General features: G+C 53.0%; 5 protein-coding genes across 6 annotated transcripts; 3 read left to right on the top strand and 2 right to left on the bottom strand.

Moving 5' to 3' along the window:
• Positions 1–8,489: 8,489 nt before the first annotated feature.
• Positions 8,490–9,895, top strand: CCL17 (C-C motif chemokine ligand 17). Its single transcript, XM_040982181.1, has 3 exons — positions 8,490–8,562; positions 9,280–9,397; positions 9,796–9,895. The coding sequence occupies exons 1-3, from the start codon at positions 8,490–8,492 to the stop codon at positions 9,893–9,895; spliced, it is 291 nt and encodes a 96-aa protein (XP_040838115.1).
• A 4,487-nt stretch (positions 9,896–14,382) lies between these two features.
• CIAPIN1 (cytokine induced apoptosis inhibitor 1) lies at positions 14,383–29,145 on the bottom strand. Of its 2 annotated transcripts, none has more exons than XM_040982648.1 (9): positions 29,070–29,145; positions 25,985–26,160; positions 24,676–24,828; positions 22,771–22,847; positions 21,016–21,181; positions 19,091–19,164; positions 18,140–18,255; positions 15,379–15,460; positions 14,383–14,971 (listed from the first exon to the last, which is right to left on the bottom strand). In XM_040982648.1, the coding sequence occupies exons 2-9, from the start codon at positions 26,139–26,141 to the stop codon at positions 14,861–14,863; spliced, it is 936 nt and encodes a 311-aa protein (XP_040838582.1). In that variant the 5' UTR covers positions 26,142–26,160; positions 29,070–29,145; the 3' UTR covers positions 14,383–14,860. The 2 variants fall into 2 exon arrangements, with proteins under 2 accessions (XP_040838582.1, XP_040838581.1); XM_040982647.1 differs by lacking the exon at positions 29,070–29,145 and adding an exon at positions 26,832–27,138.
• A 69-nt stretch (positions 29,146–29,214) lies between these two features.
• On the top strand, positions 29,215–43,946 carry COQ9 (coenzyme Q9). Its single transcript, XM_040982646.1, has 9 exons — positions 29,215–29,302; positions 32,712–32,877; positions 34,058–34,193; positions 39,058–39,200; positions 39,473–39,557; positions 40,943–41,047; positions 42,519–42,674; positions 42,965–43,018; positions 43,312–43,946. Exons 1-9 carry the CDS (start codon positions 29,233–29,235, stop codon positions 43,345–43,347), a joined length of 951 nt encoding a protein of 316 aa, XP_040838580.1. The 5' UTR covers positions 29,215–29,232; the 3' UTR covers positions 43,348–43,946.
• A 2,056-nt stretch (positions 43,947–46,002) lies between these two features.
• On the top strand, positions 46,003–51,543 carry POLR2C (RNA polymerase II subunit C). Its single transcript, XM_040982644.1, has 9 exons — positions 46,003–46,183; positions 46,298–46,347; positions 48,350–48,418; positions 48,550–48,602; positions 48,781–48,909; positions 49,183–49,234; positions 49,716–49,884; positions 50,031–50,105; positions 50,885–51,543. Exons 1-9 carry the CDS (start codon positions 46,098–46,100, stop codon positions 51,027–51,029), a joined length of 828 nt encoding a protein of 275 aa, XP_040838578.1. The 5' UTR covers positions 46,003–46,097; the 3' UTR covers positions 51,030–51,543.
• Positions 51,544–51,895: 352 nt separating this feature from the next.
• On the bottom strand, positions 51,896–64,138 carry DOK4 (docking protein 4). Its single transcript, XM_040982643.1, has 9 exons — positions 64,069–64,138; positions 59,092–59,336; positions 55,221–55,328; positions 55,009–55,123; positions 54,708–54,827; positions 54,428–54,617; positions 53,388–53,526; positions 53,133–53,256; positions 51,896–53,030 (listed from the first exon to the last, which is right to left on the bottom strand). The coding sequence occupies exons 2-9, from the start codon at positions 59,155–59,157 to the stop codon at positions 52,912–52,914; spliced, it is 981 nt and encodes a 326-aa protein (XP_040838577.1). The 5' UTR covers positions 59,158–59,336; positions 64,069–64,138; the 3' UTR covers positions 51,896–52,911.
• Positions 64,139–67,815: the final 3,677 nt, after the last annotated feature.

Raw genomic sequence — 67,815 nt, 5'->3', positions numbered from 1 at the left:
TGCTGACCTCTGTTTTGCCTCTAACTCCCACTGCAAGCACCCCCGCTGAGGGATCAGGCTGATGTGGTGCCCCAAGATTGTAGCCTGGGGTTGACACCCTATGGGACTTGTGTCCCTCTGTCTTCCTTCCCCTCCACTTCCTCTCCCTCTTCCTCTCCCTCTGGGAGCATATCCTCACTGACGCCCTGAATACAAAGCAGGGACCCTAAGCACCAGGCTCCCCCCTGCCAGCCTGAGTCTGTGGGAAGGGTGTGAGGGATGAGGTGGCCGTGAGAGACATGGGGCATGGCAGGGAAACGGGCAAGACAGATGTCCATGTGCCCAAAGGCACTCCATGAAGTCAGTCAAAATGGCATGTTATTTCTGAAGAGGATTAATTTTAGTTTCCTTTTAAAAAGAAGCAATGAGTTGGAAGAGCTGGAAGGAACCCAGGCGAGCCAGAAAGGAGGAGGATTCCTGCCAGGAGCAGAGTGGGGAAGGCAAACAGCCAGAGCTGGGCTGCCAGGGTCTGGTGGGCCGCTGTGGTGCCAGCCCCTCTTGACAAGGGGGTCTCTAAAAACTCCTACTTTCCAGGTAGGGGGCCTATGCAACCAGGACTCAGGCGAGACTGTGCCACATCCAACTGCCAGCTGCTGAGGTGTGGCCCCTTCCCCTGCTGGCTTCCTGGCAGTGGGAGGCTGGCCACAGGTGCAGGAGCCCCCACCACCAAGACCCCTTAGCAAAAGCCAGATGCTCTCCTCCCCCAGGCACGGGCTGTTGGCACTGACCCTGGTGCTGAACAACGGAAAGAATCCTTGAGGGTACAGAGTTCAATTTTGGGCAGGAAAGATGCCTCCAGGAGGTTGTCAGGCTGGGAGCAATAGACCAGGAAGACTTCTGACTTCCCCGTGACCTCTGTCCCTGCACTCTGAAGGGATGATTCCCTTTGAGTTGTCCCAGGTTATCGGAAAATCAAAGATGCTGGAGGGGAGTTCAGGCTCCCAAGGCTTGGCTTCTGAGAGGCACTGAGACAAGTGCACCAGCAGGAAGCGAAGCTGAGGAGGAGTTCACAGCCTGCATCTACAACAGCTGCTCCACTTCCAACCCAACTCCCTGCTAATGCATCTGGGAAAGCAGCAGAGGATGGCCCAAATGCTAGGGTCTCTGCACTCATTTGGGAGACCTGAAAGAAGCTCCTGGCTTCTGGCTTCAACCTGGAACAGCCCTGGCCATAGCAGTTATTTGGGGAGTGAACCAGTGGATAGAAGGCCTCTCTTTCTTTCTCAATGACTCTGCCTTTAAGTAAATACTTTTCAAAAAAAGTCTGGAATAAGCACTGTGGGCAGCAAGCTCTCCCTCCAGTGCGACTACTGTTTATGGTGCTTATTCTGCAGGTGTAGACACCAGGATTCCGGGAGAAATGTTTTTGAGCCCCATGGCGCTCCAACCCACTGAAGGCAGAACTCATTTTAAAACCAGGCAATGCAGCCAGCGTTACGGCGTAATGGGTTAAAGCTCACTGCAGGCATGTATGAGTTTGAGTCCTGACTGCTCCACTTCTGCTAATGCGCCTGGGAAAGCGGTTGAAGATGGCTCAAGTGTTTGGGAACCTGCACCTGCATGGGAGACCCAGATGAAGCTCCTGGCTTTGGTTTGGTCCAGCCCTGGCCATTGTGGCCATCTGGGGAGTGAACCAGTAGACAGAAGATCTCTCTGTAACTCTTTCAGATAAATTAATCAATCTTTAAGCAATAACAGGTGACTGAGCTGCTGATTCTCAGCTGCTGGCTGCATGGCTGCCCCATCACATAAGGAAGACAGCCACAAGACTGGGTCACAGCAGGGAGAATCCAGAAAAGGTGAGCACAGGAGGCCGGAGGCAGCCACCAAGTCACACAGTGAGGAGACACGTGCCCTTGGCAGAGGATGAATGTAGGTGAGCAGTAAGGTGTCACTGAATCAGGAGGACAGGTTAGATGAAGGGTCCAAGTTAAAGACTGGCCTAAAAGAGCTCTGACTGGAAGAAGGAAGTGGGGAGCCATGGATGGTCCTTAAGCAAGCTTTCCACCATCCTGAGCAACCCTTGTGAAAGGGCTCAGATGTAGACCTGCTGGATGACGTGGGGTAGGGGGTGGGTGGCCAGGAAGGACCCAGCAGCAGGAAGCCAGGGAGCCTGTCTGGGTGTGCTGGCGTGAGCTGAGCTGGCGGGAGTGGGGTGGGAGGGAAGGAGGGGGCTGAGTGTGACAGTCTGCTGGGATGTGGGGGCTATAGGCGAGGCATGAGTCAAAGCCAACTTCCACAAGAAGAGGCAGTGCTGCTGACGGGAGCCAGGAAGAGGGAAGCTGCTCCGAGAGGCAGCTCAGTCCTTCTGTGCTTGGTCCTCAGGCTCAGGGACCCATGGGGACAGAGTGCTGCCTCCTAGAAGCTCACAGCCCAGCCCGGTGCCTGCAGGATAGCAGGCAGGGTCTGAGAGGCAGGAAGGGGTCAGGGTGCAGTGGATAACAGCAGGCTGTGCCGGACTATTTGATGCTCTCTATGGGGGAAGAGCATTGAAGGTATGGAGGGGGTGACACAGTGGCGGGGGAGGCAGGGAGGTGGGGTTTCCTGGGGCAGCAGCAAAGTCTAGGACGGTGCCCTGGAGTCATTGCTTTCTGGGCTGGTTGCTCCTCTGCAAGCAGTGACGGCTCCCGCATCCCCAGGTTGTTGTGACAGCTCAGAGCATCTCCCTGCAGTCACTCCAGCAGTCTCCTACCCTGAATGCCAGCAGGGCGAAGGACAAACAGACTTCCCAAGGTACTGAGGGGAGTCCCTGCTACAGCCAGAGCAAGGACATCACAGCCACACCACAAGGGAAGGTCTGTGGCCACACCCATTTCACAGGTGAGCAAAGTGAGGCTTGCACCACCAGGACCAGGTAGAAGAGGGATGACAGGGTCCGGCGCTGCAGATAGCATGGGCTGGTATGCCTCGGGGACCCCTGCCACCTGCTGCCTGCTCTGAAGCTGAAGGCAGCTCCTTGGGAGCCACAGGGCCTAGGGGACAGGGAGAAAGCTATTCTGGGGAGCCCAGACCACACTTTGGGAAGTTTCGTCATGAGTGAAAGGAGAATAGGAAGGCTGCATGCGTGCAGTGGTTGGGGGTCAGGGAGGTCGCAGTTGAGGGCCAGCCTCATGCCGTCAGCAGAGGGAGAGGGCTTAGATGGGAGCAGGGCGGGGCCAAGACGCGGGGCTGTGGCTGAGAATGAAAGTCACAGCCCAGGGATGGGCATTTGGCTGAGAGTTAGGCTGTGGGTCTGGGTGCCTGCACCTTGTGTCAGAGTGCCTGGGTTCAAGACTCAATTCTGCATCCAATTCCAGCTTCCTGCTAATACTCATCTTGCAGCAGGTGCTGGCTCAAGCACTTGGGTCCCTACCAGCAACCAGCTGGTCAAGCACTTTGGTCCCTACCAATAACCAGCTGGGAAATCTGGGTGGAATTCCTGGTTCCTGGCTTTACCCTGGCCCAGCCTGTGCAGCTCTCTAGTCATTTGAGAAATGAATCATTGGTTGCAAGATCTCTGTTTCTCCCCCTTTCAAACAGAGCAATAAAAATATAGAATGTCACAAATATAGAATGTCACAGCTGAAGCACTTCAGATTTGGCAGAAAGTGGCCAGAGCCCACAAGGAAGTTGTAAACAGGACAGGAGAGACCCAGGGTGCCCCACTCTTCCTCGGTTTCATCCTCAACAGAATGTGTCTGGAGGGACACACTAGAGGAGAAGCAATTAGTTCCAGGGCAAAAGAGCCTCGGGACAGAAGGCAAGTTGGGCCCGGGCCATGGTGGTTTGTAGCTGACTATCCATTTTGTCACAAATTCACGTCACCGTGCCTGTTTCCAAACATCGTCCACCAACCTCCTAACCCATCCATTTGCGCATCCACCTGTCCATCCATCCACCATAAACCATCACACTCACCCATTCTTCCAGCCACCTGTCCATCCATCCATCCTATATGCATCTATCATTTTTAACTTCTTACCCCATTCTGTCAGTTTATCCATCCACTCATCTACCCAAACATCACCCATTCACCTGCTCATCCATCCATCCATCCACCTATTTTTTCATCCATTCAAGAAACATTTTGTTTGGGGGTCAGTGCTGTGGCACAGTGCGAAAAGCCACAGCCAGTGGTGCCAACATCCCATGTAAGTACTGGTGCCAGTCCAGGATATTCCAATTCAACTTCCTGCTGATGAGCTAAGAAAAGCAGCAGCAGATGGCCCAAGAGCTTGGACTTTTGGAAGAAGCTCCTGGTTCCTGGCTTTGGATTGGTCCAGCTCTGGCTGATGTGGCCATTTAGGGAGTGACCAGTGGAGGAAAGAGCTTTCTCTTTCTCTCTTTGTATTTCAAATAAAATTAATCAATCAATTAATTAATTAATTAAGGCTTCTCTTGGGCCTGGTGCAGTAGCCTAGTGGCTAAAGTCCTTGCCTTGGATGTGCCGGGATCCCATATGGGCACCGGTTCTAATCCCGGAAGCCCTGCTTTCTATCCAGTTCCCTGCTGCTTATGGCCTGGGAAAGCAGTGGAGAAATGACCCAAAGTTTTGGGACCCTGCACCCACATGGGAGACCCAGAAGAAGTTCCTGGTTCCTGGAATGGCTTCAGATCAGCACAGCACCAACCATTGTGGTCACCTGGGGAGTGAATCACCAGATGGAAGATCTTCCTCTCTGTCTCTTCTCTCTGTATATCTGACTTTGCAATAAAAATGAATGAACCTTAATTTTTTTTTTTTAAAAAGGCTTCTTTTGACATACATTTAAAAAAGAAAAGAAAAGGGAAGTGGAGGGGCTGAGCATCTTGGATGGGCTACCACCTGTCCGAAGGTGGCATCAGCGAGAGCCAGGATTTGGGGAACTGGAAGTGAGTCACTGCAGTGAAGTGCCTAAGGGGAAGCAGGCAGGAATCTGGGCTCCATCTGGAGGGCCACGGCGAGGTTTGCTCAGTTGTGCGGTTTGGAAGCATTGCTGAACCCCATGCAGGAGGGGAATGTGGGCCACAGTCCCACAGAAACCGAGAAGAAGTTCTGTGGGTTATGGGAAATAGACACCCAGCTGGCCAACCCAGCAGGTGCCACCAGCTCACCGGGCAAGGGTGATAAGAGTGCACCCAGGGCAGGGACAGCCCCAGAGCTGCTGGCCTGAGATCCAGTGGGCCAATGACCTTCCAGGAGTGATGGGCTGGCTCATGAGCACCCCAAGCCCTTAGGACCGAAGTAGGGGCCACAAAGGGGCTCCAAGCAGAAATGACACTGGGGCCCGCCACAACTCAGCTGGGTTGGCCCAGACCTCAACATGGGCAGAGCTTCAGCAGCTGTCAGAGGGTATAGCTGAGGGGATGAGATGAGAGATGGAGTTGGGGTGGGTGGCACCTCCTGGACTGGTCTACACTACCTCCAACCCTCCCCTCCTGTTGGGAAATCACTGCCAAGTGCAACTCAAGATGTCAAAGAGATTCCTCCCAGTCCCTCCCCTCCGCCACCACCCTGGCAACCCAGACTTTGCCAAGTGCACTTTGCCAAGTGAACATAAAGATTGCCCTGGTCCCTCCCCTCTGCCACCACCCTGATAACCCAGCCCCTGCCCTGGGCTCTAGCCAGTTAGGGGAGAAAACAGGACTGTCATCCCCTCATTTTCAGCACTAGGGCCACCGTTCTAGCCCTTTCTGGCCCCAGCCGTGTGGGGGTGTCAAGGAACTCCTGGTGGTAGCACCCCTTCCTTTCCCCACTCTGGGGTGGGGTGGGAGATGGCAGGTGCACAGGTGGGGCCTGGCTACCTTTGGGGGAAGACGCTAAATCTAGGATACACTGTTCTTTCCTGCGCTGCTGATTCATGTCTGGCTGCTTCCCTGCTCTTGCCCTTCCTCTCTCTGAAGCACCCCTACCCCCACACGAAGCCACCTCCTCCAGGGAGCATTCCTGATTGCGCTGACTGACCTCCAGCTCCTAGTGTCCTCCTAGCACTGGACAGTCCTTTCCTAGGCAGGCTATTTCTGAAGGAAGGTCTCTGAGAATCAGCAGTGGAGCCTGGGGGAGTGAGGAGGGACAGGTCTGAGCAACTCTCCTTGACTGAAGCCCCCGGTCCCTGCCACCTCCCAGATAAGGCCAAGAAACAGGCGGGCCTTACTTGGCAGCCTGTCCATCCTACCTCCCACACTGCATTCACTAGGTAGAAGTCCACTGGGGCCAGGCCAGGCTCCATGCTAGGTGGAGAACAGGGCAGACAGCATCTGAGCCTCAGCCCTGGGTGGCTGTCACCTGCTCCTCTTCCGTACCTTTGTATGCGTACCCACTGGCTGCCTCCCCCTGAGAACCCTCTAAGAACTTTAGATGTGGGACATCTTCTCTCCACAATGGGACCCTGGATCACCCCCACATGTCCCTGTGACTGGCCAGGCCTGTTCCCCACTTTGGGAACACTGAACTCCCCCACAACCCCAGGGCAGGCCTGGAGTGGCCCCTGCCCTCTCTCTGCTGCAGGGGTGACCCCAGAGCACACAGAAATGAACCTCTTCCTAGCCTCAGGGTCCATGGCAGCCTAGAGCTGATCCAGAACCTTCTGCAGCTATTGACTTGGGCAGCTTCCTAGAATGGTCAGGGGAATTTGGGTTCTTCTGGGGAAGCGGTTGAGGCTACAGCCGAGCAAAGAGTCCACAAAACCCACTCAGGGAGTTTCCCGGGCCATGGGGTCCCCAGGGGTGCACCCTGGCTGAAGTTGTCATGTGGGTTGTTATGGTGCCTGGGCACTGTCTGAAGAGCATCAGTGGCTCCTGGCAGATGCAGAGGCCGCAGCAGGTGGATAGAAAGTACTGGAGTAGGGAAGAGGCATGGAGGGCATGGCGGGTTGGGTGCAAGGACACAGCGGGTGCCTGCTCCCACACACTCTTCCTCTGTCTCCAGGCCAGGCTGTGCTCCACCCGGCCTAGTTAGAAGAGACTGGTGGAGGAAGCAGCTGCTATTCCCTACTCCTGCACAGGAAGCTGCTGCCACGGTTGTGTACCTGCAGGTGACAGGGAACATCCCTGCTGCCCTGCACCGGGTTTAAGGAAGGGAGCAGGTCGGGGTCTCTGGCAGCTGGCAGGACCCCAAGAGAAGCAGAGAAACAAGGTGTGAAGCCCACCACAGGGCGTATCCCATGCATCTCATTTTTTATATCTTGGTGGAGCTGCCTGAGATGGGTCAAACATCCCTCTGTAGGAGCTGAAATTGAGACCCAGAGAGGGTCAGTGAGCTGTACAAGATCACACAGCATGACAGCGGCAGCAGGGCATCCTGCCCATGGGGAGGCTCTGTAATGAGCAGGGAACAGAATCCCCCAGCCTCGGGGATCTAATGTGGCCCTGCAGGGTGGGGGTTGGGGTGGGCCTGGCCTGATCTCTCCCCCAGGCTCTGGGCTTGTTCTGAGAAGCCAGAAGTTAATACAGTGAATCAGTCGCTGTCCCTGGGAGAGTTGAGTTTCAGCAAAGACCTTTGGTTGTCAGCATCATCGCTAAGGAAATATGATCAGCCATGAGATCACATGAGAAGGCAGATTGCACCTGAGTCCATGGTAGATGTCATCCTGAGTCATCCTCGGTGCTTGGGCGAGGGGAGCAGGTGGAATCAAGCCTTGAGCTCATGCACCAATTCCAAGGCCAAACTAAATATCTTTTGGCCTTACACCTGTCGGAAAATGCCCACATGAGGTAGGTCTGGAGTTCCTCCTTTGGAGCGCATGCCCCATGCTCCGGCCCTATTGCCTGAGCCACCTGCCATGATGCCCAGGTCAGTCAGGAGACTCCAGGCATGGCCTTGTCCCAGGTGCAAGGCAGTCATGCTGTCATTCCCCTCCCATCTGTTCTGAGAGGCATCCAGTTGGGGGCTCTGGGCTTCCCAAGCAGTGGGAGCCCCAAGTTGGCAGGCCAGTGATAAAGACCTCGCAGGGCTCCAGCCTTCTACAGGCAGGGCCCTCAGCCTGCCAAAGTTACACGCATAGCCAAGGCTGCTCCGGACTCAGCTCAGATGGAGAGGGGCTCCGTGTGCCTTCTGCCCCAGGTACCACTTCAGCCAGGTCCCAGGACGGCCCCTCCAGCAGCCTGAGGCTCACCCGGGATCCAGAGGCTGGGCACAACCTCAGCGTGGCACTGTGCACGAGGGACATCCCCCCTGCAGAGGATGTAGGCTTTTCGATTCTACTAATGAGGAACTAAGAAATGTCTCCTTTGAAATGAGAAGTGGGGTGGCCCCAGACACGTGGACCCCACCTCCATCCCCCTTTAAGCGTCCATTCTCTGGAAAGCCACAAACATTCCAAGACTGGATTTTCACTGACTCATCTCAGATTCTTCGAATTGCCCCTACTCTAGGGCAGGATGTTGGGGGTGGCAGTAGGAGGCGGAGCAGGACACCCCAAGAGGTTAAATAGTCACCTCCCATCAAGGATACACCCTGCCTCGTCTCCCCTGGGAAGAAGGACTCCAGCACCATGGCAACCCCCCTCAGGCTGTTGCTTGTGGCTATGCTCCTTCTGGGGGCAGTCCTGCAGCAGGTGCATGCAGGTGAGAGCAGGGCCTGGGCTGGGGCACAGGCAGTGCAGGAGGTGATGGGCTGGTGACACAGCACCAACACACAGATTTCTGTTTAATTTATACCTCCTCTCCTCCCTGCACACTAAAGGCGAGAAGGGCCGGCGGGGGTAGGGTTTGGAGGGAAAGCAGTGCTACGGCAATGGTGTGTCTATTGAAGTGCTGAGCAGACAACAGCTGCAGCAGTAGCTTTCCAGAGAATCTGTCTTCTTCTGGGGCCTTAGGCACTGAGGAGGGACCAGAATCAAGACAGCAGGTGGTGCTCTGGAGCTGGAAAGTGGAGGATTTCCAAAGGAGCAAGATGGGCAGACCCAGATGTGTGCACAGCTGCAGCGGGGACTTGCACACAGATGTGCACACATATGGAGTCCGGCGGGGAGATGCACAGGCACATGGAGCCCCCCAGAGCATACACGGAGATGTGTGTAACATGCGTGCACACACACACATAATGACTTAGGTGGCCCCCCCAGGCTCCCCACACACATGCACCCACACACCTTTCACATCGGATCATCAGTGCAGATCACAGTGCAGGCACACACAAGCCACGCCCCCTGCCACACACACACCAGACCAACACAGGAACATGCACATACAGATTCACTCACATGCCTACACACACACACACACACACACACACACACACACACGCCCTCATGGTGACTCCCAAGCTTCCCCTCTCTGCAGCGCGAGCCACCAACGTGGGCCGGGAGTGCTGTTTGAAGTATTTCAGGGGCTCCATCCCACTGAGGAAGCTGGTGTCGTGGTATAAGACCTCAACTGAGTGTCCCAAGGAAGCCATCGTGTAAGTTCCTGCTCCACCTCTGCTCCCGGGGACACCCTGCACCATGCACCAGGTCACAGGGTTCCCCCTCCCCCCGGTGTCCTGTGCTCACTGTCCTGGCCTGAGTCTGGCCCAGCTGAGCCACAGTCAGCTCCCAGTGCTGTGTCCAATCTGCCAGGCTCCAGGGTGGCCACGGGCCTGCAACACCAGGTCCCTGGGTGGGCCAGGACTAAGGCGAGCCCTGTGAGGGTGGACACCACCAAAGACAGCCTATTGGGCCACACCTGCCCACAATGGCCTGGGTGACTTCTAGTAAGTTCTTGGTCCCAGGGTCCCCATTGGCACAGGTGGGGCTGGAAGGTTCTGGAAGGTTCTCTGGGCCCTGACAGCTCCTCTGGTGTTTTTCTCCCTCTGGGCAGGTTTGTGACGGCCCAGAACAGGTCAGTCTGCTCAGACCCCAACAACGGGCACGTAAAGAAGGCCGTCCAATATCTGCTCAACCTAGCACGCAACTCCTGAGATTCTCCCTGCACTGCCTGGTCCAACGAGGCACCCTGGCTACAGAGGCCCCACCCTGTCCTTGTTTGGACTGCAGCTGCAGGAGCTACAGGCTGGGTATTAAAGTCTCTGTCCTCCAGCCTGGGTCTGTGTGTTCTGTCCCAGTGGTCCCTGCTATCACACACACAGAGGCCACGGTGAACAGATGTCTTCCCTCCCCAGTCAGGAAGGGCAACTGAGGCTGCTGCAGACCCTGCCAGGAGAGAGGAGGCCTGGGCAGGGGCTGGGGCTGTTGGGTCCTGGGAGGGCAGGGCAAAGATGGAAGAGTTGGGGAGCAGTGGGGACCCTGGGCTGGCTGTCCCCAACATCTTCTGAGTGCCCTGCCCCACGGGGCATTCCAGGAAGGGTGGGCTGGGTTCTCTGCCCCCACTCCACAGCAGCCTCTTTCCTGCCCCATGCAGAGCTGACAGCCTGCTGGTGGACTCAGCTCCACAAACACCGCCAGGACCCTTGTGCTGGCCAGGCTGGCCAGCCCTGCAGTGTGGTGCTATGTGCCTGTGTGTGGTACATCATACATACAGGTGTGTAATGTGCACATGTGTGTGAATGTGATATATGTGTTTGTGGTATATGTATAGGTATATATGTATATACACATGTATGTGCATGTGGTGTATTGACTGAGTCGTGATGTGTACATGTGGTGTGTGGTGTATGTATGTGCTCCGTGCATATAGTGTATATATATAGTGTATATGTGTGTGTGTCTGTATGTGGTATGTGTACATGTGTGCGGTGTGTGCTGTACGGGTGCTGTGTGGATTGTGTGCGCATGCGCTGTGTGTATATAATGTGAGATGTATGTGCGTGGGATGTTCCCCACTCTTCCACCCTCTGTGCTCACCTCACGACCCTAGCCAGCCCTCTGGGTTCACACCAGAGCACAGTTGAGCCCCTCTAGGGACCCTACAGCCTGGCACTCCTAAGGGTGGGGATACGAGGAGGCGACTCGGGTTCCCTCACTCCAGCTGGGAAACTGCAGTGTGTAGCGGGAGAGTGCGGGGTCTTTAACCGCCTGGGCTTGCCTCCCTCCGCAGCCCGGGGTTGTGTGCACGTGGATCACAGCCTGGGGCCTGGGTGTTGGGCGCTTCAGGAATGCAGGGCACCTGCCGCAGGTCGTTCCCCTCAGCCAGGACTCTGGCTCTCGACTGCCCCCTGCCTGCCTGAACAGCCGGATGCTGGCTGCTGAAGACTCCATGGGGGGCTCTGTAGTCCAGAGAAAGCAGGTTTCAGAGCAGGTGTAGGTCTGGGCTTGGCCAGTGAGGTGCTGTTCAAGAGCCACAGAGGGGGCGTGCCGGGGCTGGAGAATCCCCAGAGGGCCACAGTGGGACGGAGCGGAGGGTCGCCTCATGGCCGGGGTGGGGAGCCAGGCAGAGGTGGAGCCCAGTAGGGCCAGGGGCGATTGGAGGAGTTGTGACTTGGACGCCCCTGGGAGCAGTGCGCATGGCAGAGAGTGCGGACGAGCAAAGCACGGGGCCTGGTGGGCCGCACGCAGGGCACCTGAGATCTAGGCACCCCTTGGGAGCTCAGCTCCAACACCACCTATTCCAGGAGATCTCCACCGACCTGATGCCTACCCATGAGCCCTCTGCTCACTCCTTGCTCTCACTCAGCCAACTCTGCCTCCGGCGCTTGCCTGGGGGTGGGGGAGTGTTGATTCGTGCACTGAGCTCCCTGCCCCCAGCTATCTGGATCACAACTCATTACCTGACTCATGTATAACCTGACTCATTTATACAGGGTGGGGGAAGGTGCTTTGCACGCAGTGGAATTTTGACTGATATATTTTCGTCAACAGCTCTGGGGTGAATTTTTTGCAGAGGCACTCTTGGGGAAAGAGAAATTTCCCGGGGAGCCTTCCACCCTGGCCGTGAAGGGCATCACATTTATGAGATGAAAATTTAAATGGAGTTGTTCTCCAATTGTCCACTAGAGGGCATCCCGGACCTACATTAAAGTTGTGGGGTTGTTACGTGAGGCTCTTTACATGGAGGGAGAGGAAGGGGAGGTCCTGGGTGGCAGGGTAGGCAGCGCTGGGCCCAATGTTCTGTGGCTCTTTAGGGTCTGTACTGGCCTATTGGACATGAACTAATCACAAGGGGAAATGAATGGCCAAGGGCAGGTGTTAGGCCATTGGTGTGCCTGGCTTCACCACCTACATTAGGTGACCTGGTCCCTGACATGCATGTGGGAGATGGGTTGAGTTCCCAGCTCCCAGCCTCAACCACTGCGGGGAGTGAACCAGCAGCAGGTGGCCACTTCTCGCTGCCTCTGTATCCATTGTAACACAAGGACTCATCTAGTCTCTGCAGCTGATTGTCAGGGCGTCACAGCTTAGCGTTTCCCACCTTGTTGCTGAGACACTGCGGCTGAACCCCAGGGGCACCACAGAGGAATCCGTGCCAAGAGAGGCAGCTACGCTTCTGAGGTCAGAAGTAAAGCTATGGGATCAAAGACATGGCCACCCGGGCAGGCGGTGGGGTGGGATCTTCCCCGTCTGGGTGAAGGAAATTTTTTTTAGTTTAGTGTTTAGTTTATTTGAAAGAGCAACAACTCATTCAGGGTGGCAGGGACTCCCTCTCAGGGTGCACTAGCAAGGAGCTGGATCAGAAGTGGAGCCAGGACGAGACCCAGGCACTGTACTGTGGGATGTGGAGTCCCAAGTGGCACCAACCCACACCCCCACTCTTGAATTGTCCCCCAGTGATCACAGGCAGGTGACTTTCCTGGTGTCACTGTGTCCTTAAATGTAAACAGAGCTGCATTCAGGGAAACCTGAGATTGTCTTGGGCTCTGCTTTTACTTTGAGCTTGAAAACAGGCTAACACCTCTTTTCCAAAATGGCACCTTCAGAGTCACAAGGTGTGAAGAAGTCCCCGAGAATCTCCTTGCTGGGTCAATTTATGGCCAAGTCAGTCCCAAGGCCCAGGCGTGCTTTTCCCACCTTCCCAGAGCCCTGCCTTCAAGCTGCTGGCTTCCCTGGGAACCCTGGAATGCCACAGCAGCCGGCCATGTGGGGCCCTGAATGCCAGCACTGGCTGGGACCCAAGAACACGAGCAGCCAGGATCATGGTGTTGGCACATCCTGCTCTAGGCAGCCCTCTGTGTCAGGCTCCCCTGTCGTCACTCTGGAGGGACAAACTCTTGTGTCCTTGGCGCCTCATAAACACGAACAAAAAATCATCCCAGGGCTGTCCTGGTTTCCTGTTGCCACATGACAAGCTACCATAGCTACAGCTGCTTAAAATGCCCCCCGAGTGCTCACTTTGGCAGCACACCTACTAAAGCATCCTTGTTTCTGGTGTCAGAGTTCAGGCGGGGCTTACACCCAGACCTCCCGAGGCTCCAGTCCAGGACCCAACACCTTGCAACCATAGGCCTGAGGCCTCCATGCCCCGCTGAGTGCTGGACCTCAGTCTTCTCACCACCAGGCACCTTCTGCTAGGCCAGCTGGGCAGCTTTCTGATCTGTCAGGGTTTTCTGTTTTCAAGGACCTGTTTAGCTCTGGGCCATGCAGGGGGATCTCCCTTCTAGTTAACACACCCCATTAGGACCTCCATCACCTGCGACACCTGCTTACCGTCACCACTGATGGGCTCTTTTGCCATGCACACAGGTTTTGCTCAAGTTCAAGGGTAGAGAACTGGGCTAGGGCCTGGGACCCTGGAAGTCATCTCAGAACTCTGCCAATCATAGGAGAGTCCAAGTCAAACTCAAACTGGGGCCATACTGAGTGGCACCAATGGGCTATAGGAAAAGCAAAGTGTGTTCATGAGAGAACTAGCAAAGTTGCACAGCTCAGACACCAGACACTGCTCCACTGACTGCACATCTCTTCAGGCTGAGGCTGGCATTGTAGTAAAGCTGCAATTTGCAATGTCGGTGTCCCAGGTGGACACAATTTCATGTTCCAGCTGCTCCATGCCAGATCCAGGTCTCTGCTTGTAGCTTGGGCAAAGTGGCAGAAGATGGCCCAAGTACTTGGGTCCCTGCCACTTATATGGGAGAGCCAAGCTCTTGGCTTCGGCCTGACCCAACTCTAGCCATTGCAGCCATCTTGGGAATGGACCAATGGGCAAAAGACCTCTCTGTGTAGCTCTACCTTTCAAATGAACCAACTTTTTTACCAATGCACACAATCACTGCAAGCACTCGGCAGCATGGATTCACAGACTGTGGGCAGGTAGCAGGGGAACAAAGCACTGCCAGGCCCAAGACTCAGAGCTGGTTCCTGGTCCTGCCCTGCTTCTCACTAAACTTCTACCCACAGCTGTGGAGGCCCCGGTCTTTAGATCTCCAAGTGTAGCACTGGGCCCCTGCACGAGACATCACATTCCTCCAGAACTCTGGTCCTTGGGGCCATGCGTGAACCTTCTGTCTCCTCTCTCTCTCACACACACTCACACACACACATACACGCATATCCCTCTCTTTGCAACAGACATGCAGAAGTTTATGGGTTTAATACCGGTAGGGTAACAGAAATGACAACAGGACACACATCCAATGCTACTATCAAATGGTGGGGACATAGGGACACTGGATGTGATGGAATCACAGCAACCAGTGAGTGATAGCTCCTTTGGTACCCCGAGGAGGTCAAGAGAAACCTGGCCTGTGTTGCCAGGACCTGTGTGGTCAGCAGGAGAGGGACCCGTGTAGGCCCACTGCCTTCCCCTAACAATATGTGGGGAAACAGGCCCCTTCCCAGGCATGGTGGGCCCCACGGTCCTCACTGTGTTGATCCATAGCAGCACTGCACACCACAGCACCCACAGCCAGCTGCCCTGGGCTGCCAAGCACCCGTCCAGCAAATGGACTGCAAACGAAGAGAGGCAGATCTGGGGGCTGAGGGAGGAGCACAGTGGTGGCATCTGAGGGAGAAGGCTGGCTGGAGGGGCAAGCGTGTGCCACACCAGGCTACTCCTAGGCGTCGTGAAGGTTGTTGGCACTCAGGAGCACTTGCTCCCCGGGCTTGAAGGCTGGCATTCCGAGGTAGGGGCAGCTGGTGCAGCGGAAAGCATCACCCAGGTAGCACTGCACAGAGAGGAGAGATAACACCAGGAAACTGAGGTCAGAGCAGCCAGAGACAAGGACAGCAAGAGGAGACTGCTGACTGCATGCACGGTCACAGCTTCAACGCTCTTGGGTCCCATGGATAGCACCCAGGCCGTATTTTTTCCACGCCAGCAGTTCAGGTTGCAGCTAAGTTCCCCAGGGGCCGATGAACTTCAGGACCCGTTGTGAGGCAGAACAGAGGGGCCCAAAGTAGAAGGAACAGGTGCCTTCCACACACAGGCATAGGTGCGTGCACTCATACGGATCACTGACACACACATGCCCTCCCATGCTCGCCCCCTGGGAGGATGCCTGAACAGGAAGTGCCCGAGAGGCAGAACTTGGACGAGGCCACTGTCCTGGCACTGGGGAAGGGTAATACGTACGTTCCCGCAGGCCGACTTGGGCTGGGAGCTCTTCTGTTCTGCTGCCTTTTCCTTCTCCAGTTCTTCCGCGAGGCCACAGGTGCTGCGGGGACAGCAGGTGCACACAAATGAGATTTGTCACTGCCCAGAAACAGATATCTTGGACAGCGCCTTAGCATACCCACCATGTCCCATCCAAGCCTGGGTGTCACAACAAGACACCAGGGAGCTAGGAAGATGAGCTTGACAAGGAGGGAGATGGATGGCGATTGAGGGTCTATGCTGTGGCTACAGGCCACTCCAGCTGTCACTGTCACAATATGGCCAGCAGACGTAACACTGCTTAAAAACAGAAATGCACATTCTGGATTTGCACTTGAAACCTTTGATCTGCAAGTGCTAGTGACTTTTGCATTTAGCACCAAGTGCCACCTAACCAAGCCTGGTCCCAACCCCATGCTGAGTGTCCACCTTTCCCTTCTGCACTCAGGTTCCCATCAGATGTGTTCTGCTCTGATTGCTCCTGAGAAAGAGCCCAGCTTTGGGTAGATGAAGGTGGGGCAGGTGCAGTGCCCATGCCTCTACCACCTTCTGCTGGCTCCCTAGCACCTGCACGATGCCATCAGCCTGCCGGTGGCTCCAGCACAAGTGTTTGCTCCAGCACACACTGGCCTCTTCGCACTGACTTCCCTTCCAGGGACTTGTGCCCAGTCTCACAGAAGCTAAAGCAAACCTTAACCCAAAGACACACACCGCCCACCCCCACCCACGCTCCGACCACCCAGCTTGTCTTTCCCTGGGAGCCTGCACCAAACCCAGGGGTGGCCATGTAAGGTCTGTGGGATTTTCTGGTCTGGCCCTGCCAAGGGCACCACCACAGGCAGAATTCATGGTTCAATACATCAAAAGTCGGCTGGTTTACAAGCTGACAAATGGGTATGATCTGCAGAAGATGTTATAAATGCCCAGTGGCCCCTGGCTGAAAATAAGTCCCCACTGACACACTGGCTGTTCCTCACCTACTTGGGCCTCCTGTGTTGCTGGCACATTCACACCTGTGGGGAGACGTCCACCCAACCCAGGGATGAGGAATACCAAAGCTAACACACCAGTACCTCCTTGGTCGCTGGGACTTGTAAGGTAGAGTAATATTAATTACTTCCATTGGAAAGTCAGATATAGAGAGGAAGAGAGAAAGAAAGATCCTCCATCCAAACAGCTGCAATGGCTGGAGCTGCGTTGATCCAAAGTGAGGAGCCAGGAGCCTCTTCCAGCTCTCCCACGTGGGTACAGGGTCCCTAGGTTTTGGGCTGTCCTCAAGCTCCTAAACCACAAGCAGGGAGCTTAATGGGAAGTGGGGCCGCTGGGACATGAACTGGTGCCTACATGGGATCCCAGCCTGTGCAAGGTGAGGACTTTAGTCACTATGCTACCATGCCAGGCCCTTGATTATTCTTTAAAAGCTACTTGTGGGTCAGGTTCCATGGCATAGTAGGTTCAGCCTCAGACTGCAGGGTTGGCATCCCATATGGGTTGCCGGTTCAAGTTCCAGCTGCTCCACTTTCTATCCAGTTCACTGCTTCCGACCTGAGAAGGCAGCAGAGGATGGCCCCAAGTGCTTGGGCCCCGACACCCACATGAGAGACCTAGAAGTTCCTGGTTGCTGGCTTCAGACAGGCCCGGCCCAGCCACAATAGCCATTTGGAGAGTAAACCAGTAGATGAAAGACCTGCCTATCTCTCTTAACTCTAACTCTCACATAAAAATAAATACATCTTTCAAAATTTAATAAACTAAAAGGTACCTGTTTAATTCATTCCCCAATACCAGGGATGGGGAACTTTCTTTCTGCCAAGGGCCATCTGGATATTTATGATATCACACATAAGCCACACAAAAGTTACAAACTTAACGAGTCTGCTTGGGCCCAGCATGAAGCCTCAGTGCTTAAATTCTCCTCCTTGCAAGTGCCAGGATCCCATATGGGTGCAGGTTCATGGCCCAGCTGCCCTACTTTCATCCAGATTCCTGCTTGTAGCCTGGAGAAGCAGTAGAGGATGGCTCAAAACCATGGGACTCTGAACCCACCACGCAGGATACCCGGAAAAAGCTCTTGGCCCCTGATGTGCTCAGCTCCAGCTATTGCAAATATTTGGGGAACAAACCAGTGGATAGAACTTAGTCTCTCCTTCTCTCTGTAAATCTGCCTTTCCAACAAAAACAAATAAATCTTTAAAAAAGGATCTGGCATGGTAGCCTAGCGGCTAAAGCCCTCGCTTTGGACACACCAGGATCCCATATGGGCGCCAGTTCTAATCTTGGCAGTCCCACTTTCCATCCAGCTCCTTGCCTGTGGCCTGGGAAAGCAGTTGAAGATGGCCCAAAGCCTTGGGACCCTGCATCTAAATGGGCGACCTGGAAGAGGTTCCAGGTTCCTGGCTTCAGATCGGCGCAGCTCCAGCTGTTGCAGCCACTTGGGGAGTGGACCAATGGATGGAAGATCTTCCTCTCTGTCTGTCCTCCTCTCTGTATATCTGACTTTGCAATAAAAATAAAATAAATCTTAAACTTAAAAGAAAAAAAAAGCCCCTACACCAGATGTTTTGGACACCAAGTCTCACCTATGTGGTTGCCATGGCAGGTCCTGACCAGAGAAATTCACGCCATCTGGATGTTCCCCACCCCACTATATGTGTGACACACTCACAATGGGCTGGCATTAGCAACACTGAGATACAGAAGCCAGTGGGAGCCGAGTAGCCACCCCGCCCCCAATACTCACCAGTTCTTGCAGGCCTTCCTCTTCTTGCCTTCCCCACACGAGGCAGCCCTCAGGGAAGCTGGGTCTGGCTTCTTCAAATCTTCTGCATCCAGCAGCTCATCCGAGTCAATGAGATCCTGGAGTGTGTTCAATGCAAATAGTTCAAGGCCACGATCATGGCCTCTAGCTGGCAAAAAGCTTGACTGATGACGTGCAGGCCAACAGGGCCAACTTACACAGCCCAGGGCCGAGACCGGGTTAGTCATCTCACTCAACCCAACCACTGGCTCAAGAAGCCAACGTAAACTAAGCCACCACCACAGAGATGGAGCAGGAGGGAAAAGAACTGAGAACTTCGTGGAAAATATCTGTGAGATGGGTCAGCAACATGTACAGAATGGGCAAGGGGCAGGCAGGGCAGAGAGAGGTACTGTGTTTACTGCAGATATGAATTAAATCTCTTCTCATTACCGCAAATCAGGACATATGACTTGCAAGGCTATGAGCACATGGGTGGTCAAGCCTGGAAGGCTGTGAGCCCTACAAGGACGTGGTCCACAACCTATCTTGCCCAGGTGTGTCATCTCAACCACAGTGGCATGGCAATGAAGGACTTCAGCATAGGCAGGGCTCGTCAAAGGCAGGAAGTGTTGTTTATGACATAGGATATTCTGCAACTTGCCTAGAGGCCAATGCACATATTTTAGCTAACAAACTCCTTCTGGATCAATCTGGACCCGCAGGAGTCCTGCCACATGCCTTCTGGTGAGGATGAGACAATGCTGGGGGACACAGAGGCTTCATGGGGAATGTCAACGGTCCCTGACACGGAGTTTCCTTAAAGGCACTGGTCACAGTTACAGCAGATGGAACATTCCCATCTACAAGTCCAGAGAGGTCACCCTGTGAACCTCAGCTCCACACACCAACAGAAGGGGAAGATAGAAACCAAGCGAAGTAGGGCTGACTCACCGTGCCCTCATCCTCCATGTCATTGGCCGAAAGCGTCCAGAGCTTAGCCACGGCAGGGTCCACAGCAGGTTTCGCTGAGTCCGACCAAGATAAGAAAGGAGGCTATAGTCAATAGCACACTTGCCACTGCAAGCCTGGCAGAGCCCAGCCCCACAACTTGAGGCACAGGACTTGGGCTCAAGGCCCACTGCCACTTGGAAAGGCACAGCCAGAATCACTCTAAAGGTCAAGGACACCGCCATCATCTGTTAGGTTCTCACCCAGCACCGGATGTTACCCTAGGCACTTTATAGAGGTATCCAACTTAACCCTTATTCAACCTTAGGAAATATTTATTTGTCACCCCAATTTTACTCCTGTGGGGAGGCCAGTTACACAAGGCCCCTAGTACGAATCTGGCTAAGACTTTGATCCTATGCTCGTTTGCTTTCTCTTGAGTTTAGCTTCTATTCCATATCATGGGGCTAAGTGGTACCTCCTCTTCCTACTGCAGGTAGTTCTGAGGACTGTGAGAAACTCATCCAAGCAGCAGCCTCATCTGCACCTGTCACTTGGAAGAAAACAGGCTCAGAGCTGCTGGCAGCAAGGTAGCCACAGACCTCACACCTAATTGCCAAGGCCAGGAGAATGCAAGGAAGGAATGTGAGAATAGACTCATATCCAGCGAAGGCAAATCCTCGGGGAAGGCTGAGGACTTGGCACAGTGCTTCAGGTGCCACTTGGAACACCAACATCACCCATCAGGGGCCCAAGTTCAAGTTCCAGCCCCCCTCCTCATGCAGCTTCCTGCTAACTAGCACCATGAGAGGCTCAAATACCTGAGTCTCCATCTACTAGGGAGGAAACTCAACATGAGTTCCTGGCTTCTGGCTTTGGCCTGGCCCAGCCCAGCTGCTGAGGGCATGTAGGGATTAAATCAAGTATGAGAATTCTGTTTCTGTCTTGCCAATAAATTAAACATAAGTAAAAAATAAAAGGGCTTTTGGGTGAGAGCACCCCCTGGTGACTGCTGTCACTATAGACTGTCCCAAAAGCTCAGCAAAGCTGCTCCAACCCTTTCTAGAGCCAGATTCCAAAGAATTTCTGAAGATGTGGGTTGAACCAACCAGTGTCGTGTGAATAAATATCTGTTTATTTTGCACTCCTCACAGCAGGGACAATTCAGGCATTAGCAAAGATGAGAGTGACACAATGTGTGTGCTCACAATTTTGTATAAGTAGGAAATATAATTTTACAAGTATCAAACTGTGAAAGTCTTTAAAGCAACAAAAGCTGACTTTATTGCTGGAAGAAAAAGCACTGGGACCTAAACAAGGACCCTCTTCGCCCCACTCCACAGAGGTCTGCCGAGGACAAATGTTGGAACTCTGGGGCCTGAGAGGACCTCATGATTGAGGCCAGCATTGTGGCATTGTGAGTTAAGCTGCTGTCATCCATGTTCTGGCTGCTCCAGTTCTAATCCAGCTCCCTGTTAACATGGCTGGGAAAGTGCAGAGGAGGATCCAAATGTGTGGGCTTCTGCACCCATGTGGGAGACCAGGGTGGAGTTCCTAGTTTCTGGATTTAGCCTAGCCCAGTCTCAGCTACTGCAGTCATCTGAAGTGCGAACCAGTGAAGGAAAGATTTTCTCTCTCTCTCTTTATTCCCTCCCTCCAACTCACCCTTCCATATAAATAAATTGACAAAGAGTGCATTTCGAACCGCCTGGTGTGGAGGGGCTGGACTAGCTCAGCTGTGTGTGCTGTTTCACTCTGTGCCCTAGCGTGCCCAGGACAGAAGAGCATCAAGTACATCTTTCTCCTTGGAAGTGGCCAAAATGAAAGACCCAATCTAAAAACATTGCCATCCCATTTCCCCCCCGGCCCAGTTTCTAACTTGCCCCTCCAGCCCAATCCACCAGAAAACGATCCTAAGTCAGTCTCACCTGCAGGGGACTTCTTGGCCATGGAGAGTTTCAGCTGACTGGAAGAACCCACTTCAAAGTTTGGTTTTTTGCCAGTGATCTGAACAGACAGCAGGCTGTCACTCTCGCAACCCAGGTGCTCCCGGACAGACTGGGTCTCCTCAGGGTTTAGGGACTCACGCTGCAGCTACAAGCCAAGACATCCCAAAGATGAGTCCAGGATCCGATGGAAGGTTTTCCTATGTTGTCTGACACAGGTCCAGCACATAATAGTAGATCATAACTCATATTCAGTTTCTCACTCATTGGAACACTGGAGTGTCATTCCGCCTGCCTATATACTTTGAACCTGCCCTTCATTTAAATGCACTTATATCAGGTAAAAGGCCCCAGGCTAGCATCTGGGGGGCGCTTCATGACTGTGACAGAGGTCAGTCATGCCCAGTCCTGGGGTAGGACACAGAAGCATGCCCACATGAAGACAGCAGACTCACACCCTGAAAGAGGAAAGAGGGCAGGAAAGCCTTTCTACATCCCTTGGGAAGCAGCAGATAATAAAGGCAGAAAAAAAATAGGGCTAGGGTGTCCTCTATGTCCAATATAATTATGGAACAGTTAAATAAATTATGGTTTGCATGGTCCGGCACAGTAGTCTAGCGGTTAAAGTCCTCGCCTTGAACGCATAAGGATTCCATATGGGCACCAGTTCGTGGCCTGGCTGCCCTGCTTCCCATCCAGCTCCCTGCTTGTGGCCTGGGAAAGCAGTCCAGGATGGCCCAAAGCCTTGGGGACCCTCCACCCACATGGGAGACCTGAAGAGACTCCTGGCTTCAGATCGGCTCAGCTCTGGCTGTTGCAGCCACTTGGGGAGTGAATCAATGGATGGAAGATCTTCCTCTCTGTGTATCTGATTTTGCAATAGAAAAAAATAAATAAATCTTAAAAATAAATAAAACATGGCTTGCCTATGGCACAGAATACTGCTAAACTGTACATAATAATGAGCGTATCTAAGATGTCTAATACTGGAGGAAAAATTGGTAACTGCATAATACACTCCCAGGATCCCACTTCCACATGAAACAGAAGTTTGTATGTCTGTGATGGCCAGCACAGGGAAAGACCCAAACTGACACACAAAAACGCCTTAGCGGCTTTCCTAGGGGACCAAACTGCAACCAAGGGCTGGATGTCACTTTGTATTCTGCATTCTTCGGGACAAACTGAGTTCTTCTGAGCAGTCCTTCTATTAAGACAAAATTTAGGCAATGAAGGAATCACGGCCCCAGCCCCAGTACCCATCAGGACAACAGTCATCACTGCACGTCACTGGCCTCTCTGCACCCCAGACAACGGGAGCACAGCAGGGGAATGCAGATACTGAAACACCCTGCTGTTCACTGAACTGTCGGAAATGGGATCCACCCCAGCCACAGCACACTCCAGGCACCCACCAAGACTCAAGGCTAATGAAGGTGACGGGGCATCTGCGGCGGAGGATGTGACCCCAATCAGATGGTTGTCAGGGGCAGCAGAGTGATTGCTCTCCCCCCTCACGTGCACAGCTGAGCTGCATCCCAGGGGGTCAAGCCCAGCCCAACCCCCACAGGCCTAAGGTATGTCCCCTGAGGCCTCACACTGCTTGTGTGGGCAGTCTTTCTTGTTTCCCAGTCCTGTGTGATGCTCATCATTCACATTCTAGATTGTTCTGACAAGGAGTCTGGTTTTGTCACTTGTGGTTCAAATTCCTAGCAAAGGCGGTGCCTACAGACCTACCTCTTTCACTTCCACAAGACCGGAGAGAGTCAGGGCAGAACACAGTTTAGATGCTGTCTTCAGTTTGCTATTGTCAACTGCCAAGAGGAAAAGCCCAATTAATAGCCTTACAGGTCAAACCAGCAAAAACATCCCAGGCTCCACCCTCAGTGAGCCAGCAGGCATTCAGTCACTCTGTATAACATGTATGTACACACACATACACACAGGGACAATATTTTTATTTGACAAATGCTTTTGGGTATTCAAAGCCTCTGCTATATACTCTTAAAAGTTCTAATTTCGGGCCCAGCGGCGTGGCTAAAGACCTTGCCTTGAAAACGCCAGGATCCCATATGGGCGCTGGTTCTAACCACGGCAGCTCCACTTCCCGTCCAGCTCCCTGATTGTGGCCTGGGAAAGCAGTCCAGGACGGCCCAAAGCTTTGGGACCCTGCACGTGTGTGGGAGACCTGGAAGAGGTTCCTGGTTCCCGGCTTCGGATCGGCATAGCATCGGCCATTGCGCTCACTTGGGGAGTGAATCATTGGACAGAAGATCTTCCTCTCTGTCTCTCCTCCTCTCTGGATATCTGACTTTGTAATAAAAATAAATAAATCTTTAAAAAAAGTTCTAATTTCATTATTATTGTTCCTCATCACTCTCTGCCCCTAGAACGTTCTTTCAGAGGTTACTTGGCTAAGCACTGTAAAAGAGGCTTAATTCTGAGGTGCATAAGAATATGAGCATTCTCGCTGTGTAGTTCAAACTACGTTTCATCACCCAAGTTTTAACAGAAAGCGGATTTCTACTGCAGACACCACGTGGCTATATACTGCCATAAACAATCAGGATCTTTGTGCATTTCAAAATACTTTCACTTCTATTCTTTCATTTGACAAGATAAGCAATCACAATGAAGTAAAAGTCTGGTGAAAAATGCTCCCACTCCAGAACTTATGGGATCCCAGCAAGAGGGTCTGGCACACCATGATTAGTTAGTTATCATATCACTTCGACTCCTAACCATTGTTTCTTTAATGGCTGAAAAAACTACACATTTACAGATTCATAGAAAGTGGTAAAAACACACACACACACAAATTAAAGAAAGAAAGAAAGAAAGAAAGAAAGAAAGAAAGAAAGAAAGAAAGAAAGAAAGAAAGAAAGAAAGAAAAGAAAGAAAGAAAGAAAAGAAAGGAAGAAAGGAAAGGTTTAGTAAGGTCCACGACCCCTTTACCTGGTCTCCCCACAAGCCAACATCCCCACTACCACTGCATGGAGATACTCGGATCTACCTGGAGCTACAGCGGGGAGACCTCGATCCTGACCTGCGTGGACCACAGCTCATCCAGATTCCACCAGTTTCACATGTGCTTGCTTGTGGGGCTATGGGTGTACAGTTTACACATGTGCATCTGTGTAACCACCAACAACACACCAGGGCACAGAGTTGTCTCATCCTGAGGCACTGCCTATTCTCCTTCACAGCCACACACTCCCTCCCTCCCCTTCCTAACCCTGCAACCATTGATCTGAGCCCCACCACCACCGCTCTGTCACTTCAAGAGTAAGGAATTTTGCATGGGGGAAGCATGGAGCTGGGCTGGTTTTCCACCAGGCACACTGCAGTTGCATGGATCAGGAGTTCTCTCCTTGCCATTGCTGCCACCAGTTTCTGTGTTAATGATACACTGACATGTAACTGTTTACCCGCTGAAGGGCCCAGTCACTTTCACATGGGAGCTTCCTTCTACTACTAACTCAGTCAGCCACAGATCAGCACTTCTTCAGATTTTAATAGTGTGTTCCTAAGGAGATGGTTCTGTTGCAGGAGTATGGGTTCTTCAACCAACAGGGAATCCGGCAGGCATACCCAGGTCGGGCCCCTGCCAAGTGCCAGCCTTCCCAGTGCAGGTGTCCGTACCTCCGGCCGTCTCTACTGGCTCCTTTAGGAAGAGGCATCCCCCGGGCCGAAGGATCCGGGCCATCTCGGCCAAAATCTCAGCAGTGTGCAGCATGCTGCTGCCCGGGACTACTCCCGACAGAATCACGTCAAAGCTGGATTCCTTGTGGGCAGCTGCAAGGAAGGGAGATGCACATCAGCAGACACATGAGTCCCCCATGCCCCCAGGCCCCTGCTATGGCTGCAGGACTCACACCAATCTGCCCATTCAGTACACAACACTATAGCGCTAGCATACAGGGACATGCAGCCTGTTAGCTCGCCCTCAGTCTGACTTACCGTGCTCAGGGAAAGCAGTAAAAAAAAAAAAAAGAAAAGAAAAGAAAGAAAAGAGCAGCTGGATGAAGAATGAACTTCAGTAAAAAAAGGTACAACTATGGGGCACAATGCATGGCTCAACGGCTAAAACCTCGCCTTGCCAGGAGCTGGGATTCCATATAGGTGCTGATTCGTGTCTTGGATACTCCACTTCCCATCCAGCTTCCTGCTTATGGCCTGGGAAAGCAGTGGAGGATGGCCCAAAGCCTTGGGACCCTGCACCCAAAAGGGAGACCCAGAAGTTCCTGGTTCCTAGCCGTGGATCAGCTCAGCTCTGGTTATTATAATCCATCTGGGGAGTGAACCAGCAGATGGAAGAGCTTTCTGTTTCCTCTTCTCTCTGTAAATCTGATCTGCTTTTTCAATAAAAATAAATCTTTTATATATGTGTGTGTATATATATATATATATATGTTAAAAAACAAAACTATGGAATAGCTACTAAGACACAATCACACACTTCACACACTTTACGTCTGCTGTCTCTCAGTTGCTACTGAGCGGAGTGCCTGACCACCTCTCTCACATGCCACCTCAGACAAAGGAATTTCCAAGGAATTAGACACCCCTGACAGGCCCATCAAGATAGCATGGCTGGGGCCCAGTAGTGCAGCCTAGTGGCTAAAGACCTCGCCTTGAACACGCCAGGATCCCATATGGGTGCCGGTTCTAATCCCGGCAGCTCCACTTCCCATCCAGCTCCCTGTTTGTGGCCTGGGAAAGCAGTCAAGGACAGCCCAAAGCTTTGGGACCCTCCAGCCGTATGGGATACCCGGAAGAAGTTCCTGGATCCTGGCTTCGGATCGGCATAGCATCGGCCGTTGTGCTCACTTGGGGAGTGAATTATCAGACAGAAGATCTTCCTCTCTGTCTCTCCTCCTCTCTGTATATCTGACTTTCCAATAAATAAATAAATCTTTAAAAAAAAAAAGATAGCATGGCTGGTACTCACACTGTAACAGCTGGTTGATGTTCTCCACAGACACCTGCCCCTCGCTGCCAGTTAACACATGAAGCTTGTCTACCAGCTCTTTCAGAGCTTCCACCGGAGATGACTTATCCCACACCACAGCCACAAACTGGCCAGCCGATATGCCAAAGTCTGCCATTGTTGTGGTGCTGATGGACCTAGAGTCAACGGGGGCAAAAGAGAACCAAAACTGAGCCAAGACGAAAGCGTCATCTAATTCACAAAGTCTCATCAGATATGACCACAAACCCAATCTACGTCCAACTCCCACCATCGAATGCTGACGGCATCAGACATGCTGCTGCAGATGCTAGAGCATGAACAAATGAATGAATGAATGAACCTACCATTTCAAGGCCTTCTTAATCCTTGCTTCCACTGCCATCCAGGCAAGTGGAGAGAATGCTAACTTGACAGTCAAGGAAAAAGGGTTTGAGTCAAGTAAGCAGGCTCCAGGCAAAAAGAAAAGACTATGAAAACACACAGGGCATTAATTAAGCAGAAGCATGACTCAGCAAAGACGGCAAGTAACTTTGGCAGACATAACCCAACCACAAGCTCCGTTTAAATTTTGTAGTGTGAGTGTTGATTTCCACTTTTATCAAGATGTGAAATCTAATTCCACTGTATCTGCAGTGCTCCAGAGTGCCTACTGGTGTTAACATTTAATGACAGCCAGGCTGCATAAAGCACCTTACGTATATTATTTCAAAGAAACTTGAGGACAGCCTGACACCAGATACCATTTCTACTTTACAGTCAAGAAACTGTGACTTTGCTCAAGGCACACCGTGTTAGGCACAGAAAGAGAGCTGCAGTTTTAACTCACATCCATGCCTTTAGCTGCAGAAATTTCCCTCTACAGGTCAACTTCTCTTCCACATGATACTCAGGTGTGAAATGTGCTAACAATGAAATGAGGTCAACAGACAGTACTCTGCTCAGCTTCTCCTTGCTTTGGGAAACATTCATGCCACCAAGTTCCCAACTGCAAATGAAAGCAAGGCAGAAGCGGTGGCAGAAGGGTCAGGCAGGGGTGTGTCTGGCACCAGCAGACTGCGGCTGTGATGGCCACCAGTCTCTCGGGTGCTCAGTGTAAGCCATGTGCACTCGACCTTCTTTGAAAATGTTCTTTTCAAAGGGCTCTCTCCTCTGTGCCTAGAAAACATTCCTGTCATCCAGAAACATCCTGTAAATATGATGGGACCTTCACCTTTCACTCCTTTCCCAGAACAGTCACTAATAATTTTATTTTCTAAAGCAAAGTCAAAATGTCTAAGCCCTCTAGAATCAGGGTCTCCAGCTGTCATCTGCCTCCACTCCCTATTCTGCAAAAATTCTATGCAATTTCCCTCTTGCAGGCCTTTCTTTTTACCCAGTAACTTCACACAGAACCCCCCACCCCCGGCCTATATTACCTGAACCTGACCATAAGACCCAGCAAAAGGATGATTTTCCAGAACTTTGGCCATCTGCTCTCTTTGGCATATTTGCCTCCTGTTCGGTCAGCCTCTAAGGATGACCACCCAGGGAACTCGTTAGCTCTACAGGGTAAGAACTGCACACGGGAGCATCCTAGACAGTGTCAGAGTGGGACTGCGGCTGTAAGTTGGGCAAGCACATGTGCTTTGCTTTCAGTGTTCCCCCCAAATGCTCTTCTCATGGGAGCAGGGGCTCATAAAACTCATTCGTTATACATTGACCCTCAAGGAGCAGGCAAAGGCACCGATTCTCAGCCAGCATTTTCCAAATAAAAGAGCAAACAAAACTTTTAAATAGCTGAGAGCCACAGTGTGAAGCTTTCCTTCCTCTGATCTGTTGTGGTTGTGTGTGAATCCATCTTTAAAAATAAAAATCTATCAGGACAAAGTTGTTGACACCTACGTCACATACTAGGACAAAGTTGCTGGCAACTGTCACATACTAGAAGCTGTGACTCAGGGCCCAGTTTCTTAACTATAGAGAGGTGCAGGAGAAGCCAGGGTCACGTTCCTGACCTTGCTGGCGAGGCACCTCTCCCCACACACCCAGGCCCACAGTTCTTACAAACTGCCCCTGGTAGGCAGCAAAGCCAAGGCCTGGGAATCCCTTCTGTAGAGGCACTTGCTTATTTTTTTTAAAAATCCTGTGAGCCAGTGGGTCCTTCCCTTGGCCTTCAAATCTGTCCAGCAGTGTGCATCTGGCATTTTAACATCTTGTGGGGAAGACTCCTGGTCGAGGATGTTTCCACCACACTCAAACAGTGTGGAGCAGGATGTTTAGAAAAGACAGTTCCGAACAAGTGTGCAAAACAAAACGCCCACCCGTTACAAAGCCAGAGGCTGGTGGCAAACACACCAAATCTACAGAATGACAATCTCCTGTCAGCAATGACTTCTGAACGCCACATAGCTTCTCCCCATCACTCTTTCTCTGATGCCACCCCAGCCACCCTCAAGGAGGGGCCCTGCATTAGTGTTTCAGCTCAGGGGTCACACCGTGTCCTGCTCCAGCCCTCGGAGCTTGGGCACTCAGAAATCACAGAATGCACAGCATCGGCCTTTTCCAAACTCCCCTACCCACAGGCCAGGGCGCTTGTTAAAGGAAGACGCCTGGAGAGAAAACAAAGCGAGTGACTCAATTCCCCGGGGCATCTCGACCTTGCCAAGTCTGGGAGGACTCAACTCTCACATCTTGGGGACTCAAAAGTACAACGGGTGGGCCACAGCAGCCCCCCTGGATCTTCGGAGATCCGAACGTCAGAGGAGCGGGGGCCCAAGGTCACACAGTGGCTGCGGGAAAAAGCATGCTTTCTCTGGCCCCAGCTCGGGGATCTTCCTCCTTAGAGTCCCGGACTCGGTAGCGGATGTTCGAGAAATAAGGCAGCTCAAAAGGAGGTTGGAGAGCCACAGCGTCGGGAGCCCCGGTCCCAGCCACCTCGCACTCGATTCTTGGGGTACAAGTCAGCCAAAAGTGCCACGATGGGGAGGGGCTGGGAATAGGAAAGCAGAGGATGTGCTACAAAGTGAGTCGGGAAGAAAGCCCTGAGCGAAAGGATGGGCTCTCAGGTCACCCCAACCGCACTCACCTGCCGTCTGATCTCGCTCCGGGATTCTCCGCAGCCACCGGCTCCGTGCGTCCCGCCGCTCGCGAGAGGAGGCGGCTCAGCGACGTCAAGAGGGCGGAAGTGGCGGCGCCGCGGCCTTGACGCTGCTCATTGCGTCACCGCCAGTGACGTGCCCGTTTCCAAGATGGCGGCGGCAGTGTCCGGCGTGCTGGGCCGGGCGGGTTGGAGGTTGCTACAGTTGCGGTGCCTGCCGGGTGAGCCGGAGGCTGAGTCGGGGAAAGGGAGGAGCAGGGAGGAGGCGTGAAGCGGCTGGGGCTAGGTGTGGGGACGAGAAAAGAGGCCGTCGTGGCGGCCGGCGAGCAAGGTGAGGTCAAGGGCGTCCGCGCGGTGGCCCCCGCCGGCGTCGCGAGCTCCTTGGTCCGCTGTGGTCTTTATTCGTGAGCTGTGAGGGACAAGAGCTACAGAGCAGGACTTGTCAACCCCGGATCTTGGAGCTAACGGAGCCTTCGAGAGGGTTGGGAGCGCCCAAGGTCACGCAGCTCGGCGGCTGCGGATCTGACTTTGCGACCCAGTCTCGGCTCCTCCGCCAAACGCCTGGGCCAGGATCCTTGGATAAGATTGAAGCACCTAACCGTGATTTCCCTAAAGCCAGACATTCCCCACCACCACTGCACTAATTCTGTGCAATTCTCTTACCACCTTTGCTACCGTGTTCTGCGTATTTTTACTTCTATGCGTGAGTTCTGAGAAATGGAGTTTTAAAGAGGAAATTTTGTATCACTGCGTCAGTGGAAAAACGGCTGTCATCTTTCATAAATAGAATGGCTGCATGAATGCATGGACGTAGGCATCGCCCCTGTGGTTCTCCCCTGCTGGGATCCACGACCATTCTTCACGACCTCCCCAATTCCCAAATTTTTTGGATATTTCCTCTAGTTTTTTCTGTGCATGTAACAAAAATGTTGTTATTTTTACATGCATCTTCTATTTCCTTTAAAACCAGTGTTTCCTGAGTTATTGTGTGGTATTTTTTGTGGGTTTTTGTTTTTTGGCAAAAGGTGAATCCTTTATTTTTTTTAAGACAAAAGACCAATTTAAATATCTTTAGTAAAATTGATCCCTGCGTTAAGTATTACGCAACAGTAATGAATGCATGAGTTTGCCAAAAAGTTGGCCAAAAAGTGAGTTTACGAGAAGTGTGTTCATAGCAACTTTATTTATAATAGCCAAAGGTGTGCATAGCATGAGAAATACATTTTGCAATGTGGAAGTGGCCTGGAAACTATAATGGGTAAAAGTTGGAGGAGTTTGCAGGTACCTGTTAGAAAAAGTCTGGGTACTTGAAGGAGTGGAGGGAGAAGGGCTGAAAGTTAAGGAAAGAGGAGATTGTACATCTCACTGTGTGCTCTAGCTGGCCTGACCAAAGCTGGGGTTTTCTTCCCACAGGAAGAGAGATCTTGTCCTCAAATGTTAGCAGAAACAGTTAAATTTTTTTTTTTTTTTGCTGGTCTTGAGTTTTCTCAGGCAGTAATTCTAAGGGGGTTTGAGTCATTTTAGCAACTAACTCTTTATGGGCCAAAGTAAGTCTTGTTAGGAAAAGGAGGCAGAGGCCCTGTGCTGTAGCCTAGCAGCTACAGTACTCATCTTGCAAGCGCTGGGATCCCATATGGGCCCCAGTTCTAATCCCTGCAACCCACTTCCCATCCACCTCCCTGCTTGTAGCCTGGGAAAGCAGCCAAGGATAGCCCAAAACCTTGGGATCCTTCACCACTTTTGGGAGACCCAGAAGAGGCTCTGGGCTCCTGGCTTTGGATTGATGCAGCTCTAGCAGCAATTGCTTGGGGAGTGAATCAAAAGATGGAAAATCTTCCTCTCTGGCTTTCCTGTGTATATATGACTTTCCAATAAAAAAATAATAGTAATAAAATAAATATTTAAAAAAAAGAAAAAGGAGTCGAAAGAACCTAGCTTGAGTTAAAGAAGAAACCTCTGTCAGATCTGATTGGCACAATATAATCAGTCTCAAAAATATACTAAGTGAAAAATGCCGTCTAGAAAAAGTACATTGAGGGGCCATCACTGTGGTATAGGAAGCTAATCCTTTGCCTGTGGCGCTGCCATTCCATAACGGTGCTGGCTCATGTCCCAGGTGCTCCATTTCCAATCTAGCTCTCTGCTTGTGACCTAGGAAGGCAGCAGCAACAGAAGATGGTTCAAGTCCTTGGGCCCTGAACCCAAGTGGGAGACTTGGAGGAAGCTTCTGGTTTCACATCAGCCAGCTCCAGCCATGTGGCCATTTGGGGAATGAACCAGCAGATAGAAGATCTTCCTGTCTGTGCCTTCTGTAAACCTGCCTTTCAAGTAAATATAAAACACATTTTTTAAAAAATGAAATCTGAGGACACACAAAACTAAGACAAGCAAAAACCTGGGTTGAAAAACTTGAGCAGTGGGGAAAAAGCAGTGTAGGTGAGGAATGGTTGTGAAGGGGCAAGTGGGGCTTTCTGGACAGGCAGGGGTGGTCTCCCTCTGCACCGGGACAGGTATGCATTGGCTCAAACTCAGGGTGACACACTTAAGAGCCGTGCAGCCTGCTGTGTGCCCATAGCCCCTCACAGGAACAGGGCACACTGAGTCCCCATTCAGGGTGTATGTGTAAAAGTGTTCAGCATGAGGACTGTGAAGACCCGCAGCAAGCAAGTGGGCAGTATGTAAAGACTGGTGATGAGATGGAGCCTGTGGGGGTATGTAGCTCTCCTTATCTGTTTTATAATAAAATGTGGGACAGAAACAAATAGTTTGAGTTTATGCTTAGGAAAACACTTGTCAGCATCCCTGAAAGCAAGAGGCATATGGTGACTTTGCAAACACAGACATTAGTGGCATACCCAGAGATGCTGTGTAAGCCCCACGAGGTCGGGCCTGCACCCTAACGCCCGCTCTGTGCCCTTGCTGCCCTGCTCTCATCTTGGCATTTTCAAGTCATTTTCACTTTTTTTTTGTAAAGACTTAATTATTTTCATTGCAAAGCCAGATATATAGAGAGGAGGAGAGATAGAGAGGAAGATCTTCTGTCTAATGATTCACTCCCCCAGTGACCGCAATGGCCGGAGCTGAGCTGATCTGAAGCCAGGAGCCAGGAGCTTCATCTGGATTTCCCACGTGGGCGCAGGGTCCCAAGGCTCTGGGCCGTCCTTGACTGCTTTCCCAGGTCACAAGCAGTGAATTGGATGGAAAGTGAGGCTGCCGGGATTAGAATCAGTGCCCATATGGGATCCAGTGTGCTCAAGACAAGGACTTTAGCCTGTGCTGGGCCCAATGACTTTCACTTTTTTGCTCAGACATCAAAACATGCCCATTGAGCAAATAGAGATTATTACCCAAAAGTGGCAGATTTCCAATTCTGCATGTTGGAGTGAAACAGTTTGCCTGTTACCATGTGACTAGCAGGTGGTAGACACCAGCCAGATCTGTTCCCTGACTCGTTACTTTTGTCAGCACATCAAATCCTGGGCTTTGAGGTTGCCTGGGATGTTTGTGGGACGCAACACTGGGTCCATGGTTCTGGAGGGTTGTGCCCTGCTCATGCTTCTTGCCTTCTGTTTCTCACTGGGCATTCACTGGCCAACAGCCCTGACTGATCAAACCCCATTTCTGTTTTAGTGTCCCGCTGCCGCCCACTCCTGTTGTCTCGTGGCTTCCAGGCCTCTGCTGTGGGGCTGAGGTCTTCAGAAGAGCAAAGGCAGCAGCCTTCCCCATCCTTTTCTCAGCATCCAGAGGCACCGGGGGCAGAGAAGCCCACTCCAGAGTCGACTCGCTCACCGCCCAGGTAGGTGACAGAACCCTACCCAGTCTGTCCTGAGTGTGCCTGGGTGACGCCCCCTGTACCTGCCTCTTCCCCTCCCTCAGATTCCAAGGCTAGCTGTACATTGTTTGACTCCCGTGGTGTCTGTACTTTCTAAAACACCTAGACAGCACAAGTGGTTCACAAAAATAAAGCAAAAATGACCCTAAAACATGGATGGAAAGGGTGTGTGTGTGTGTGTGTGCACACACAGGTTCTTACCCTGGTAACTTTCTTAGCATGCTTCATTTATAAATGTATGCATATACATAATATCAATAACACTCCATGCCATTGCATAACCTGCTTCTCACATAACTTTTAAAATGTCACTCAAAGCACACATCCTTTTTTGTATTTTTAAAAATTTAATTCTTTTTGGACCCAGCGCAATAGTGTAGTGGTTAAGGTCCTCGCCTTACACATGCTGAGATCCCACATGGTTGCCCGTTCTAATCCCAGTGGCCCTGCTTCCCATCCAGCTCCCTGCTTGTGGCCTGGGAAAGCAGGACAGCCCAAAGGCTTGGGACCCTGTATCTGCATGGGAGACCTGTTAAGCACATGACTCCTGGCTTCAGATTGGCCCAGCTTCAGCTGTTGCAGCCATTTGGGGAGTGAGCCAGTGGATGAAAGATCTTTCTCTGTCTTCTCCATAAATCTGGTCTGCTGTCTGTGTTTGTCTTTTCTGTATATGTGACTTTCCAATTAAAAAAAAAAAATAAAATAAATCTTTAAAAAAAAATGAAAGACCTGCATGGGTCTTAAGGACTGGAAAGAATCACTCAAAAAAAAAAAAAAATTTGTAAGGCTTTATTATGGACCAAACCTTATGAATAATACAATTACTGCCCCTGCCTTATAAACTTACAGTCTGGTGCAAATATAGCTAAAAACAACCCTGTGAACCCAGCATGCCGAGGACTGAGCACAGGGGACTCCGAGGGCTGTGGGAGCACTGCCTGGGCATCACACGTGCTCGACTCCCTGGGCCCTTCTTCCTGTGCACAGGCAGGGTGACACGTCAAAGCCTCCATGTCGCCAAGGCATGTGACCTCACAGCATGTACTTCCGGGAGCTTCCACTCCTCTTGTGCCTGCTCAGGCCCATCCTGCGTGACGGGCATGAGGCAGTGATTAAGCAGGCTGGCCTCTGTCCCCTGTTGCAGGTACACAGACCAGAGTGGCGAGGAAGACGAGGACCATGAGAGTGAGGAGCAGCTGCAGCACCGCATCCTGACTGCAGCCCTGGAGTTCGTGCCTGCCCACGGGTGGACAGCAGAGGCCATTGCCCAGGGAGCCCAGGTACGTGGGGAGAGAGGGCCAGCCCGCCCTGGACCTGCCTCCAGCACAGCTGCACACTTCTTGGGACCACAAGAGTTTTCTGTGATTTTTGGTTTTTTTCTCCAGTAGAGTGGGAAATTGAGTTTATTTTTTTAAATATGAAAACAGTGGACCAGGGGATTAGGTTCTAAAGGCAGCTTACTAGGCAAGCGTTGTCTGAGCAGAACTGACCCTGAGGCACCACTGATCACCAGAAGCACTGGGTTGTTATGCATCCCAAAAGAACACACATGGATCACACATCATCAGTTTATGATTCACACTGACTTACTTTTTTTTGGAAGATTTATTTATTTTTATTGAAAAGTCAGATTTATAAAAAGAAGGAGAGACAGAGAGGAAGATCTGCCACCTGCTGGTTCACTCCCCTAGTGGCCACAACGGCTTTGGGCCATACTCTGCTGCTTTCCCAGGCTACAGGCAGTGAGCCAGAAGGAAAGTGGGGCACCAGGGTACAAACCAGTGCCCATACAAATTAAGAAAAAAAAAAGAAAAAGAAGCACCCATATGGAATCACGGCATGCTCAAGGCAAGGACTTTAGCCACTAGGCTATCACGCCAGGTCCACTAACTTTATTTTAAAGATTTATTTGTTTGTTTATTTGAAAAGAAAAAAAGCGATATCTTCGATCTACTCGTTCACTTCCCAGATGGCCTCAATGGCTGCAGCTAACCTGTCCAAAATCAACTTCTTCAAGGGTCTGTATGGGATCATCCTCTATTGCTTTCCTTGCTTTCCCAGGTGCATTAGCAGGGAGCTGGATCAGAAGTGGAACAGGCAAGTCTCCAATCACCTAACATATGGGATGCCATCACTACAAATTTTGGTTTGATCCAGTGCCATGAAATTCAGCTGATGTTCTTAATCCTCTGTTACATCCTCTCCCAAGAGCACACAGTAACAGACGTATTAATGACATGTCTGTGTCATCTGTGACTCTGCTGTGTATTCATTTGGAAAGCTTTTTCTTTTTAAGATTTATTTATTTTTATTGGAAAGGTGATATACAGATAGGAGGAGAGACAGAGAGGAAGATCTTCCATCTGATGGTTCACTCCCCAAGCAGCCACAATGGCCAGAGCTGAGCCAATTCAAAGCCAGGAGCCTGGAGCCTCTTTCAGGTCTCCTACGAGGGTGCAGGGTCCCAAAGCCTTGGGCCATCCTCGACTGCTTTCCCAGGCCACAGGCTGGGAGCTGGATGGGAAGCAGGGCTGCCAGGATTAGAACCGGCGACCATGTGGGATCCCGGCACTTGCAAGGCGAGGACTTTAACCACTACACTATTGCGCCAGGCCCCATTTAGAAAACTTCAAACAGTACAAGCAGATGTAAAGAAGAACATAAAACCGTTCATGATCAAAGATTTTGCTGTCATTTTAATACTGTCCGTCCTTAAAAATTATTACTCATTTATGATGTCAGTGTTTATTGAGCAAGCAGTGTTTATTAGATGCTGTGCTAGATGCTGGCAGCATGGTAGCAGTCATGGTAGAATGGTCTCTGCCCCTGTTGAACTTCAATCTAGTGACATTAACAAATGCATGCATGATGTGTACTATCAAGCAAAGGTGCCATTGAGACAAACCAGGAGGTACCTGCTCCAGCATGGGGCAGGATAGAAGAGAATCTTTGAGCTGAGAAATGAGGCACGAATAGACTTTGGCTGGTTTTCTGGTGGCAGAAGGGAGTGGTCAAGTTCAAATGGAGAGCTGGCAGGTGCAGAAAGGGAAGACACCTGCTGTTAGAAGCCTTAAGATGAGAAATGTCAGTGGAAGCAGCATCAGGCAAAGCTCTCAAGCTCAAGGAGCTAGGCTTTTACTCTAAGAGTACTTGAAGACACGAGATTAAGTTTGGCACTTCCTGTGTCCATTCTGGCTGCTGGATGAGAGATGGGTTGGAAGGAAGCAAGAGTCATTGGGGGCACCCGTCAATCATCCAGCAGGGAGAAGGTGGTCTGGTCTAGAGCCACACTGTTTAGCTGGTTATCCTGCTAAATTTGGTGGTAGATGAACCTGGGAGAGAGTGATGGAATAGCACCACCAGAGTGGCCAGGGGCAGGTGGGTATGTAGGGCTGTTATTTGCTAAAACTGGGACTATTCGAAGAGGACAGGGTTTAGGGGAAGATGGATACAGTCTTGAGCTTGCTGAGTAGGAGGGATTTTTGAGTCAACTCATTGGAGGCATCAAGCACACAGGTTTGGAACTGGAGGGGACAACTGGACTGAATACTACACTTGGGCATTATCAGGATATGCATGTGATGATAAACTAGGGAAAGGAACAAGATTTCCTCAGGCCAGAGTGTCACGGGAGAGAGTGTTCTAGATCCACCTGCAACTGTGACAGTTCAAGAGTTGGAGTTTGAGCACCCTGATATTGGAGGCACAGTAGGAGAGTGGACCTAGGAGGGAAACCCTGATATTACAGCAGTAGTGTTGGGCGGAGTGCTGAGTCAGACATGCTTTGGAATGGGAGGAGGTGTGAGTACAGGTGAGGAGCTGGAGAGGCACTTGACCGTGAAGGGTAGATGGGACCTGGGGTGTACTGGGCAGGGGAGATGTGAGGGAAGTGAGAGTGTGACTGGATGCTGATGGGAAGAGTATAGAAACAGAAATGAGAGTGAAGCTAGATGAGAAAATAGGCAAAACCAGAAGTCTGGGGTTGCTTTTTCTTCTTACAGAAGTTGGACTATTTATTTGGAGAAGCAGACAGACAGAATGCTCTGATTTACTGCCCAATTGCCCATCGTGGTTGGGACTAGACCAGGAGCCAGGAACTCAATCCAGGAGCCACACAGGGGCAGCAGGAATTCAGTTACTTTGATTTGTCATCATTGCTTCCCAGGATCTGCCTTAGTGAGAAGCCGGAGCTGGAAATCAAATCAGGTGCTCTGATATGGGATGTAACATGTTAGCCAGCTTCTTCATTACTAGGCTGAACGCCTGCCCCTGCCTGCAGCTTCTTAAAGGCAAGGATGAGGAACTCTAGAAACATATGAAAAGACTGGCCTTCAGTGTAACAAGCACACAGTTGGAGAAAATGCTAAGGGCAATTTTCTCGAAGCATGTTGCAGGCATCTCAGAGGGTGGCTCTTGTTTTTCTGTGAAATAGATGCAGTCGTCTCATGGACCCAAGGCTGGGAAAGGTCAGGAGACAAAAACTCTTTAAGATTCAGTACAGAAAGTGGTGGAATGGGTAGAGGGAAAAAACATAATGGGATTATATGGAAAAATCTGTTCAGACTGAGCATTTGGTTAACTAGATGTATGCACATCTTCACAGGGGTGCTATAGACTTGTTTGTACAACATCATTTGGGTACGTTTCTAATTCTTTTCTTTAGGATAAATTCCAAGGAGCAGAATTGCTTTTCAGGGAGTGTGTTGGTCAGGGTTGAGTCAGAAGACAGAAACCACACCAGTTACGGGAATAGAAAGTTTAGTACAAGGACTTGTTAGCCAGGTGCAGAGGCACACAGAACACCCTAAGGGTGCTGCGGAGCTAGCAGCTATAACCAGCAGCTCCATCACCAGGGCCAAAAACAGGAGGGAGAGTCGGACTGGTTCCAGCTAGGGGCTGCAGGTGGGTCCCCTGATGAGACCCTCAGACCTCCCCTCAAGGAAGGGGCACTGCCCTGTTTGCAGTAGTGTCTCTGAGCTTAAAGGGACTGTCCTTTGGGGCTGGCACCTGACCTGGAAGGCGGTGCCTGATTAGGAAGACAGCAAAAAGGTGGTGACTTGATGAAACTAGTTCCGCCAAGTGTCGGGAAACTACACACTGTTGTCAGCCACTGTTTTCCTGGGTGAAGACATATCGCTGGGCTGATACTGCAGCCAGACAGACAAGAAGTAAACAAAGACTATCATGGTGATATACAGGTAAAGCCGCTCGTGTTACCAACTTGGACACACACTACTTGAAGTCCCAGCTGCTCCAGTTACGATCCAGCTCCCTGCTAATGTACCTAGGAAAGCAGCAGAGGATGTGCCAAGTGACTTAGGTCCCTGAACCCAGTGAGAGACTGGAAGAAACTCCTGACTGCTGGCTTGGGATCAGACTACCTCCAGCCATCGAGTCCATTTGGGGAGTGAAACATGGAAAAACTCTTTGTTTCTGTTCCTCTCTTTTTCCTCCTCTTTTTTCTCTTTCTAAACCTGCCTTTTAAATAGACAATTTTAAAAAAAGTAGTAAATATATGACATGCAGACAGGAAGTAAACAAGAAGAAGCAAGTCCCTTCCTCCTGCAGCCTCCACTAATAACCCTGTGGCAGAGCCTGAACGGGAGCCAGGAATGGGGTTTGTGGGCCCCAGAGCCTGCGTCCCCAGATGAGTCTAGAAGGGCAGCTTTGCATCCGAGAATAATCCAATACTTCATGCAGCAAATTTATGTGTCTGAGGTCCTTACTGGTAAAATGTGGCTGCTAACAACACTCACTGGGTGGCGCTATTGTGAAGGGCAGGGAGCCAATACATGCCAGGCAGTAAAGTGATCCCTTCCAGCATCTCAGCCTTGCTTTCTTCCTGGTGATCTTCCTTCACACAAAGAAATGCAGCTCAGCAGCTCAGTACTGGCAAAATCCTAGGTGGCCTCTTAGTTCCAAATGTCCCCATTCCTGAGCTCATTGCTGTGGACTCCGTTCCCCACACATGGATTCCTTGCTTGGTGCCCAGCAGGGGAACTTAGACGGTAGAGGGACTGCTGGTGGTCAGCTCGCCAGGCACCAGAGAGAAGAGGAGCAGCTGCTAGGTGTGGCGACTGTGCTGAGCAGGCAGCATGCGTCCCACCTGCCCACCACCTTTCTGTTTTCTTATCCCCTTTGTAGTCCCTGGGTCTCTCCAGTGCAGCGGCCAGCATGTTTGGAAACGATGGCAGTGAGCTGATCCTGCATTTTGTGACTGAGTGCAACGCCCGGCTCACCCGTGTGCTGGAAGAGGAACAGAAACTGGTGCAGCTGGGCCAGGCAGAGTGAGTGCAAGGGCATTATTGTGCAGGGTGGCAGCTGAGGACTGGGCTTCGCCAGCCGTGCCCAGGAAGCCAATCCAAGCAGAGGCAAAGGAGAATAGTGTGGAGCAGCTCTGTTGCTCTGATGGGACTGAGCCTCCTGCCCCTTGGCACTCCACCTGTGCCTGCTGATGGAGAGGAGCTGGTGGGCCATCCTCCTCCAGGGCTGAGCAAACAGTGTGGTGCCCGCCCTGCCCCTGATCCAAAGACACACTGTTTTCTTTTCCCTCTTCCAGGAAGAGGAAGACAGACCAGTTCCTGAGGGATGCAGTGGAAACCAGACTGAGAATGCTGATCCCGTACATTGAGCACTGGCCCCGGGTAGAGTCTCTGTCCAGGCCCCAAAGCCACAATCCCACGCGGGTTTCTCATGGGCTGCACCTGTTACTCGGAGCGCTTTGCTTACTGTTGGGAAGCTACCTCATCAGTCCGCTCCATACAGCCAGTAGTCCTTAGTCGTCAGGGTTGAACCTTGGGGGCAGCAAAGAGCCACCCTGAGATTCTGGGACTGTGAGTGGCCTGGGGACAAAGACACACCCGGGGGAGAGGGAAGGAGTCCCTGGAGAATAGGATGGTCAGGAAATTTCACTGGCCATCACCACTTCAATGAGGCCTGTCATGTTTCAGATCCCAGGGACTGGGACTTCATGGTCCATTGTTGATGTGATGCTTGGAAGCTTGGAGTAGTCATTCCCAAGGCCTCCTTCAAACCCTTTTTCTGAAGCTCTTTTTTCCTCTGTTTCAAAGCACAGCAGTGTGGCCCTTTCTTTAAAGCACATCAAAAGCTAGAGGGCCTCTGACGGCCACTGTCCTCTGCCCGGCTGGAACACTCTATTGCTTGTGTAGTTTCGGTCCTGCAGGTGACAGACACTTGAACACATACAGTGACAGACACTTGAACCTGGGTAGTGTGCCTCACCCCAAGCTGGGCACGTAGGGAGGACAGTTGAGGGTCACTTCTGTCACTGGCTTGTGCTTGCCACAGTCATTTTTACATCCCTGGCCCCTTCTGCCTGGTGGGCAAAGCAGTGGAAAGGCTCAAGTAGGCCCTGGACTGCCTTCTAGGCTCAGCATGCCATTTCCTCTGGGCTGCTTCCTGAAAAGAGAATGTCCCAGCCAGTACAGGACTTCTGTCTACCTCCTACAGGCCATAGCCAGGGCACAGGACATGGCTGGACCATGTCCTGTTGGGAAAGCTAAGGGAAGGATCTCTGCTTTGGGCCATCACTTGCGTTAGTTGAAGAATTTTTGGTTTCAGGAAATACAAGTCAACTAGACCAATGAAGAAAAAAAAAGGACGGGGGGATGGGGGTGGAGGGGAGACATTTATGGTGATGTCGCAAAGATACATCAGGGAGTGCTGCTGGGCTTGCCAGGGGCTGAGCACTTGTTCCCCCAAGCTTAGCTCCTGTCTCTGCTTTGTCCTCTGTGTCAGAGGATGGGTGCCTTCTCTCCTCCTTGCTGATAGCAATCCTAGGCAGGGCAGCCCTTCTTCTGTCTACATTGCAATTCCAAGTGCAAGGGATGGATTGTGTGGTCGGGCCAGGTGTACGCAGAAGGGGCTGCTGCTGCCGGGATGTTGGAGATGGTGGGTGGAGACAGTGGGACTCAGAAAACTGGAGCCAGGCAGGTTCCCAGGTAAGGCCAGCCACCTCCATCTGTGCTTACCCACAGCTGGACCTGTTCCTCTGCCGCTCTGTCCCCAGGCCCTCAGCATCCTGCTGCTCCCTCACAACATCCCACCCAGCCTGAGCCTGCTCACCAGCATGGTGGATGATATGTGGCATTACGCTGGCGACCAGTCCACTGATGTAAGTGCTTGCATCAAGCCCATGGAACACTATAAGTTTGTGACATTTGTTTGATCACTGTGCCTTGGGGGGGGGGGGGCCTGTGGCATTGGTGCCATCTGAAGTGTGAAGTCCTTCCATCAGCCTGAGTAGCATGCAGGTCATCTTCCCCCAGGCACCAGCGTTCTGGCCCCAAGCCTGCTTTGGGGACCTGAGGGAAGCCTCAGGGCCCCTTGCTGTGGCCATGTCTCCTCTCTGTCAGAGGTGCAGATTCCACATCAGGCTTCCTTAGACTGCAGTGAGAGAAAACAATGCCCTGGGGACACCCCTGCTTTGACAGGACAGCCCCCCCCCCCCAGCCTGACATGCTTCACAGACATCAATAAGCCCCTTTAAACAGATGCTGAGAAAGCTCTGCCTAATGAATGCCTTCACTTTTGTGGGCAGAAGTGTAAAAAGTCTGCCTTCACCAGAGAAATTGCGAAGTGATGAACTCCATGGTGAGGGGGCGCTGGGCTGCTCTCAGCACAGCAATAACAAAGGGCTGTAATAAACTTCCTCCCAGTGGAGATCCAGAGACAGCAGGAAACAAATTAGAAATCAGCGAGCTGCGGAGCCTGACCTCTGAGGAGCGCCGTGCCAGGCATGTGGAAGCTGCTGAGAGGTCAAGCCCTCATTGCACCCGGGTGCTGTTTCTGTGCACACTCCCGCCCCAGCCCTCACTTCACTGAGCAGCACACCAACGTGTGGTCCTACCTGCTGAGCACAGCCCTGCTGGGGCCCAGGTGCCTTGAGACTTGGTGCTTTTGTTGGCCGCCCCAGAAGTGACAGGAAAGCACTGTTTCATTTGGTGCTCATGTGTTCCACCCCACTGACCAGACTCCCAGAGGCCAGGCCCAGAGCATGCATTCGGAATCTCCCAGCTAGTTTTGAAAAAGTAAGAGCTCCCTTGGCCGGTTCACTCTCTGAATGCCTGCCACGGCCATGCCTGGGAGACCTGGACGAAATTCCTGGCTCCTGACTTCGGATTGGCTCAGCTCCGGCCATTGTGGCCGCTGGGAGAGAAAATTTTTAAGAAATTTTTTTTTTTTTTTAAAGATTTATTTTTATTATTTTTTCATTGGAAAGGCAGATATACACAGAGGAGAGACAGAGAGGAAGATCTTCCGTCCGATGATTCACTCCCCAAGTGAGCGCAACGGGCCGATACTATGCCGATCCGAAGCCAGGAGCCTCTTCCGGGTCTCCCACGTGGGTGCAGGGTCCCAAAGCTTTGGGCCATCCTCGACTGCTTTCCCAGGCCACAGGCAGGGAGCTGGAAGGGAAGCGGGGCTGCCGGGATTAGAACCGGCGCCCATATGGGATCCCGGGCGTGCAAGGCGAGGACCTTTAACCACTTGCGCCACCGCGCCGGGCCCAGAAATTTTTTTTAAAAGCCTGAAGCACCCGGGCCAGTGGCTACTAACTACGTACCCTGGGCATGATTTTGCAGTTTAACTGGTACACACGCCGGGCCGTGCTGGCTGGCATCTACAACACCACGGAGCTGGTGATGATGCAGGACTCCTCCCCGGACTTTGAGGACACTTGGCGCTTCCTGGAGAACCGGATTAACGATGCCATGAACATGGGCCACACTGCTAAGCAGGTAGCTGGGGGCTGGCCACGTTGGAACCCTCCTAGGCACACTGTTGGTGGGCCACAGCTGGCCTCCTGCTTTGCCTTGCATTGGCTTCAGCCAACAGTCTGGGGGAGAGGGCGCCCTTCCCTGGACACCTGCCCTGCATGGTTCTCCCTTAAGCCAGCCCTTCCCTGAGACCCTTGCTTATAGCCAGGACATCCATGGGCTCTCCAGCACACAGGACCCTCTTGACTCCAATTTGTCCCGCCTTTGAGCTCATGTTGGGACCTTAAGGGACACTGACTGTCTTTCTCTAGGTGAAGTCCACAGGAGAGGCGCTGGTGCAAGGACTCATGGGTGCTGCAGTGACGGTGAGTGCCGTCCAGCTCATCCCTGCCCACCCCCAACCCATTCTCACCTTGCAGTGCTGCTGCATGTGCCACTGCCCTCACATGGTGGGCAGCTATTAGTAACCCTGAGCCTGGGTCAGATCCCACATGTCCCACCTCTTTATTTTCCCACTGCCATCCAGATGCATTGTAAATCCCGAGAGCCCAGGCTGTGACGCCATAGCCACAGCTGTTGCCTTGAAAACCCTGCTCCCTCCCATTGGATTCCTGGCCTAAGGCACAACCTCACCTCTCTGTTTCCATCCCTGTATCAGCTCAAGAACTTGACGGGTCTAAACCAGCGCCGGTGAGGGAAGGACAAGCTCAAGAGCCTGGAGGGAAGTGAGTGGGTGGATGAGCAGGGCTGTGGGGAGCATGAAATGCCTTCCACCCAAGAGAGTGTTCATGGAGACTCCTGGAAGAATTCCCGGAACCCCCTGCAGCACCTGGGAACCACAGTGCACCTGATGACAGGCCCTGGCCCCGGATTGGGTCGCCTCTTCGGTTCCTGACACCCAGTCAGGCCTGACACCCTGCTGCCAGGCAGGGTGATTAGAGAAGTGAGACTGTGATTGACATTCAATCGGCTTGTCCCCGTCATGGTCTCACGTCACGTCTTAACCTTCCTAGAAATGCTCTTGGCGGGCGGCTCTAAGCCTGAGTGAAGGCCAGAAGTCACCAGATGGTGGCAGCACCCCCCAGTGCAGGCACTGCTCACCAAGGCATCCTGAGACGTTCCTGGGACCCCCTCGGCCAGCTGCCTCACCTGAGACAGGTTCCTGGTGTTCAGTGATGCTTGGCCTGGGGAGAGCTGTGGTCCCAGGCCTGGTGTCACATCACATCAGCACGGATTGCAGGATTGTTAGAGTATTTAAAGTCTGTACAAATTAGAATAAATATGTTTGCAGCACTTTTGTTTTATGTAGTTCATTTCCAAGTGGACTATGATAGGAGGGAAATGGCAGGGTTGTAGATGAGGCTCGAGTTCTAGTCCTGTTCTACCTAAAAGCTACTGGGTGATTGGAGAACTCTGTGGACCCAGATCTTCTCGTCATAAAATGGAGGCAGCAGGATCTTTTCAGACCATTCATTCCCTTGGCTGCACTTGTCTGTCCCATTTCAGGGGCAGATTGTTTGAGTCCATTATTTTCTCTGGCTGTGCACTGGCTGAGCTCCCTTGTCATCTGCCTGACTTCTCTCTGCTTTGTGCTTTGCTCCTTCTTGCCCACATCAGCTGAATACTGATGGAGAGTCAGAAGTGGATCTCCAGTCCCTCTGGGCTTTTCATGGGGCCTCCTGTGCGCCTCTCTGGTTATCAACACCCTGGAAACTTCCTGCAGTAGCCACCCATGCTCCGTCACATTCTTTCCTTTAGCCTTCATCATACCCATTACACAACTCAGCAGATAATTTTTTTTTTTAAGATTTATTATTTGGGATCCGGTGCAACGGCTCAATGGCGAAATTCTCACCTTGGAATCAAGAGTCCTATGTGGGTGCTGGTTTGTGTCCCAGCTGTTCTGTTTCCCACCCAACTCCCTACGTATGGCCTAGGAAAAGCAGTGAAGGACAGCCCAGGACTTTGGGACCCTGTACCCGCATGGGAGACCTGGGGGAAGCTCCTGGCTCCTGATTTTGGATAGGTTAAGCTCCAATCATTGTGACCATTCGGGGAGTAGACTAGCACACAGAGGATACTTCTCTCTTTTGCCTCTCCATAAATCTGGTCTGCCTTTCCAGTAAAGATAAATATCCAAAAATTATTTTTGGAAAGGCAGAAATCTTCATCTGCTAGGTAACTCCCCAAATATCTGCAATGACTGGAGCTAGACCAAGCCAATGCCAGGACTCAGGAGCTTCATCCGAGTCTCCCACGTGGGTGCACGGGCCAAGGACTTGTACTTCTGCTGCTGCTTTTCTCAGGTGCATCAGGCCCATAGTTAGTTCATTAGCTGGCCAGACTGGGGCTAGAACCCTCGAGTGCCCTTCCTCCTTGTGAAGGTGAACCTTGTGAGCAGTTGCTATTTGCCAAAGTCTGCTGAACCTTAGGAGGCTGTTTTGGAGACTGGTATTATTTGAGTATACACACCATGTGGCACACACAGGTGACGCAGAGGTAAAGAGCTGTTAGACCCACTGCAAAGACTGGACTCGGAATGATGCTTTATGTTGAGGAGCTTTGGTCCATCCCAGCAGTTTCCACTCAGACTTGTGGGTAGAAGGACATACATTGGGCCCAGCGCGGTAGCCTAGCAGCTAAAGTCCTTGTCTTACACATACCAGAATCCCATATGGGCGCCGGTTCTAATCCCGGCTGCTCCACATCCCATCCAGCTCCCTGCTTGTGGCCAGGGAAAGCAGTCGAGGATGGCCCAAGGCCTTGGGACCCTGCACCCGTGTGGGAGACCTGGAGGAAGTTCCTGACTCCTGGCTTTGGATCAGCGCAGCACCAGCCGTTGCTATCACTTGGAGAGTGAATCATCAGATGGAAATCTTCCTCTCTGTCTCCTCCGCTCTGTGTATTTGACTTCGCAGTAAAAAAAAAAAAAAAAAAAAATCTTTTAAAAAAAAGACATACACCATTGTTCAAGTATACTTTACTAGAAGCTGACACACATTGTTAAAATTTGACTTTAAAGGTGTTCAAACGTGCTTCCTTCTTTCTGAAGGCTTCATAATGTTTCTGTGTATTTAACCAGGTCTCTATCATTAGGCCAATTTTGATCTTTTGCTATTACAAACAGTACTGCCATGAATGTACCTTTACATTGTAAATATTTCGGCAGGACGAATTCTTAGCAGCGTTATTGTTGAGTCAAAGGCATATTACGTTTGCCAAATCACCTTCCCCTCAAGGTGCTGGAACCTGGAGCAAGTTTAAAACAGGAGTGGGCAGAAAACGCTGGCCACGGGGCAGTGACAACCTCCGACCAGCAGATGGCGCTGCTCGTGCGTCTTCGCGGAAGTAGCGAGGCGCCGCGCCGTCCGCCTTCCGGTAGAAGAGCCGCGCAGGCGCAGAGGAGGGCAGCCGGTGGCTGGCCGAGCGGTCGGGAGGCTCGCCATGCCGTACGCCAATCAGCCCACCGTGCGCATCACCGAGCTCACGGACGAGAACGTCAAATTCATCATCGAGAATACTGACCTGGCGTAAGGCTGCCGAGGGAAGGGGTGGGGGTGCCCTTTCAGAGCCGCCCGGGGCTGGGGCTTTGGGGAAGGAGGGGCGCCGGACTCTCAACGCCGCTGGCTTTTTTCGTCCTTCAGGGTGGCCAATTCCATCCGGAGGGTCTTCATCGCCGAGGTGCCTATAATAGGTAAGCGAGTCGCACGGCGCTTGGCCGGGACTGCCAGCTGCCCCTCCGCAGGGCCCTGCCCGCCTGTGCCGCCGCCCCCTGCGTTGGAGTGGAGACCGGCCCTGCTAGCCGCTTAACGCCCAGCCTTCCAGAAGCCGTGCGGGGAAGCCTGGGTTCAGCAGGGGGTGCCGGGGGCGCAAATGCGCAAATGCGGTGCGCTGCGGGGTTTGTCGTGGCTCCTGTTGGGCCCTCTCCGGGCTGATGGCGAACATCAGAGTCCGGTCCATGACTTCCTGCTGAGTCTTGTCGTGTGCAGGGCGTAAGTGCCCGAGGCTTGAGATTCCTGGGTATCCCCGCTGTTCAGAGCAGGACTGTATCCTCTGAGCCTTCACAAAGAGAGTGCAGGGGACAGGGGAACCCGCAGACAGCACCCAGGCAGTGCACCTACAGGTGGGAAGATCCGTTTCTTGCTGCTCTGCCCCAGTGTTTGCTGCACTGGCTGTGCTGACTACTTCTCACATGGCAGCTCAGAGTTCAGAAAAAAAAGGTAAATCATGACCACAGGAGCATTAAGTGTTTAGACTTTTCAAGGAAATGAAATCCACCAAATAGTAGGGAAAGAGGAGAACAAGGGTGTATCTGCCACCTCCACCTGCAGTTGCTTCTTAAATCAGCTTGGGTGCCTGGTGGCGTCCTGCCTCAGAGCCTCAGCACCGAGGGGTCAGGATGCAGCATTTTGCGGACCACTTCAAGTTCTGTAGTTAGTACCGAACCCCCACACCGCAAGGCCCTGCCCTAAGCTGGAGGTAGGGTGATACACAGTTAGGACACCAAGCAAAATATTGCAGGTGTTGAGGAAACATAAAGAGAGGGGAGGGGTGACCCCAGGTGTATAGCCTGAAGGGCAGGCCGGACTTGGGCTTTAGGGAGCTTAGAGGAAGGGAAAGGGAAAGGTAGGAGGCAGAGCAGGGTGGAAGTGTGATGGGGCAGGGAAGCTGGGGCCTGGTCCTTGTGCAGCATGGGGTGGGACATGACTATGGGGCTCTTTTGGCCTCTGTTCCTAGTGCCCACACCCCTCACCTGACAGTTGGGCACTAGGACTATTTGAATTCTGGGCTTATTAACACAAGTGAAACGTGAGTTTAGATCAGGTGTGTGTGTGTGTGTATACATACAGTCCTTAGCCTCTTGCCAGCTCAGGGCTGGCAAGGACTTTGAGCCTTCTTCCATAAAGGAAATCAGTAACTATTTGTCAGCTGAGTAATAAGAAAAGACTCATTTGGGTGAGCCAGTCATCGCGTCACAGCGTGAGGTGTGTGCTGGAAGTCTACGCTGTTTTTGTATGTCTCCCTGGAAGTCTGCATTGTTTTTGTGCATCTCTCTGGCTTGTTAGTGCCCACCCAAATCATGTGTGTTCCTGATATATATATTTAATGATTTATTCTAATCGGAAAGCTAGATCTTCCATCCACTGCTTCACTCCCCAAATGCCCTCAACAGTTGGCGCTGAGCCAGTCTGAAGCCAGGAGCCCCCTCGGGGTCTCGCACATGGGTTCAGGAGCCCAAGGACTTGAACCATCCTCTGTTGCTGCTACTGCCTTCCCAGGCCACAAGTAGGGAGCTGGATGGGAGTTGGAACAGCTGGACACAAACTGGTGCCATACAGGGTGCTGGTACTTTCAGGTAGAGGATTAGCTAATTGAGCCATCTCACCAGCCTGATCCCTGGATATCTGGTATTGGCATGGACAGCAGATGGATTTGCTTCTCACAGGAGCCGGCAGCTCAGAGAGCCATGGTCCTGTGGCCATAGTACTTGCTCAGTCAGCACTACCTGGGTTGTGCAGCCCTTGCTTGAAATGCACCTGGGCAGGCAGGTGGGGCACAACAGCTGTGTGGTTGCCATGTCGATGCAGATTCTGGAGCTTCCTCTCACCCCCACTTGTGTGGCCAGGCCTAGGGTCTTCCCTGTGGCCATTGGTGAGAACCTCACTACGACTCTGCTTGCTTTCTACCTGTTGCAGCCATTGACTGGGTTCAGATCGACGCCAATTCATCTGTCCTTCATGATGAATTCATTGCCCACAGGCTTGGTGAGTGCTGGTCTGGGCTGGAGAGGGTGTTGGAAGGAGGGAGCTGTGCCTGCCTTCAAAGGAGGAGGCCTCCTTCACCCCCAGAGGGACTTTGGGGCTCTTAGATAAAAGTGGTTTCCTGTGTCTCATAGGATTGATCCCTCTTACTAGCGACGACATCGTGGACAAGTTGCAGAACTCTCGGGTATGCTGCGTGGCTGACCAGATTGCATGCTGGGGAAGGGGCTCAAGGGCTCACAGAAGTTTTCCTTAGCACCTCGCTGCCATCTCGGACTGTGCTGTCAATGAGGGATGTTGCACAGAGCCTGGGGCAGACCCCTGTCCCGGTTCTGCTGAGGTCACTCCACCTCTCCCCTGCCCAGGACTGCACCTGTGAAGAGTTCTGCCCTGAGTGCTCAGTGGAGTTCACCCTCGACGTGCGTTGTAATGAAGATCAGACCCGCCACGTGACGTCCCGAGACCTCATCTCCAACAGCCCTCGGGTCATTCCGGTCAGTGTCCAGGGCAGTGGGTCGTGAGGAGATGTGGCCTGTCCCTGTCTGCTGCTGGTTCCTTTTGGGCAGCAGCTGGTGGGGTAAAAAAGGAAGTGGCTGCTGAAGTGGGGTATGAGTGTCCAAGGGGTCTGTCACGCGGGGGCCCTCGGGGAGGCCATCCCCACTCCAGAGGCAGGGTTGGAGGAAGAAGGCCCTTCCTTGTTCGGACAGTCAGCAGCCTCGGTGCTGAAATGCACAGCTGACCACAGCCTCTGCTTGGGCTCCTTACAGGTGACATCCCGGAACCGGGACAATGACCCCAATGACTACGTGGAGCAGGATGGTAAGGGATGTGGGGGAGTAGGGACCTTCCTGACCTGTCACTGCACAGGCCCCAGCCTGTCCTGCTGGCCGGATTCCTTGTAAAGTGGCTTCCTTTTTTTTTTTTTTTTTGAAAGGCAGGTTTATAAAGAGCTGAAGGGAAAGCTTTCCCGTCCACTGGTTCACTCCCCAAATGGCCACAGTAGCCTGAGCTAAGCTGAGCCAGGATCCAGGAACTTTTTCCTGGTCTCCCACGCAGCTGCTAGGTCCCACAAGCAGGGAGCTGAATGGGAAATAGAGCAGCCAGGACATGAACCAGCATCCATATGGGATGCCCATGCTTAGGGTGGAGGATTAGCCACTTGAGCCATTGTGTCAGCCCCTGAAAAGTGGTTTTACAGACCTGTGTTTGCATCACATGTCACCTCCCTAGGCACTGTGGGCCCATGTTCAGATCACTGCGCTCTGCCCAGCCCTTGGCTGACTCATAGCTTTCCTTGCAGACATCCTCATCGTCAAGCTGAGAAAGGGCCAGGAGCTGAGGCTTCGAGCCTACGCCAAAAAGGGCTTCGGCAAAGAACATGCCAAGTGGAACCCCACTGCAGGGGTGGCTTTTGAATACGACCCAGATAATGCCCTGAGGCACACCGTGTACCCCAAGCCCGAGGAATGGTAAGCTTTTGGGCGAGGTGGAGGCAGGTGTTCAGGCTGAGAGGTAACTACAGGTGACTGACGGGGACAGAGACGGGCAGGAATTCTAGGAACTCGCTGCCTTCAGAGTAGCCACAGCAGTCATGCTTCTCCGTACTTGACCTTAGGCCCAAGAGTGAGTACTCAGAGCTGGACGAGGATGAGTCCCAGGCTCCCTACGACCCCAACGGCAAGCCAGAGAGGTAAGACGTGCTCACGTGCATGTGGGAACGGGTCTCAGAACTCGGATCTGCAGTAGGCTGTGTCCTGTCCTAGTTGGCATAAGCTGGGGGTAGGGAGGAGACATGGAGCATGCCAACACTTGAATACAGCCTTGCTGTGCGCCTGTGCCCCTCTGGGTCACTATAAGAACAGGCCTCTCCACCTCCCTAGCTGTTCACCACTCATTTGTAGCCCCAAAAGAGACTTCAGGACCAAGCTAGGCACAGACATCTGTGTATCGATAACATTTGAGAAGCAGACCCAGATCTCCCATGGCTACAACAGCCAGGACTAGCTGGGCGGAGGCCTGGTGCCAGGAATTAGATCTTAGCTAGCCTCCCACATCTGTGCAGAAGCCCATGTACTTGAGCCATCACTGCTGTCTCCCAAAGTGAGCATTAGCAGGAAGCTGGAACTTGGAATCAGCAATTAAACTGAGGCACTGCAGTGTGGGCATCTTGACTGCTAGGGGCTGACCCTAACCATGGCCCCATAGTGAGGAGTATGGAGCACAATGTGTGGTCTCTGCCTGCCAGCCTCCCCACAGCCTCGCAGTGTGAAGTTCAGACCAAGGACTGTTTCAGGGTCCATCTTTCTGTGGTCCTTCACAATATCATTTATGTGCAGGGAGGTCAGTCCTAGGACAAAGTCAAGTTCCTGGGTGGGGAAGAGAGCAGAGCCAGAGGGAGAGGAGACGGTCCACAGCTGAAGTACAAGCTGTGCAGGCCACTTGGTGAAGGCTGTCACTGGATCCATCTAGGTTCTACTACAACGTGGAGTCCTGTGGCTCTCTGCGGCCCGAAACCATCGTGCTGTCAGCACTCTCCGGGCTGAAGAAGAAGCTAAGTGATCTGCAGACTCAGTTGAGCCACGAGATCCAGCGTGATGTGCTAACCATCAACTAGCTGTAGCTTGCCTGCTTCGATACCCGGGGTCCCCACCCTCAGCTGCATTTCAGGCTCCTCTCCCTCTGAGATCTGGACTACCATGGCTGGAATTTCTTGGGGGTGAGGTGGTTGGGGGTGCCAGTACAACTGGGAGTGGTCGTGTAGGACCAGAGATCACTGGACTTGGGCAGGGCCTTGGTTTCCTTTACGTTCATCCTTCCTTGGCCAGTCCTGCCACCCAGGACCCAAACTGTCTGCTGAATCCTGCATCCATGCTCGCCTGTCCATGTGAAGAGCTGGCCCTCTCCCAGCTCTATGAACTCCCTTGTGCAGGGGGAGGCTCGCTCATGGATGCACCTTGGGCTGTTGGTGTTAGAATTAGGTGCTGGAACCTTTATTCAGTGTGCCTGTAACCCTGTCCTTTTCCCACAGCCAGCCTACTGACCCTGCAAATTCCAGGTGCCCCTAATTAGGGAAGTCACCATTTGGGCATAGCATTAGACCCTGCAAATAAACAGACTGTTTTATGTTTGTTGGTGACCAACTACTTAACCAATGGTGGCCTGATCGCTTGGTAAGGCAGGCTAGGAGCAGTGAGCACCTCATGTATTTCTCTGTAGTCAAAGTTCAGGCCTTGAACCTGACGCGGTGCACTGTGTGCAAGCTAATTAGGCAGCCAGGAGAAAACCACAGTTCCATTACAGAAAGGAAGGGTTATTGATTAACAGAAATTGTATTTTTAAAAGTTTTTATTTTTGGCAATAAAGAGCACAACATAATCTCCTTCATGCGTCACCGTGCCACTAGCTGAGCCAGCCAGCTGTGCCTCCCTCCCCAAGGCCGCTGGGCCCTGGCGGCTGCTGCCTGGATCAGGAGCTCAGCTAGCTGTGCTGGGCCCCTCCCTGGCGCTAGGACTCTTGGGAGAGGCTTCCTGTCGCCCTCCCACCTCAACTTCAATAGTGGTTATTTACAAGAAAGTCTAGTCCCACAAATCAGAACCCTAAAGTATGAAAAGAAACAAAAAATAAAACCCCACCTCACACAACGGAAGGTTTGATGTGAATAAAAAGATAGCCCTTCTGCTCGGTAGTCAATAAATACCAGCACTAGAAAATCAATTGCTTTAATTGCATCTCAGCAGGGAGCCTCAGCACCATAAGGGGAAGACAGGGGAAGGGCTGGTTTCTGAGTGCTTCTGGCTGGCCACAGAGCAGCCACACCCAGGACCAAGGGTTCCCTCTGTTGGGGTGCCCTCCCTGCCCCCCAGGGACAGGATAAGCACCAGCACCCACCCCAGGGCACCTTTTCAGCCTGCACCACAGGGAGGAGTCTACACTGAACTTACATTTCCAAGCAGATGCTACCTCTGCTTAAAACTCCCAAGTACAAGGCTGCCCAGCAGCACAATGGAACTTGAGGTCCTCTGCCACTCTAAGCCCGAGGAGTGGAGAGGCCAACTGCCATCCTGGCCCCTGAGCTGCATGGGAGAAGCCAGCCATCAGCGCTAGCCTTGAGTTCTGATTGTCCCCTCCAGCCCTGGACAGGACAGGATAACTGCTGTCCTCCTACTTGACAATAGCCTTGACCATGGCCTGGTCACGGGATTAGAAAACTTGTATGTGTTGGCGGGAAGGGACAAAGGGAGAAATCTCATTAATATAGAATATGTCATAAGCCGTATATATTAAAATCATTAACAGTATATAGTCCCATGGAGCTCCAGCCCCTCACACATGCTCAGGTGGTGTGGCCAGCCCCTTGCCTTGGCCCAGCCTCACCCTTCTTGGGGGGCAAACAGGGAAGAGCTTGCTCCCTCCTGTTAGGCTCGTGGCTAACAGTCCCTTGAGACTGGCCCTGAGGTGGGCCGCCCAGCAGCTGTCGGTGCGTGCCAGCCCTGCCGTCACTGGGATGGGGTCTTGGCCTCACTGCTGTCTCCCTGGCCAGACTTTGGCTTTAGCAAGATGAATCTGTTGAGGAGGTCCGTTTCGGAACTGGCCTGGGCCGTCCCGTACCCCTCACCTACGGGCATAGAAGCAGGCTCAGAACTCAGATCCAAGTCAGCAGGCTCTTGGGCAAGCAGGCCCCGTTCTCCCCAGGGTGCGGGACTCGCCAGCAACCCACCGGCATAGCTGGAGGACTCGGCAATGTTCTGGGAACCCGTGATGTGGTGCCAGTAGGCACTGCGGGGCAGCATGGTGGTGGGCGTGCAGGGGTACGAGTAGTGCTCCGTGCCCTTGTTCAGCATCTGTGGAATGTAGAGGCAGGGCCTTCCCGTTAGCTCTGGGGACGGTGGCAGCCAGCCCAAGCTCCCACCTGCTTGCCTTAGGGACACAGGTGGAGCCGCAGGTGCCAGGCCTGCCCTCCCCCAGACCTCACCCTCACGTTCTTCTCCATCTCCAGCAGGACCCTCTTGTGCTGCTCAGCAATGGCAAGGGTGGCGCTGTGCACCCGCTGGTAGATCTGCTCCCCCTCCTGTGTCTGGAAGGTGTAGAGCCCTTCCCCAGCATCACACATCCTGGGGAGATGGGCACACACAGGCACGAGCCTGGTCAGGCAGGCATTGGAGCTCAGGTCCTCCCTCTGGGCAGGCCGGGAATGGCCTGGGTATCTGCCCACGGTGTGGGCGGGTGAGCCTTTGCAGCATGCCAAGTGGTGCCCCAACTGCTTTCCAACAAACAACCCATTCCGTTCGCACCACCCCCTCTGCTCTGTGACTATTCATAGTTGCTGTACCGTTAAGCATTTTTCTCAAGCCATTTCACACACAAGGAAACAGGCTTCCGGGAGCTAAGAAACACACTTAGGCTGATACAGAGGACTATACAGAATTTAAGTCAAAGCCACCTGGCCCTAGGGTCCCAGCTAAGGGCTGCTGCCTAGCCTCAAGCTGCTCTGGAAGGCCAGCACTTTCTGCATTCCTGGGTGCTGATCCACTGTCACACACCTAGTAAGTGCTAAACACAAGTAGTTTCTTTTTTAAATCTGAGAGGCAGAAAAACAGTGTAAGGGACAGAGAGAATAATGAAATAAAATAACTATCTGCTGATCTACTCCCCAAATGCTCACATCGGCCAAAACTGGGCCAGGCCAAAGCTAGGGGCCAGGTACTCAGTCAAGATCTCCTACAGGGGTGGCAGGAATACAATTACTTGATCCATCACCACACCCTCCCAGGCTCCAGGTTAGCAGGCAGCTGGAGTCAGCAGCCTGGCCCAAGACTGGAACCCAGGTACAGTGAGGACATGGGTGCCTTAAGCTCTAGGACAAACCCTCACTTCCCACTCCCTCCGAAATAGCTTCACATAGCCTGCCTGCTTGGTGTGACTTCTCTGAGCCCCGATTTCCTCATCTGTCAAGTAGGACTATGACAGTCCTCATGGGGCAGCCAGCATCATGACCATGCGGGGAAGTCCTACCGGCCGGCCTCAAAGGTGAACCGTGTAGCATCCCGGCCATAGCGGCGCAGTGAGCAGAGCGGCCACGAGACGAGCTTCACACGGGGGTTGTGTATGTCCCAGAGGTAGATGTTCTCGTGGGTGATCTGCAGCTTGCACTCGCCATACACATCCAAGTTAGGGCAGGGCAGCAGGAAGACATTGAAGCGGTCTGCAGCAGGCAGCCAAGGTGGGGCCTCAGAGAGAGCCTCTCCCCTATGGCAGCCCTGCCCCCAAGCCCAGAGCCAGGACCTTGCCTTACCTGTCTGCTCACACTGCACCCCTGGGGCCAGGAGGTCGGGCTCTCCCAGACTGATATCATTGAGCCGGGACCCCAAACACTCCACAGACAGCGTCTTATACCATTCCTCAGCCTCCAGCTCTGGAGAAGAACAGCACCTCATCATGCTGCCAGGGTCCGCCTGCAGCCTGTCCCTTCTGCCACAGCCAAGAGCCCTGCCTTGTATGGGACCACGCCTAGCAACGCAGACACAGCCCCACCTCCAGCCAGGGTTAGCCCTACTCTGCCTCTGCCTGCCAGAGGGGGATATCCAGCACCTCACCTGAGTCACAGGTGAAGGTACGTGCCGAGTCGTCGGTGAATATGATGGCCACTGCCTGCCTCTTGGTCTCCTTGGGGAGCCTCGTGACACACTTGACGTTGCTGATTTCAGTCACCTAGTACAACATCCATAGGGGCCTCAGCCAGGCTGGGGCTCCTTCCCATGCATCCCCGTCCCTAAGCAAACCATCTTTGCCTGCCCGGGCCTCTCACCTTGGGGCAACCTCGGAGACACACCGACTTCTCATCTGGATACTTTTCTAGCCGCTGGGGCCCCTTGCTGGAAGACTTCCGGAACACCAGCCAGCACCTCCGGTAGATCTGGAGGGAGCAGACCAAGGGCAATCAGGCCTCCCTAGACTACTCCCACTCCAGCTCTGCAGTTCTTTATGCCTGCTACAGGGGGCAGTGAGCCCGTCACCAGCAGGACTGCCAAGGGGAGAGACGGTCACTGCCAGGCAGGCTCTGAGCAGCTATTCCGCCAAGGGAGCACTCCTGAGTCACCACCAACTGTGGACACTACTTCAAGTTGAATGTGAGTAGCCAGCATTTACTGAGTCAATCAAGTCCCAGTCCCAGGGTTACTCTTGAGGTCAGTGCTATTACCATTACCATTCTACAGATGGTAAAAATAAGGTACCAGACCAAAGAAGAAGAACAGAACAAATTGGACAACTACCCCAACCAAACAATGAGAGCAAAAATCTGGGCAATGGGGATTGTAAGGTTGACTGTGTCAGCCAATGGACATTGGAAAGGTTTCCTCATCCTTGGATCAGTGAGATCAACAGCATTAGACCTATCAAAACCACCTGGGCAGAATCCTTGGAGCATGTGCCACACCAGGATCCTAGGTTGATAGCAGGTGGCCATTCCCCATCCCCCATCTCCAGGGTACTAGGCAGTTGGGACGCTGGATGTGGCTTCTCCCCTTGTCTCCCTTCTTCCCCCAGAAACAGGAAGAAGAAACAGAAAACTTGTAAACAATGATCACACTCACTTTTCCCTAACCCTGGATCCTTTCCACCCTGATCAACTATGTAAACATCATCAAAAATTAAGCTTAAAAAAAGTGAGGTACCAAAATAACAATTAATGGTACAGTGTCTGGGACCCAGACAAGATCGTGGCACTCCACTCACTGCATGGGACCTTCTGGCCAGGGCCCCTGCAGTGCCAGGCACAACAGGGGAGGCCAGGGAAGCCCCTTGCCCATTCTCCAGCCTGGGCATCACCGAACCCTTGCTCTTGCTGCTGTCTCCAGGAGCTGGGATCACCTTCTTCCCTCTTGCACCAGCCCTAGAGTGCAGGGGCTGGGGTGGTTTCCCAGTTCCAGGGGGGAGGAAAAGAGGCAGGACAAAGAACCCAAGGCTACCCAGCCACAAAGTGCCTTCCCAGGACAGTCCCTCCCTGTTCCTGCCTACATCCTAGCTTTAAACCAATTCTTCAGGGCTTCGCAGACTCCTGAGAAGCAATCAGTGGCTGAAAGGGGAAGAGAGTGATGACTGACCATGCTCTAGAGCTGGAGGGCTAAACTGGCCTCTGCCACCTTGCAGTCTCATCCAGCCACCTATCTGAGTTGCTGATTCTTCTGTGACCCAGCCCTCTGTCAGAGTGAAGTGGATAAATGGATGGGTAGAAGGATGAGTGGGTGGGTGGGCAGATGGATGGAAGGATAGGTGAATGTACAGATGAATGGATGAATGGTTGTATTGGTAACCACGTTACTCACCCCTTTCAATGGCAGAGCCCTTCCCCAGGCAGCTCTGGTATTTTTCTCACTGACCAACAGTAGGGCATAGAGGCAGCCCAGAGCTGAGCCACTGGGGCTTCTACACTCCTCTCCTTGCCTCACCCACTCTACCATGGTGCCCCCATGTCACTGCCAGTCAGGGTCATGGACACTGTGAACCAGGCAGTCCTCAGACAAAGAAGCCCCCCTAGAGCTCGGGAGTTTCTGGTTCCTGTCTAGAACCTGAGGAGGCATATCTGCCCAAACCCCTTGCCCTGGCTCACACTCCAGCCTCTGCACCAGAGACCCTCAAGCTATCAGCTGCACAGCTCCTTTTTAAGGCAAGGACAATTTGATTCTCAGAATCTCACTCCTATCCCGGTAGCCACATTCAAGGGAAGGACTACAGGAAGGGACCGTGAATGGACAGGTGGATAAATGAAGCTGCTGGCCCAGATGCAAGCTCCCTGGCTGGGCTCCATGGAGTCAGGGGCAGAAGGGGCGGGGTGGGGAGGAGTACTGTGCCCTGGTTGCCTGGTTACAGGATACACTCATAGCCCCAGGGAGCCAGCACTGGAGAGCCCTCCTTCTCACAGGTCTTTGATCAGCACTTCAGAAACACTGCCATGGGGAAGGCCCTGGCAGGTAGAAGGGTGGGCGCCTGACAGCTGGCTGCCCCTTCCCCTTATCTCTGAGGGCCGAAAGAAGGATGGCTGGTCCCAGCACAGCAGAGATGGGAGGCTCAAGTCTGCAATGGAAGCTGAAATGCCCCAGCCCCAGACCAGGCTTGACCACACCCCACTGTCCAACCCCTCTCCACAGCACTTGTGCCCACCTGCCCACCTGGGGTTCCCAGATCTCCTGGAGCAGATCTGAAACTGAGCCCCGGTGGCTCCCTTGTGGCCCCCAAGCCTTGCCAGATCTGGGAACATGGAGGGTCCCTGCTGGCCCGTTGGCCCCCAGACCTCAGTCTCAGCGTTACTTGTGTGATCCGGGTCAGTGGACTGAATCCCTCCCTAGAAGAGCAACATGGCTGATGGCTGCACCCAGTTTCCATCAGAAAGATGGGCCACAAATTTCAATGCCCAACAGTTCAGCCCTGGGCCACATCAGGTGAGGCAGCTGTCCAGGCCTGGTAGCAGCACCCTCAGGGGCCCTTGGGGCCAGGTGAGGGGAGAAGGCAAAAAAAAAAAAAAAAAAAAAAAATTTGGAGGCCCTGGGAATGGTGCCTAGGTAGGGTACCTCTCCCCAACCCGCTGGGGCTAAGCCAGGAGCACCTGGGCAGGGTAACTCAACTCCATACCCCTGTGAGGCAGGAAGAAGTCCTGGGGAACAGCAAGAGGTGGGGCTCCCCAGTTACCAGAGCTTCCTGCCTGCTAGGGAACTGGGGGGAGCAGCTGGCAGATCCTGCTTGAAGGAATGTGGGTTGGGGAAGGGGCAACAAGGAGACTGAGGCAGTTCTTAGGTAACCTCTCCCATGATCATGAAGGTGGTACACCAAGGACTTTGCTCATGTCTTCTGATAGTGTCGCCACCGGGGCAGGGGCCTGCAGGGGTATGGAGGATCCCACGCCCCTTGAAGCTTCCTGTCCATGGTCCTTCCAGCTGTGTTTACTGTCAGTTTGGGCCAAGCACCAGGCAAACATGCAGCCACCGGCACCAACTTGGACAAAAGCAGTCCATCCCAGAGCAGCGAACATTTATGTGTTAAGTTCTCATTTACAACCCACAGCAGCTCCCAGCTTCTCTACCCTGGCCCTGCCCAGCCCGGCCCAGCCCAGCCCAGCCCAGCCCAGCCCAGCCCAGCCCAGCCCAGTCCAGCCCAGCCCAGCCCAGCCCAGTCCAGCCTTCTTCCTTTCCTCCTCCTCCCTTGCTGAAACCCACCAGCTACCCCCACTGCCACTGCTGCTACTGATAGCTGTATAGCCAGGACAGAAAGCAGGCAGAGGCAAGCACAGAGGATGGACTTCAAAGAAAAGAGGCCAGGGGATGTGGGAGCAGGAGAGGGGAGAGACCAAGGGGAGGAAACCAGGAGAAGTGAGAAGCAGCTCTCGGCTCCGCCTGGTGCTCCTGCTACAGCTGTGGAGGTGACAACTTCAACAATAGCCAGGAGCCGCCTGTCCAGCGGCCACAACCACAGCTGGCTCGTGGCTGGGAGGCCAGCCCGTACTGTGGGGAGCTACAACAGGCAAAAGCCTGGCCCAGGGCACATGCCAGGCAACCAGCTGGTGACAAGCCTGGAGAGCAAAGACACACGATGCCTGAAGCCTCCAGCCGGGGCCCTTGGGCTCCCAGCCCCAGCTGGGACTGTTCCCCTGCCCCCACTTCCCGCCATCCGGGAGGGTCGCTCACCCCCAGCTTCCTGCTCTTCATCTTCACGTAGCCTTGTTTGACGATATCATTGAAATTGGTCGCCATGGCTGCCTTACGGGCTCTGGGGTACCCGGTTGGCCCAGGGGAGGGGAGGGGACCCAGGTGGCCCGGGCTCCAGTTCTGCCTCCGGCTCCCAGGGATCACCTGTCCGTCGGGGGCCGCTGTTCACCTCCTCACCTCACCCGCCTCAGCATTGTTCTAGCAGCTCCTGCGCCAGGCGCCTGCTGGAAATACAAATGACAGGGAGATTAGACACAGTGACATCTTTCTCTTCCCCTCGCTGGCTCCTCTCTTTTTCCCTTCCTCTTCCCACACTCCTCCCTCCCACCCTCCCTCCCTCCGCCTTGCCCTCCTTCCTTCCCTTCCCTCCCCACCCCAGGACGGCAGAACCATTCAGGAAAACCTGAGGTGGAGGAGGCAGCAGCAGCATTGGCAGCAGCAGCAGCAGCAGGAAAATGGTCCAGCCCAGTCCCCTCCCTCATGGCTGGGACTGGAGGTTAACCCCTTCCTGGGAAGACTGGCTTCAGCTCCCCTGCCATGGAAGTGGGGGTGAAGGAAGGAGGGGGGTGTGGCTGGCCAGAGACCCTGGCTGGGGCACAGAAACTGCTGTCCCTGGGCATTTGGCCTTGGCCCAATCCTCCTATTACAACTCAGGGACCACCACAAGGCACACACCCCACCCCCGGCTCCTTGCCCCAGGGAACAGGAGCATTCCCAGTAAAGGCAGTTCTAGGAGACAGCCCAGACAGAGGGGTGGGCTTAATAAACCCTGGGTTCTCTAGAGTTAAAGCCCACTTGCCTCCTTGTCCCTCCCCTCCAACCCCACCCCAGTTATACCTGCTTCTCATCACCCCAGAGCCGCTGAGACCCAACTCCCTCCAGCCCACCCTGCTGCCTGCGCCTGGAATTCTCAGCTGCAGCTTCCTGGGTGGGAGAGAGGGCAGAGTCCAGCAAGGCAGCAGGGCGGGCCTCTAGATAAGGCTGGGGAATGTGCTGGGCCGGCTGGAAGTGGCCACTGTGGAGGCAGGTACCTCTCCTGCCCCAGGAGCTGGGAGAACTCGGCTGGCACTAGGGTTCCCTCCTGGTCCTGACACTACATGGAGTAGAGGTGGGGGGAGGCAGGGGTTAATTACAGGGAGAAGTAGCCAGGGCCTGGGGCACGGGACACAGCCCAGACAACACAGCAGAGAGGGGTGGAGAGACTTAGAGGAAGCTGGGAGTGTGGCTCCAAATCTGCCTGAATCTAAGCCTGTGACCCCAGCTACTATATTTTGCTGATGGGAACAGGAAGTTGCCCAGAGAGGGCAAGCCTCCTGGCTAAGGCCACACAGCAAGCTCAGCGTTACAGCCAAGGATGAATGAGACCCATTCTAGGGCGGGTGCCGGAGGTCAGGCTGGGCTGGAACATCTTAAGCCACCTCTGGCTGCCCGCCAACACATTTGCCTTCTATGCCATACAGCCTTAGGGGCAGGCAGGCAGGGCTGTGTGGACACTTGCCTCCCCCCTAAGGCTCCAACATCACTGAGTGAGAAGGGAGCAGCATGTTTGGGGCCAGCTAGGCATCTGTGCTACCAGGAAAGGGCCCCGGGGCAGGCATTCTGCTGGATGTGCCCACCGCTTGGCATTAATTAATTTCTAAGAAGCCTGTCTGCTGTGTCCCTAACTGAACAGATGGGTCTACCCGAGTGGCATACAGAAATCAAGGGAAGGGCTGGGGGGACACTGTTCTTGCAACCATGCCTGCCCTGATGGCACCTCAGCGCACCACCCCCACCCTGCCCACACATTTCCTCACCCCCAGCTCCCTGGGGCCCAGACCCTTGTGCCATGCAAGCATCCAGCCTCTTTGCCCCACAGCCTGGCCACACACACCTGGGCTCGACGCACACCGTGCTCAATGTGCCCAGTTCTGTCCATCCCCCTGCAAGGCCAGCCACTGGCTGCTGGCCCCCCATGAGGGAGGCCCCTTTCAGAACACATTTATCCCAGCTATAGGGTTCATCCAAGGCGACTGGGATGTGATGCAGCCAAGAGTGTGAGTACAGCTGGCTGCTCAGCCCTGGGCATGCCCTTTTCCCTCTCGGGCTTTTCATTTCCCCAACATTTAAAAAAAAAAAAAAAAAGGAGGCTAAATCCACCTGCTATAAGGAAGCAAATGAGTCCATGAAGCAACTGCTTGACCTCTCGGGGCCCAGAGCTTCTGTCTTGAAAACCAGGAGGGATGTTTTTACACTTCCCCTCAACCCGTCACCTGCCCAAGGACTGCTGCCCAGTCAGGGCCATGAGACCACCCACAAGCACCTGCCCAGCAAAAACTGCTCTTGCTGGCTCCTGCTGAGTGCCCATGACCACCAACTTCACAGGAGGGCTCCTGCTGCACATGCCCTTGCCCCTAGCTCTAGAATCCATCCCACAGAAATCCACCAGCTGAGCATCCTAGGGGCAGAGTCCTAGCAGCTTCCTCTGGCCCTGATTCACAGGAACTCCTGGTCAAACTCCAGCCCAAATACAGATTTCCAAGAGTGAGCCCCAATCTGGGACCCAAAATGGTATGTGGGGAGTGAGACGGAGTAGGACAATCAGTGGGAGAAGGGAGGGAGGGGCCAACAGGTGGACCCACAAACCTGACAGGTAATGGACGTCAAGGACAGCAACCCAGAGCATCCACCAGAGGGACTGCATGGCGCTCACCAAGAGGGGCACTGAGACAGAGAGGGTGAAGCAGGCCAGTCACAGGGCCATGGCATCCACACCCTCACCAGCGCCCATGGGCCATCCCCAGCCTGTCAGTCCTGCAGCCAGGGATGGACGCCCAGGAGCCTGAGAGGACTTGTGGCCCAGGTCACTCCCCAGTACCCAGAAGCATTAAGCAAGGTGTCCCAAGTTCCCTGCCAAGACTCTGCTGAGGGGAGGCCAGGCTCCCCAGCCTCACCCCCAATCACCTCCTCCCAGTCTGGCATTAGCACAGTCACGCTCATCCACAGACACAACCTACCCTGGGCCAGGCTAGCACAGGCTCCAGGACAGGTGCACAATGGGGGAGGGGGGTGCAGAATGGTGGGGCCAGCCTCCTGCACATCTTCCCATGGGCAGAGCCTGCCTTCCCTACACTTGGTTCTGCCCCAGGGCTTTGGCTCCAGAACAAACACTACTCACTGAGGCTGGTGACCAATGGCAGCGCTGGCTGGGATCTTATCAGGGCTTCTGGGACAGCCTTGCCTGGGCACCATCGGGGCTGTCATCTGCCTGTCTGCCCCACAGCGGAGATGCTATCTCAGGTTTCTCTGGGACTTTTCCCAGTCCTGGCTGATTGTTATCAAGACCCAGCAAGGAGTGCCCCAGCAAATCCCTACAAGGGTTGTCCCCCGCCCGCTCCCCGTGAATCTGTGGGTTTTATCCTGTGGTGAGTATAGGTGGCAGACAGACCCTGCTGGGCAGGAGTAGCTATGGTCCTCCCCCCCAACACCCAGATCCTCAGGCCAGCACGGAGGTGGTGCCATACCACTGAGTTCTCACCCCATCCCTGCCTCCACTCCAAGATGCCAACTTCCTTCCCACACAAGGCCACAACATGTGCTGGCTCCCACCTATAACACTGCTCCTTCCACACAGTCTCAGGGTTCATTCCTTTACTCCATTTGGGTTTCAGCACAAAGACTGCCTCCTCAGAGAGGCCTTCCATGACTACTCCAACCAGTTAACCTCTCTCACAGCATGCAGTATCTGCCACACACAGTGCTGTGGGATTTCCTTGCACCTTCCTCTGTTTACAACCCAGCCACCCAGCACCCTACTGGCCTTTTCTGTGTAAGTTACTATGGCAGGTGCACAGCTCTCTCCATACCTGTCCGCCTAACCCCCTCCTCCCCCACCATCACCAACATCCACCTAGCCTAGTCCAGCCCTGCTTCCACAGGTAGTGTGAGCAGTGGCAGGCTCCCTGGTCCCGGTGCCCTTAGAGTCAGGAAACTCTTGTTACTGGAGAAGCAGCCGGATCCAGACCCATAGACTGGTTCAGGGCCGACACAGCAGAGAACACATTGCTACTATTGCATCCAGGTCTGGCCTGGTGCCTGGGGTTGTCAGGCGAGGTCGTGCCCAGCCCTGTCACCCCGCCTGAAAGGGAAGGGCTAGGAGGAAGCAACCCAAAGAAGCCAGCCACAGGTGAGAAGCCACACAGCTCTCTCGGAACTCACACCCACTAGCCTGTGCTGAAGTCCTGTTCGGCCCTTTAGAAGGGACCAGGAAAGAATGAGGACTAAGCACACCCAGCCGCTGCTAGTTGCTAGCTGCTGTGCTGTGACCTGCTGGGCTGACCTAGCTCCTTTCCCCAGGCCCCAGGATCCAAGCCTCGATGGCTCAGGGAGACCGTACATGAGTCCTGTTCTGCCACTCCATCCAGGTGTTCAGCCTCAGGTTTGCAGGGACAGAACAAAATGACACTTGGACCATGGCCCTGCTTGGGGTATGCAAGGAAGGACAACAATCTCGAGGGTCAAGGCCAACAGGCAAGCTGGCTATAAGGGCGGGTGCTCCACTAGGCGGGGATGGTCACCAAGAGACAGCGGGGTGGGAAAAAAATCATGTCTGGAGGACTTGGAGGAAGTGGATACACAAGGTAGCCAGGAGGAGGGTGGGTGCTGCCGTGGCTGGCCTCTGCCCTTTTGGGATGGCAGGCGCCAGCCACGGCAGCACCTCCGAGGGTGTGAGAGCCGGGCCGGCCCAAGGGAAGGGCTGGGGGCCGGACGAGCTCCAGGGGAGTTTTGCGGCCGTGGTGCCGGCGTCAGGGTGAGGAGTCCGAGAACGGACCCATAAGCTTCCCCCTCCACCCTGAGCAGAAGGCCTGAGGTTTGCGAGGCTCACAGCATCGGGAGGCGGGGGATGAATGAGGGTCTTCCCGGCTCGACGAGGTTCAGACCCCGCCCGCCTTCTCGCACCACCCCCTCTCTATTTACCTGGGCGTCGAGGCCCGGGCCGGGGGCGTTTGCTCGACGGGCAGCAGGGCAGGCTCATGCCCGGGTCACGGCGCGGCCGGCGGGGGCGGCAGGGCGGCGGCAGTGCGAGATTCCGGGCGGGGACGGCGAGGGAGGTGCGGCCGCGGGGTTCGGGCTCCGGCTCCGGCTGGGGCTCGGTTGCGCTCGCTCCCCGGCCCTGGGCCCGCGGCTCCGCCCCGCCATGCAACCCGGAACCGCCCCCGCCGTATTCCTCCGAGCCGCGGGACACCTGCTTCCTCTGGGGTATCAGCCCTTCGGAAACGGCGGTTCAACCCCATGGAGCCTCCCTGGCTCCAAAGCCCAATTTTCCATGGCCGTTCAGCCTGTGAGAACTGCGCCCCATATCAAACCTCACCCCTTGCCCAGTTCCTTCAGAAATCACCACACACCTGTGACTTCTACCCCGCTGCCCACACCGCTCCCGGGTCCGCCAGCTCAGCCATTCCCCCACCACCTCCACATCCAGTACCCTCCAGGAACCACAACCCCTTCGCCCCCAACCCCAGGCCTGTGCCAGGCCTCCTGCCTCACCTCTCTGCGCTTCTCAAAGCGTGTTCCCTGGGCCAGGTATGTGGGCAGCACCTTGAAGCTTGTTAGAAATGAAAATTCCTTGTTCAACGCCAGACTAACTACAAGTAAAAATCCGGGTTTTGACAGACCCCTAGATGATTCCAATTCAGGCTGAGGTTTGTGAGCCAGGCTTTAGATCACAGTGGAGAGCAGGCACCCAGATGACTGATAAGTGCCCTCCACATCCTACCCTCCTGCAGCGTTCTCAGAGCAACCAAAACCCCCGGTAGGTCCTTCCCTCAGCCTCCCAGATGGTTGGCCTTAGCCCTGCCCAGGAAGCTTCTTTCTAAGGGGCCACGTCAAGGCCAGGGACAGGACATGGGGAGGAGCCTAAGTTTCCAGCCGGACTTCCACAGGAGGAGGGGGCTGCCCACCCCACCCCGACCTTCTGACCTCCCCAAGCATCTGCCAAACTTGACCCCACCTGCTTTGTTTCAACCCACAGCCCATAAAGCCTCCAGTGCCTGTTCCAGTGACATGACCCCTATGCTGCCAGAAGCTTCTGCAGGCCTTTGGGCCAACAACACTGACCAGTTTTGACAAAGCACAGGCGTCTTTTTAAGTCCAGGGATTTCCCAAAAGTCTTCCTTCTGTCAATCTCTTAATTTTTACCCACTCCACTCTCCAGCTGCACCATTGTCACCTAAAAACCTTCACTTCAGGCTAAAATCCTTGCCTTGCATGCACTGGGATCCCATGTGGGCTTCGGTGAGCATCCAGTCTGCTCCAGTTCCCATCTAGCTCCCAGTTTGTAGCCTGGGAAAGCAGTCAAGGATGGCCCAAAGCCTTGGGACTCTGCACCCATATGGGATCCGGAGGATCAGCTCAGCTCCAACTGTTGTGGCCACTTGGGGACTGAAACAGCAGATGGAAGATCTTTCTCTCTCTTCTCTTTGTTTGACTTTCCAATAAAGACAAAATAAATCTTAAAAAAAAAAACTTCAGTTGGATGAAAAGCATGGAAGTTTCCATGAAGCCACAGAACATACATACAGATTCTGAGAGCACCTTGCCCAGGGAATCAACTGTGGCAACATCTGGATCCAGATGGTCACCACCCTCACTCCCCGCTCCCACTGGAATCTTCTCACTAGCCCAAGCAGCCACTAGCCTGCTCTGCATTTCTCTCTCTCTCTCTCTCTCTCTCTCTTTTAAGATTTATTTATTTTTACTGGAAAATCATATTTACAGAGAGAAGAAGAGACAGAGAAAGATCTTCCTTCTGCTAGTTCACTCAAGTGGCTGCAATAGCCAGAGCTGAGCCAATCCAAAACACAAGCCAGGAGCTTCTTCCGGGTTTCCCACAGAGGTGCAGGGTCCCAAGGCTTTGGGCCATCCTCTATTGATTCCCCAGACCATAAACAGGGAGCTGGATGGGAAGTGGGACCACCAGGATTAGAACCAGTGCTCATACGGGATTCCTATGCGTGCAAGGCGAGGACTTTAGTCACTAGGCTACAGCACTGAGCCCCCTGCTCTGCATTTCTATGCAGTTGTCTTTTCAATAATGTGATATGACTGGGATCCCAAGTATGGAATCTTTAGGGGTTATTTTATTTATTTGTCTCTGGTCATTGTTTCTTTGATTTTTAGCTTCTTTTCCTACTTGGGAACCGTAAGTCTTCATTTTCTGTGGTACATGTCTATCAGGGCAATTACTGGTTTTGTGCGTATAGGTATGTGTTGTTTTGTTTTTGTTTTAAAGATTTTATTTATTTTATTGGAAAGGCAGATTTACAGAGAGAAGAGGAAACAGAGAAATCTCTTCCACCCACTGATTCACTCTCCAAATGCTCATAACAGCCAGAGTTGAAACAATTCAAATCCAGGAGTTTCCTCCAGGTCTCCCATGTGGTGCAGGGACTCAAGAACTTGGACCATCCTCCACTAACTTCCCAGGCCATATGCAGATAGCTGCATCAGAAGTGGAGTAGCTTGAACAAAAATGGCGGCATATCCATTGGATCAGCTAACTATGCCATCACACTAGTCCCTCGTTTTTTGTTGTTGTTGTTTTGTTTTTAACTGGAGTAGCCACACAATTTCCCAAGCCCACCAGCCTCACCTCACACTTGTTGCTTCCCATCCCCTCTCCCACTTTAAGTGTCACTGTGGCTTCTGTTGGCATTTGCCAAATGGCTCTGATGTGAACCATGACTTCCAGGGCCAGTTTGTTCTCTCCGTATCTACTTCAGCAATGATTTGCTTTTCCACTGTTGAATGCTGAGAGTTTTCTATGTATCCCAGACATCAGTCCTTTCCAGGATTTGTGATTTGCAAACATCTTCTCTCGGTCAATAGCCAGTCTGGGGATCTACCTGCCAGGGTCTTGCACAAAAGAAAAGCTTTTTCTGTTGACAAAATCCAGGTTCTCAATTTCTCCTTTTATGGATCATGTTTTGGAGCCAAGTCAAGCAATTCTTTGCATTTTCTCCTATGCATTACATATAAGATCTATAACATGTGTCACTGAAGCCTGTGACCCTGGGTACAGGTTTTGAGTTTTATGTTTTGCTTCTTTTGTCTTGCCGATGGTGTCAGATAGTTCCAGCACTATTTTTTGAAAGGGCTGCATTTGCAACTTTGTCAAAAATCATTTGGATCTGCTTCCAGTTCTCTTTAGAAAAGATGTTTTGAAAATACAGATGAAGGATCTATATAAAGTTTGTGGATGGATGGCTTTGTGGTGGAACAGGTAAAGCTGCTATCTATAAGGCTAGCATATCATATAGGCGCCAGTTCAAGTTCCATCTACTCCGCTTCTGATCTAGCTCCCTGATAACAGCCTGGGGAAAGCAAAAGATGGCCCAAGTGCTTAGGCCTGTGCACCCACGTGGGAGATCCAAAGGAAGCTCCTGACTCCGGGGTTTTGCCTGGTCCAGCTGGTCCTTGCAGCCATTTGGAGAGTGAAGCAGCATGTGGAAGATCTCTGTCTCTCCCCATTGTGTCTTTCTGCCTTTCAAATACATAAAGCTCTTATAAAAAGGATTAAATAAAAGCAAAGTACATGGAAATGCATATTATGAAAGAAAAAAACTATGAATGGATTTTTTCTGATAAAACAAACTTCTTTTATTGCCATATTTCCACAGGCTAGTTCGTATATTATATTTTGAAATCATGTCCACTGGGTCCTCC

This window comes from Ochotona curzoniae, unplaced genomic scaffold (assembly GCF_017591425.1).
Source record: "Ochotona curzoniae isolate NIBS_2020 unplaced genomic scaffold, NIBS_Ocur_1.0 contig_3622, whole genome shotgun sequence".
NCBI lineage: Eukaryota > Metazoa > Chordata > Mammalia > Lagomorpha > Ochotonidae > Ochotona > Ochotona curzoniae.
Note: the sequence above shows the minus strand (reverse complement) of the source record. Positions and strands in the feature narration are given on the sequence as shown.

What these genes read in the sequence shown, in the direction of transcription:
- CCL17 (XM_040982181.1), top strand. Translation starts at nt 8,490, where the DNA reads ATGGCAACCCCCCTCAGGCTGTTGCTTGTGGCTATGCTCCTTCTGGGG. An exon ending in CCTGCAGCAGGTGCATGCAG is followed by an intron (nt 8,563 to 9,279) that starts GTGAGAGCAGGG and finishes CCCTCTCTGCAG; the next exon opens with CGCGAGCCACCAACGTGGGC. An exon ending in TGTCCCAAGGAAGCCATCGT is followed by an intron (nt 9,398 to 9,795) that starts GTAAGTTCCTGC and finishes CCCTCTGGGCAG; the next exon opens with GTTTGTGACGGCCCAGAACA.
- CIAPIN1 (XM_040982647.1), bottom strand. Translation starts at nt 26,974, where the DNA reads ATGAATGTTTCCCAAAGCAAGGAGAAGCTGAGCAGAGTACTGTCTGTT. An exon ending in GCCAGTAGAGACGGCCGGAG is followed by an intron (nt 22,848 to 24,675) that starts GTACGGACACCT and finishes TCCTCTTGGCAG; the next exon opens with TTGACAATAGCAAACTGAAG. An exon ending in AGGAAGGCCTGCAAGAACTG is followed by an intron (nt 15,461 to 18,139) that starts GTGAGTATTGGG and finishes CTGTCCCCGCAG; the next exon opens with CACCTGTGGCCTCGCGGAAG.
- COQ9 (XM_040982646.1), top strand. Translation starts at nt 29,233, where the DNA reads ATGGCGGCGGCAGTGTCCGGCGTGCTGGGCCGGGCGGGTTGGAGGTTG. An exon ending in CCATTGCCCAGGGAGCCCAG is followed by an intron (nt 34,194 to 39,057) that starts GTACGTGGGGAG and finishes TCCCCTTTGTAG; the next exon opens with TCCCTGGGTCTCTCCAGTGC. An exon ending in GTGCAGCTGGGCCAGGCAGA is followed by an intron (nt 39,201 to 39,472) that starts GTGAGTGCAAGG and finishes TCCCTCTTCCAG; the next exon opens with GAAGAGGAAGACAGACCAGT.
- POLR2C (XM_040982644.1), top strand. Translation starts at nt 46,098, where the DNA reads ATGCCGTACGCCAATCAGCCCACCGTGCGCATCACCGAGCTCACGGAC. An exon ending in ATTCATTGCCCACAGGCTTG is followed by an intron (nt 48,419 to 48,549) that starts GTGAGTGCTGGT and finishes TGTGTCTCATAG; the next exon opens with GATTGATCCCTCTTACTAGC. An exon ending in TGACTACGTGGAGCAGGATG is followed by an intron (nt 49,235 to 49,715) that starts GTAAGGGATGTG and finishes CTTTCCTTGCAG; the next exon opens with ACATCCTCATCGTCAAGCTG.
- DOK4 (XM_040982643.1), bottom strand. Translation starts at nt 59,157, where the DNA reads ATGGCGACCAATTTCAATGATATCGTCAAACAAGGCTACGTGAAGATG. An exon ending in GTCTCCGAGGTTGCCCCAAG is followed by an intron (nt 55,124 to 55,220) that starts GTGAGAGGCCCG and finishes ATGTTGTACTAG; the next exon opens with GTGACTGAAATCAGCAACGT. An exon ending in AGATGGAGAAGAACGTGAGG is followed by an intron (nt 53,257 to 53,387) that starts GTGAGGTCTGGG and finishes TACATTCCACAG; the next exon opens with ATGCTGAACAAGGGCACGGA.